Source organism: Gouania willdenowi, chromosome 3, assembly GCF_900634775.1.
Source record: "Gouania willdenowi chromosome 3, fGouWil2.1, whole genome shotgun sequence".
NCBI lineage: Eukaryota > Metazoa > Chordata > Actinopteri > Blenniiformes > Gobiesocidae > Gouania > Gouania willdenowi.
In genome coordinates, this window is record NC_041046.1 from 3,694,966 (window position 1) to 3,767,054 (window position 72,089).

At 40.1% G+C, this 72,089-nt stretch overlaps 6 protein-coding genes across 10 annotated transcripts in view; 3 read left to right on the forward strand and 3 right to left on the reverse strand.

The window, feature by feature from the left end:
• Nucleotides 1–1,642: 1,642 nt before the first annotated feature.
• mtch2 (mitochondrial carrier homolog 2) lies at nt 1,643–26,035 on the reverse strand. The gene is made up of 13 exons (XM_028476029.1): nt 25,910–26,035; nt 23,361–23,445; nt 21,969–22,075; nt 19,934–19,960; nt 15,885–15,941; nt 14,694–14,751; nt 13,092–13,143; nt 12,701–12,760; nt 11,187–11,280; nt 5,067–5,114; nt 4,929–4,996; nt 4,783–4,858; nt 1,643–1,782 (listed from the first exon to the last, which is right to left on the reverse strand). The coding sequence occupies exons 1-13, from the start codon at nt 25,994–25,996 to the stop codon at nt 1,696–1,698; spliced, it is 906 nt and encodes a 301-aa protein (XP_028331830.1). The 5' UTR covers nt 25,997–26,035; the 3' UTR covers nt 1,643–1,695.
• A 5,179-nt stretch (nt 26,036–31,214) lies between these two features.
• LOC114481327 (low choriolytic enzyme-like) lies at nt 31,215–33,719 on the reverse strand. Of its 4 annotated transcripts, none has more exons than XM_028476069.1 (10): nt 33,671–33,719; nt 33,524–33,605; nt 33,201–33,210; nt 32,811–32,858; nt 32,542–32,697; nt 32,207–32,327; nt 31,959–32,137; nt 31,672–31,753; nt 31,478–31,602; nt 31,215–31,332 (listed from the first exon to the last, which is right to left on the reverse strand). In XM_028476069.1, coding segments are annotated over exons 2-10 (795 nt in total). In that variant the 5' UTR covers nt 33,596–33,605; nt 33,671–33,719; the 3' UTR covers nt 31,215–31,330. The 4 variants fall into 4 exon arrangements, with proteins under 4 accessions (XP_028331870.1, XP_028331860.1, XP_028331852.1 ...); XM_028476059.1 differs by having other exon boundaries at nt 31,215–31,335; XM_028476051.1 differs by lacking the exon at nt 31,215–31,332 and having other exon boundaries at nt 31,470–31,602.
• A 4,525-nt stretch (nt 33,720–38,244) lies between these two features.
• On the forward strand, nt 38,245–47,984 carry LOC114481320 (high choriolytic enzyme 1-like). Its single transcript, XM_028476039.1, has 10 exons — nt 38,245–38,320; nt 38,380–38,407; nt 39,004–39,069; nt 39,165–39,317; nt 41,252–41,369; nt 41,930–42,108; nt 42,174–42,255; nt 43,484–43,608; nt 47,691–47,761; nt 47,840–47,984. Exons 1-9 carry the CDS (start codon nt 38,264–38,266, stop codon nt 47,747–47,749), a joined length of 867 nt encoding a protein of 288 aa, XP_028331840.1. The 5' UTR covers nt 38,245–38,263; the 3' UTR covers nt 47,750–47,761; nt 47,840–47,984.
• A 12,102-nt stretch (nt 47,985–60,086) lies between these two features.
• Nucleotides 60,087–65,012, forward strand: LOC114481350 (high choriolytic enzyme 1-like). 2 transcript variants are annotated; one of them, XM_028476116.1, is made up of 9 exons: nt 60,087–60,142; nt 60,227–60,292; nt 60,912–60,962; nt 61,034–61,189; nt 62,738–62,858; nt 62,929–63,107; nt 63,189–63,270; nt 63,342–63,466; nt 64,821–65,012. In XM_028476116.1, coding segments are annotated over exons 2-9 (780 nt in total). In that variant the 5' UTR covers nt 60,087–60,142; nt 60,227–60,228; the 3' UTR covers nt 64,823–65,012. The 2 variants fall into 2 exon arrangements, with proteins under 2 accessions (XP_028331917.1, XP_028331906.1); XM_028476105.1 differs by having other exon boundaries at nt 60,142–60,292.
• Nucleotides 64,971–67,052, reverse strand: LOC114458790 (FAS-associated death domain protein-like). The gene is made up of 2 exons (XM_028441176.1): nt 67,034–67,052; nt 64,971–65,321 (listed from the first exon to the last, which is right to left on the reverse strand). The coding sequence occupies exons 1-2, from the start codon at nt 67,050–67,052 to the stop codon at nt 65,044–65,046; spliced, it is 297 nt and encodes a 98-aa protein (XP_028296977.1). The 3' UTR covers nt 64,971–65,043.
• Nucleotides 67,053–70,091: 3,039 nt separating this feature from the next.
• LOC114481345 (high choriolytic enzyme 1-like) overlaps nt 70,092–72,089 on the forward strand; it is a 6,456-nt gene continuing 4,458 nt past the window's right edge. The window contains exons 1-4 of the mRNA XM_028476091.1: nt 70,092–70,115; nt 70,202–70,267; nt 70,887–70,937; nt 71,009–71,164. Of these exons, the coding sequence (XP_028331892.1) occupies nt 70,204–70,267; nt 70,887–70,937; nt 71,009–71,164 (271 nt within the window). The 5' untranslated portion in view covers nt 70,092–70,115; nt 70,202–70,203. The remainder of the gene's footprint in view (nt 70,116–70,201; nt 70,268–70,886; nt 70,938–71,008; nt 71,165–72,089) is intronic.

Here is a 72,089-nt window from a genome sequence, read left to right on the forward strand (position 1 = left end):
CGCGAAAGTTGAACCGCGATATAGTGAGGGACGACTGTATTACATACATTTCATCGAAATTTGGGAATACTGTAATGAAAACTTTGGCCCACTAAGGGGTGGGAAGTAAAAGCAGTGACTCCTAACATGAGTATTTTGATACAAAAATAAGCTATAATATATATAGATATATATGGAATATTGAAGTTTTCTATTTTGTCAAAATAGAAAACTCGATATATCTTGAATCTCGATATATCGCCCAGCCTTAGAAGCTGCCATTGTAAACTTGGTTTTGGAAAAAATTAAATTGGATTATGAGAAATTCAAAGCCACATCATCCAAGACAATGAGTCAGTCTGTCCTCATTGGCTTGTATTCTCAATGAAACAACTTTATACGTGCCTATGAGGGAAACGCCCCCAAAAAAAACAAAGAGCTCAGATCAACATGTGGATGTTATCGTAGTACTGAAAATGGACGCTCATGCAATCCCACGAGTTCACCTTCACAGATGAGGCTGGTTCAGCCTCGCCAAGACCTGACGAAGGCGAAGAAACGTCATTGGCCACAGAGCCATTATAGATGTGGTGGGAACATTACAATATGCACTAACGCATTGTGTCCTCCATCGCCATGCCAACCTTGGACCAGCTCATATTCTCACATTTCTGTTTTAAACAACATTCTCATACCACCAGAGTGTAGATATTATTCAGACCATCTGTTACGACCCATACAGTGTAAAACAGGTTTAATGAGTTAAAGGTAGGTTAAAGGAATGCTATAAATACAAAAGAAACACAGAACAAAGCAAATAACCTTCAGAAACAAAACTAATCCAACTGAATAATATAATCCACAACTAACACTGACAGAATCACTCACACATACTGCACACAAACTTACAAATGTTATAAAACTACTGCACTAACAGAAAGGAAAGTAGTTACTAGTATTGAGAGGAGTCACTTTTTCTTCTTAAAGGTTCATTCATGTACATTATTGATCATTCCAACTGAACCCAATTAGTTTCAGTGAACAAAATGTCTACATGATTTTAGCTGCTGGGGACGATGGAGCCGCTTTCATTCCTTGAGTAGCACAAGATGACCGCATCTACAAACGCATCTCCAGACGATGGAGACGCTGCTCCTCACTTGCCGTCAGAGAAAGACATTTTTCTACTAAACGCCAATAAAGAAATGACCAAACTACAGGAAGAGATTCATCGCCTTTCTAACAAGCTAAAAACGAAAGATGAAGTTTCTTGAAGGAATCTGGTGACCTCCTCCCATTGTCTTGTGACCACATTAAGAACATGTTTTCTGCCTGCGTTACCATGGTTACCTGTGGTTTAAGATCTGCTCCTTCTCCTTCAATGAGCTCAGATTAAGTTTGAAATGAAAATAAAAGCAAAGTCAAGGTCAAAAACTCTTTATTTGTCTGAAATAGGATGAGTTGGTAGAACACGTGAGCGCTCTGCTCTGCGTTTGGTCCGCTCAGGCTTCCTAACGCCACGAAATCGTGACCACATGACGTGAAGCCCATAGTTTGACTGATGAATGAAGAAGTTATTGTTTGACACGTCGTCCGTCCTCCACCATGTAGACATCGTAGTTAATCAGACACTCATAGTGCATTCAAACCATTAGGAATCAGGTGATGCTGATTGGCTTTTATTACAACCACGTTAGGGTGAATTCTCTCTAACGTTTAGAAAAATCTCTGTTGGTCCACCACGTACACTTTTCCTGCTGGAAGCTTCCGGAAAAATAGGCTGTTTCCTCTGCTCATGTTGCCCTGGAGACCAAACAGACACCAGAGTTGGTTTAGTGGACGACAGACAGACACACAATCAACAGACAACCGACACATGACAGACAAACAACAGACACGTTAAATTTTCATGGCAATTACAATTGCAAAGTCAATTTTCTGAACTCAATTACAATTTAATTATGATTACAACAGCAACACTTAAAAAAATAATTACATTTATAATTACGCTAAAATTGTAATTAATTATAAATTATGTGATTACACAGTTATAATTGACCCCAACTAAGTTTCCACATTTTTGGAATCTTTTTAATAATGAAACTCATTGCGTCACAAATTCACTTGAAAAACTTGTCGACTTCCAGCGATTGAGTCACTGTAATCGCACCAGTCGCGTCATTTACTTTGATTTGCAGGTGCGCATGTTTCTCTTGCGCATATTCTCCCATCCAGACTCCTGACACGCCCACTGCGCATAAATTGACCCAACATGTGGTAAGGTGTGTTCACACCAAACGACTAGAGTTGCTTAAATCGCCCGTGAAGAGTTACTTGAACATAGTTGGCTTTTTTCTCTCTTCATCTACCGCCAATTTCAAAGTTTTTCAGCGACTCGATTACATTCAAAATCAATTAAACTGACGAGACGTCGGGCGACTTGACATACATGACTTAATCTCGTGATCTGAGTTGCTGGAAGTCGCTCAACATTTGTAACTTGTCAAGCGACTTTGAGTGACGCTGTGTTGTGACGTCCAATCAGCAACTGTAGTCGCTGAAGTCACGTTCAATGTAACCGCAACTTCAGCAACTACAGTTGCTTAAAATGCCCGTGATGAGTTGCTTGGTGTTTTTTTTTTTTTTACAGAAAGAGCAGAAAAACATAAAAAAATATAGAAATATAATGAAAACTATATATCTATGGTTGGGTCTGGAGTCGTTAAACAGATCTGATGAGAAAAAAAGTGTGAAAAATATTTATATATTACATTTTGATGCCTCAGCTCATTCAGTAACTTCTATTAAAAGTGTCTCGAGGGTTAAATAAACACTGTGTAGTTGTAGTTCAAGGTTTTTATGATGAAAAAATGTGTGAAACAAATGTTAATATATAATACAAACAGTTGATTTATTTGTTTAAGTTTATTATTAATATATTTTCTTTGTGTACTTATATTGTCATTTTCTGTAATTTTGCATTTTTTTTACTCATTTTGTGTTATTTGGGTTAATTCTTGTGTATTACTGTTGTCGTACTGTTCATTATTGTAGTAGTTTTGTGTGTTTTCTAAATACTTTGTGTTTTTCTTGTCATTTTATATACTTTTGTGTTATTTGGATAATTTTCTGTTTTTTTGTCTCCCACTGTATTTTCCTGCAAATGTAATTTGTTGTATTATTTTTTATGTACAGTGGGGCAAAAAAGTATTTATTCAGCAAACAATTGTTTAAGTTCTCCTACTTAAAAAGATCAGAGATGTCTGTAATTTTCATCATAGATAAACCTCAACTATGAGAGACAACATGAGAAAAAAAAAAAATCCAGAAAATCACATTGTAGGATTTTTAATGAATTAATTGGTAAATTCCTCAGTAAAATAAGTAGTTGGTCATCTACAAACAAGCCAGATTTGTGTCTCTCACAGACCTGTAACTTCTTCTTTAAGAGGCTCCTCCTCCACTCGTTACCTGTATTAATGGAACCTGTTTGAACTGGTTATCAGTATAAAACACACCTGTCCACAACCTCAAACAGTCACACTCCAAACTCCACTATGGCCAAGACCAAAGAGCTGTCAAAGGACACCAGAAACTAAATAGCAGACCTGCACCAGGCTGGAAACACTGAATCTACAATAGGTAAACAGCTTGGTGTGAAGAAATCAACTGTGGGAGCAATTCTTAGAAAATGGAAGACATACAAGACACTGATAATCTCCCTCCATCTGGGGCTCCAAGATCTCACCCCGTGGGGTCAAAATGATCACAAGAACGATGAGCAAAAATCCCAGAACCACACGGGGGGACCTAGTGAATGACCTGCAGAGAGCTGGGACCAAAGTAACAAAGACTACCATCAGTAACACACTACGCCACCAGGGACTCAAATCCTGCAGTACCAGACGTGTCCTCCTGCGTAAGCCACTACATGTCCAGGCCCGTCTGAAGTTTGATAGAGAACATTTAGATGATTCAGAAGAGGATTGGGTGAAGGTCATGTGGTCAGATGAAACCAAAATAAAACTTTTTGGTAAAAACTCAACTTGTCGTGTTTGGAGGAGAAAGAACACCATACCTACTGTAAAGCATGGGGGTGGTAACATCATGGTTTGGGGCTGTTTCTCTGCAAAGGGGAAAGAATGAATGGGACCATGTATCGTGAGATTTTGAGTGAAAACCTCCTTCCATCAGCAAGGGCATTGAAGAAATGTGGTCTTTCAGCACGACAATGATCACAAACACATCACCCTGGCAACAAAGGAGTGGCTTCATAAGAAGCATTTCAAGATCCTGGAGTGGCCTAGCCAGTCTTCAGATCTCAACCCCATAGAAAATCTTTGGAGGGAGTTGAAAGTCCGTGTTGCCTAGCAACAGCCCCAAAACATCACTGCTGTAGAGGAGATCTGTATGGAGGAATGGACCAAAATACCAGCAACAGTGTGTGAAAACCTTGTGAAGACTTACAGAAAACATTTGACCTCTGTCATTGTCAACAAAGGGTACTTTACAAAGTATTGAGATGAACTTTTGTTATTGACCAAATACTTATTTTCTACCATAATTTGCAAATTAATTCATTAAAAATCCTACAATGTGATTTTCTGGATTTTTTTTCTTCTCATTTTGTCTCTCATAGTTGAGGTTTATCTATGATGAAAATTACAGGCCTCTCATCTTTTTAAGTGGGAGATCTTGAACAATTGGTGGCTGACTGAATACTTTTTTTGCCCCACTGTATTCTTGCTTTTGATTTGTGTATTTTTCTTGTGTTATAGATGATGTAGTGACGGCGTGCGTTACCTCTCTGCTTAGATGCCTCCAGCAGTCGACCCATGTGGGGTAAACAGAGGCGTAGGGATAGAGCCCCCCAGCCAGCCTGACACACACACACACACACAGTGTGATTATCATCATCACAGGAGACTGAAACACACACACACACTTACCCGCAGTTATTGACAGCCATGAGGTTTGATACCAGCACAAAGGGGTACGTGAGCATACTGGCAAAGAACTGCAGAGACAGACACAGACAGTGGAGGGTTACAGACAGGTACAGACACAGAGCTGAGTATGAAACTCACCCCCGTCACGGCCTGAGAGCAGTTCTTCATTTCTCCTGTGTGACTCATCTGTGGAGCAGAGAGAAGTAGTGATGGTAGATGAGGTTTGATGAAACATTACGACACATTACCCAAACTGGTAGGGGCGTCCCAATCCGATATTGATATCGGTCCGATATCAGCCAGAAATTGAATATCGGACTGCATCTAAAATCTCTGATATATATTACATAATCTACCTAAAAAGCAAGGATGGTCTGTGTGTGTGTGTGTGTGTGTGTGTGTGTGTGTGGAGCAAATATCTCCCCGACGCGGTGCAAGTTCGACCTGAAACTCGGTCAACGGGTTCCAAATACCCCGAGTGTGTTTATCTGTTATTCTGGAGTAATTTGGTCATTTCAAAATGTTTATTTTAATTTTATTTCACTTCTGGACGGCCCCGAAATGAAACCTATTCAACTTTTGACCACAGGGTGTGAGGGGGCGCTAGCGCACCATCTATATCTATTTCACTACACAGCTCCTCACTCGAGCAAGAGTTACGTGTGCGGCCAGAGCCAATCGCTGCGCACACAGCCAAGCAGACACGGACTGTAGACACACGAGTGAGAGAGAGGGAGATAGTTTAGACACGGGAGCTCTCTGAATAGATCATATGAAACCATCAGCCACTGGTGAGTCTTTTGCAGACACGTTTCCCATTGTTTAAACCATATAACTGTTGTTCAATAACGCGCTGTTTTACGAGAGTCGGTTTTGACCCCAACCCGTTCAATTCTCCATCTGGTAAACTGCAGATTCTCTGTGGTGCCATACATGGAAGCTAAGCTCTGACCACTCGGTTCGAAGGTAAAAAATTATTATTTTTTTTTTTAAAAAGACTGTAGAGATTGTAGATAATACTTTAATTTACTTACTCACTCATGTAGTTTGGAGCTTTACGTTTTGTTTTGCGCAGTTTTGTTACTTTTCTGATTGGCGCTACATTGTCTATGGAGTTTGGTTATCAGCGTCTCAAACATTTCACGGAACACACACACGGTATTTATTTATTTAAATATACGAACACTAAATGAGTGAAATAAAACACAAAAAAAATGCACAAAGACAACTGAAAGAATGAAAAATACACATGACTAAAAAACATACATTCGAGAAAAAATACGAAAATGACTCAAAATACACAAAACTAAATATTTATACAAAAAATACACAAAATGACAACACAATCACACTAAAATGGCAACAAATAACTATAATTACACAAAAAATACACAAAAACACAACAGAAAGATACACAAATACACATTTGACTCCAAATAACATACATTACAGAAAAAATACACCAAACAAAAAAATATAAAAGTGAGTAAAAAAAAAACAAACACATATCATGTTCATGTCCCATAGAACTAAACCAGGGAATTCGCACACGCTGTTTTATTTTGCACCCGAAAATAAACCCCTTTTCGTATTTGGAGATGATGTCGTTTCAGAACGTTAGTTTGACCGTACGCTATTTAGACCGGACTGACCTCACCCGGAAGTGATTGACGGCAATGGCTGCTGTGTTGAAAGCTACAAATTTCTCTGCAGCGCGTGTGTGTGAGAGAAAACATATATCACAGAAAAATACACCAAACGACAACAAAAATATGAAAATGACTCAAAATACATAAAACTAAATATTTATACAAAAAATACACAAAATAACAGAAATGAACAAAATTAAACAAAATGACTCCAGAATCACTACAATGGCAACAAAAAACTATATTTATACAAAAAAATGCGCAGAAACGCAACAGAAAGATACGCAAATACACTTGACTCCAAAAAACATACATTACAGAAAAATACTCCAAACAAAAAAAATATAAAAGTGAGTAAAAACAAACCAACAAACATTTATCATGTTCATGTCTCATAGAATTAAACCAGGGAAATCGCACACGCTGTTTTATTTTGCACCCACAAATAAACCCTTTATAACACTACAGAGTACAGAGTATGTACACCTCTATGTACATACAACCTTCAAACACATACTCATTTGACCATAATTAACTCTCTCACATGAATGCATACTTCCTACGGGCACTGTACTAGTGTTTATTAAATTGTAGAATACTGTAGATATTATGTTGAAGGTTAAAATGTATGTAACCAATTAGTTAATAATAAATGGGTCAGTTTTTCTCATCCCTACTGTTGTTGACTATTGCTCTCTGTTTACGTAACATCACATGATCAAACCTTTTCTAACGTTCCACACTACAAAATAAGTCATAAAAGTATGTATGATTTGTGCTAATATATCGTATCAATATCGGCATCGGCCAATACTTAAGGCTGCAATATTAGTATCGTATCGGAAGTGAAAAATAGAGGGTTTTCACGGCGTATCATCAAACAGGAAGCGGCCATATTGGAGGTACTCAGCAGGTAAACATTGCCATGTTTTCGGCTGTACTGATCTGTCAGACCGTGAAAAACATTTGGAGTTTTATAGACTGTTAAAAGTTAGAACAAATCAGGGTGTGTGTGTGTGTGTGTGTGTGTGTGTGTTGGTGACGGAGATCTCTGTCCGTACGTTAGCATTACTCACTTTGATAATCATTCTAATGTATTGTAGCGATGTAAAAATGTAGAAAGTATCCAAATACAGCGCATAAAAAAACAGAAGTAAACAACATACGTGCTTATTTGTGTGACTACTGAAGGGGGCGTGTTCATGGGCGTGTCAGACAAACTTGGAGTTTCTTAAAGAGACAGAGGCGAAATCGACGCGTCATGGAAAATGTATTTATTATTATTTCATTTATGAAGTTTTTTTAATATTTGCTGCATTTTACAAAAAAATAGCGTAGTTATTTGAGTATGCTATAGAATGGTACTATGTGCCTGAAAAAAACATGAAACCCCCCTTTAATATAATCACATTATTAGCTGATACAGTAGCAACACAGGTGTTAAAATGTAGAGCTGTATTTCTCATTGTATTCCAGGTCAAAGGTCAGACCTTTATCTAAAGGATGACCCAGACTGGGTTAAAACCAGGAAGTTGATCATATCAGAATACGCTATAGATGGAAGACTCTCCAGGTCATTGATCCAACCATATCTGTCAAGTTTTGGATTTGAAAATAAGGGAAATTTTCTGGCACCCACTACCAGCCGTCCCCCCCCCCCCCCTAAAACTAGTATTTGATACATAATAAGCTATATTATATATATATATATATATATATATATATATATATATATATATATATATATATATATATATATATATGAAATAATAGTTTTCTATATCACCAAATTAGAAAACTATACATCCTGATACATCTTGAATCTCGATATATCTCCCAGCTCTAATTCCTAAAATATAAAACAGCCTAAATAAAAACATAAATGTGTTTATGAAGCACATGGATTAATATACTTACAGTTTATTTACAAGTCAACACGTTGTATATTTACTGTTAATTTCACATTGTCTTTAAGTTAAACATTAACATTTTATTTTATTATATATTTTATTATAATTTCTCATACTCACTCATATGGTTCTCTGGTATTCACTAATGACTTATTAGACACATTTATTACAGACTTTACATTATTTAACACTTTATAAACAGTGTATATTTGTGGAGCTTGTGATTGGATGATTTTTCATGGTGACTTACGTGGTTCCTTCTGCTGTGGTAGACGTTAAAATATCAGTTATTAATCTAACAGAACGTGTAACTGTGTCACATCCTGATAGTGAGGCATCTTTTAATTTTTACTACAGTAAAATACAGGATATTTACGGAAAAATAATAATAATACGGGAAGAATAGCAGGAAAGAGGAGTAAAATACAGGAGTTTCCCGGCCAAAACGGGATACTTGACAGGTATGGATCCAACTCGTATGGATCTGCACCACCAATAAACCTGAACTTTTCACAGTCCTTCCCTGTATGTCTTTGCATCTAGAACGTATTTTCAGGAGCTTTTCTGTGGTTTATCCATCACAGCGTTTACCTCAGAGTCCCTCCAATATGGCCGTGCATCAGGGTTACTGCCCAGAACTTGACGCAGGTAAAAACCCTCTATTGATAATGTATCGACCGACTGCGGCTCAACACTGACACCTGTTGGATCTCATATGTCATTGCGTGACACACCGATGTAAAGCCCTATTATGAAAAGGAATACAATTTAAGCTATTTCATTCCATATTGTGGTGTTTTATATCTTGAATAAAATATATTTGATATCTTTAACATATACAGGTAATAAAGTGAATAAATAAGTGAACGTATTGGGAATGTGACGCTGCTCACGTAATTGTCTTTGAAGCAGATGTTTTTATTTTTCGTATTAAAAAACAGGGTGTTACATCTTCTCTAGATATTTTCTAAATGTTTCTGGATGTCAACACATACAGTGTTTGTTCAAGGACCTGAAATAGTTCCTTCAGCCCCTCCCTCTCTACAATACTGAGGGGCTGACAATAGGGCTGCACCATTATTTTGATCAATATTATAATCACTATTATTTATCATGTTAGGGAAAAAACTATTAACCATTGCAAAATGTGTAAAACAAATAAAAATTATAACCCCCCCAAAAAAAGAGAAATTAAACCAAGAATTTAAAATGTACCAAGTGTAACTGAATAAACACTATTACAGTGTTTTCACAAAATGCAACTTATTAGAAACAATTACAGTTCTTATCAATCCATTAAATGAGTCAAAGCTTTAAACGTTAAACTAATGGTTGAGAAAGTTCCTGATTAGTTATGCAGCAGAGCTCATATTTTAATTGTAAATATTTTGTCCACGATCAGGTTAATTTATCCGTGGCAACCAAAATCGTGATCATGATTAAAATTCGCTAAATTGTGCAGCCTTAAATAATAAAATGATACACTGATTGATTTAAGGCTTGATGGTCAAAAAGTAAATGTGTTTATATATGTGTGTTTGTTGTAGGTGTATTTGTGACCTCCTGAGGTCCTCATGATGATGACTCAGCATCAAGTGTTTTTATGAATATTTGACAGTTCGGATGAACAAATATGAAGAACATAAATGAATAATTTAAACCAAGAGTCACTTTGAAACATTTGAATTATGAGATATCAACCTGAAACTGACATGAATTTGAAACAAGGAAATGAAAACAAAGACATTATTTACTGATATGAGGTGAAAATAGTCCCAAACGACAGAAACTTGTCTTTCCCTAGTGTTATTAACAATGACCTTATGTTGACAGGTGGCATAAGCACTTCCTCTTAAAGGTCACATGTCATGCTATTTTTCACCATCATCTCCATTTGTTCTAAGAGCCACAAAAACATAATATCTGAGGTTTATTTTCCCAAACTCGTCTGTTTTCCAGAGTTTTATCCTCTGAAAAGTCACTTTCTGATCAACTCTACACAAACAGGCTGATTTACGTCCTACTTATATATAGTCATGAGTGGGCGTGTCTATAGACGGGACACTGACTTCCTCCTCCCCGCACAGTGACGTAGGGCCAGAGTATGGCCCGCCCTCCTCCTACCCACTCAGTAGCTGAGCTCATGCTGCTTTATAAATATGAGACAGAGCGTGGGGGCGGGGCCTTTGCTGGTACATACATAGCACTGTGTGAAGGACGCTGAAATGCTCACCGTTGTGGGCGTATCTGTTTACATGTCAATCACAGCAGAGAGCTTCCTGGAGGCGCGGCTTCTCCAGCTCAGTGCTGCATCAAATTAATCATCAAAGTGTGAACGCGTCATTAAATTGTAGCGAGGCGTTTGTGTTCACCCTGTAGTAAGAAAGGAATAGATCACCCTCTAACTAATGATTGATGGAATCAATGAAAAAACACTTTGATCATGTGTATGAAGCCATAATAGAACTTTATCATGTTTAAAGTACACAAATGTTAATTTAGCTTAACATGGGCCCTTTAAGCACAGTTCAGTTACCACGGTGACGGGCCAATCAGCGGCTGTATAAGTCACATGACTTTTTCTAAAAGCTCAACACATCGGTGTTGGTGGATCCATCCCTAGAAAGAAGCTAGTGGTGAGCTCCATCAATCCCCACCAACCAACGACTGATCAACGTCGTCTATATTAAGAAACGTACCGAGTCATCGATGGCGTAGGTATTGATGAGGTGAGCGAGTAGATTACAGATCCACAGAGACAGGATGTCACCGAGCAGACGAGGGATCAGCCCACTGCAACACACACACACAACACACACACACAAGTTACTGTTAGCTACACTGACACTTAGTCTAACAGCTGATAGTTAGTCACTCATTTATTAAAAATGTCCGAATATTACGTGGTACAATCATCTGTTCTGAAAAATCTTTAAAATGACCCCAAAATTATTTAAATATTTTCTGCCCTAATTTATTTATTACAATAGTGTCTAAGGTTAAGTTGTAATTTTATAAGAAAAAAGTCATAATTTTATTAGATTAAAGTCGCAATTTGAGAATAAATTGGCGGGGGGCCTTGGGGTCCTCGGCTCCTTGAAGCCTTCTCGAGTGTGTATGTGGGGGGGCGGTGGCTGCATCTTGGCTTGGGATCTTGGGGGTGTCTGGGGGGCTGCTTAGTGGTGGGGGGTGGGCTGGGGATCCTTGGCAGCACCTGGGTTTACAGTAGTGGTTCTTACACATACATATGTCTATGATACACTGACATGTCTTAGACTGTGGATAAAACTGGGCTTAACTTTAGACACGTTGATCCTAAATACCTGTTTTAGGTTTTACCACTCACTCCTTCCCTCTGACCACACCCACCACCATTATACCTAAGCTACACACTGGTCACCTGACTGGTTTGATTACACAACATAATATACACAACTACAACTACACATCTCACTCTCACTTTACAATAATCAACTCTTCCCACCCTTTATATTTACTACCCTGACTCCCTCTTCCCTATTCCCCCTCACCCAGGTGCAACACTGCTCTCTCTTTTTATATTCTCCCTTTAATAAAGTATATCTTACCTTCCTTAGGGGGGGCTGGTGATGGTCACAATTATGTAATAAAATAAATGCATTATTTAATTGCAAGAACAAAACATGCATTACTGTCTATAAAAGATGGTAAAAAATGGTAAATGGACTAGATTTTATATAGAGCTTTATCACCACTGAAACAGTCTCAAAGCGCTTTACATATCAGCTCATTCACCAGTGGGACAGGACTGCCATGCTAGTCGACCACTGGGAGCAATTTAGGGTTCAGTGTCTTGCCCAAGGACACTTCGACACATAGTCAGGTACAGGGATCGAACCCCCAACCTCTCGATCAGAAGACGACCCACTACCACCTGAGCCACGGTCGCCCACACTTCTTGTAGTGTAGAACTTTGACATCATGTGCAGACAAAGGAAAAAAAAAGTCAAAATCTTATGAAAATAAAGTCGTAATATTTTGTAAATAAAGTTGTAATTTATGAGATTAAAGTCTTAATTCTATGAAAATAAAGTCAATTTTATCAGATAAAAGTAATTTATTACAATCATGTGGATTACGCTAGTGTTTGTAATCCTTTACTCTGAATGTAGGAGTATTTTCCTTCTCAATAGATTATTGATTTATTGATCAGAGAAAAACAGTGTTCACTCACGCAAAGAAGCCCAGAATCCCTTCTTCTCTGTACACGGTGAGGATGGAGTCAAACACACCGCTGTAATACACACACACACACACAACTCAAACTTTTGTGAATAAGAGAAGAATGTCTGATGTCTGCATTACATAACGTTTAAAATAAGTTATAATCAAGTTATAATATAAAGCTGTTCCATCCTCAGCTCTACTCTGACTTCCTCATTCTCATCAAACCTCTTCCTCATCCTCATTCTCAGTCCACATGGTTCTAGTTCTAGGTATGGTTCTAGTTCTGAACGTGTCCCTGAAGGTGAGGACACGTGCACATCTGTCTGTCCCTTTGAGAGGACACACACACACACATATTAACACATGTTCACACTCACACCAACACTGATGATCTGTACCTGTATTTAGTTTCCCTCCCGATGAACTGGACCATACACCTCAGAGTGATCACTGGAACACACGGAGGAGAGGAGGTGATCAACCAGCTTCAGACACACCACAGTTAAGGTCTATTAGAATTATCACGTAACTGATTATTTATTACAATTATGCCGTAATTGATCATTTCAAAAATCGGTCGCTGTTGTAATAGTAATTGAATTTTAATTGAGTTTAGATGACCCACTTTGTAATTGAAATTCAATAAAAACTGTCAATTGCAATTTAATTAAATGTAAAACATGTCTATGGCTTACACACAGTTTTCCCACTTCCTGTCCGTGAATCTTTACACTCATACAGGTGATTGAACGGGTTAGTGGGTTAGAGTTAGGACATAATGTAATTATCTCTACAAAGGGACAATACAACTGTGAATGTAACTGATGCTTTGTACAAACAGATTAAACTCAAACTCTTGTCCCTAGTTGGACTTTTACATCAGATATTATAACTAGTGCTGTCAAGATATTTTAAAAAAAATGGTGCGATTAATTAATTATGGTCTGTAATTAATTAATCTAATTAATCTCTTATTTAATCGCACCTAGAAATTGCTGAGAAACGGCCTCAACTTGAGGTATTTTCATTTAAATTACATAAAGTGTCTATAAATTAATTTATTTTTTGTTTTTAACAGACTTGAACAGATGCAGGCGTAGTTATTCACATTCCTCTGTATGTGAGACTAGTCTACGCTACTTTCTGCTGATCCGTACACTTTTAAAAACCAATGGAAGCAGCTCAGCAGCATTATGGAAACAAGGGCAGTCCTCTCACTTCCACACAGGCGACCCCTGGTTGATGAAAACATCGACTACCTGGGTCTACAGTGGTCGGATTAGGACTCTACCCGGGAATGATGCTCATATCTGAGCACTTTAATAAAACCGATGTGAAAAACAGTGTTAAAGCAACCAGTTGTTATTGGTGTTTATGTAAACGCCACCACCCTCATCTCCTGTCTTACATTTAAATCCAGCTTCAGGTAGTCCAGTTTGTTCTCCAGAGAGCAGACATTAGAACGCAGGATGAAAGGAAGGATCGTTCTCTGATGATTAGCTCTTAGCTTGGTTGCTAGCCCCGCTCCTGCTTCTGATCACACCGCTGGTACGAGGCTCCGCTACTTCATAGGCCGCTGGATGTAGTCGGCGTAGCAATCCGAGGATTGAGGTCCAGAGCAGTCTCATCTAACGGACTGTAACTGTTTGATTTACCTAAACCTAAGATTTCCTGGTGGTCGTACAATTTTAGATTAACTACGCTGCAGGTTCACTGTGAAATTATTAGAACTGACTGAGTTATCTGCCGATATACAGTTTATCCGTTGCTAACGCGAGCCTCTGCAGATGCAGCCGACCTCCAAACTTCTATAAGATTTAAGCGTTCCGCTGTGTATGGACTTGGTGAAATCCAGGTAGTTGACGATAACAGGATACATAATAGACAGAAGACTCTCCAGGTCGAAAACGTGATTGTAATTGTAAAATGTAATTGAGCCCAACCCTGGAACACACAGGCACAGACACAGACAGACACAGAGGAGGCTGCAGCGTACGCACCGTGGAAGGGGTGGGTAACGATGGTGGCACAGGAGCGAGCGATCATCTCTTTGGTCGTCTGTAGATGAGACAGAATAATATGATCCACTTATGGTTTCACGTTCATCCATTCATTCATTTCCACTGGGAGCTTTACTATGAACACATTAGCATATGTGGAGCTAACGGCTAACTAATGGAACACTATGCATCTTCAATATCTCAGGTTGTATTGATTTAAGTATGTCTGTTTTTTCCTTGTTTTACGCCTTCTACTGTTATAACTGTCTTTGCTGATTTGTTGCACAATAAATCTATATTCTCTGTTCTTTTTAACTATAATCTATTTTATCTTTAACACTGCAGTCTTTCAAACAAGTCAAATAGCATTTAAAGCACAACAAAACCTTCCGAAACTATTTATAGAGAAGGCTAAAACTTTCGGTCACTGCACGCATTGACAACAAAAATAAGCTTTAGTGCATCAGTAAACGAAACCAGGATGTGGAACAGTTTGTGTGTTGAAATAAGAAAAAGGTGTGAATTTAAACATAAATAATAAAGTTTATCTTCTCGAAGCTTAAGTGTTAAAGGGACAAAAATGTAAATAGGTGTATATATACATGTGTATGTGTATGTTTGGACACATTAATATATATATATATATATATATATATATATATTTATAGTACGTGCACCTCTTGGTGACTTTTTAATGTTTTATTTTATGAACATTCTATTTTATTATTTTAATAATATGTAAATGGAAGTGTGATGTTATTATGTAATATTTTATTGTATATTTCCTGTAATTTGTATTATTTTATGGTGACGTTTGAACATTCTGTCCAGGGACTGTAGATGAAAAAAGCCTTCTGGCTAAATCTTGTACATTTTCTGTATTGATATTAATGTACACTGTTCCTGTTAAATAAATAGGTATATATTATAAGAAGATTACATGCCTAAAAATAAAGTAGTAGATATTATAGAAGGTAGTATCATATAAGTTTATATTTCCTCCTTTTCAAACATGTACAAACTTCACGTGTTCTAACCATTTGTTCACTCTTTGCTTTGTTGGATTTATTATTTTTTAAGTACTATTATTTTGTAATTGTGGTAGATACACTGAATAATGAATCTGACTCAGAGTATGGACGTTAATAATGTTCTACATAATATTGTCCTATTATTATTACTGATTCTTACCTCATTAACCACGTGCTGTAGGGATCCGTCCACAGCGTTCTGCTGACCACCCAACACCTGAGGGGGAGGAGTCAGAATAGTTAGCACCACCTCCTTTGAGGAAAAACGAGAGTTACGTATGCAACTACGGTTCTATGAATCCTGGATGACCGCCAGAGGCGGTGCTTAAAGCACTGGATGTTCCATCTCGCGCATGCGCAGGTCAAGTAAATATATCAACAAAGTCACCTGTGACCCCTGGATGACCCAGAGAGTCTATATCTACCGGTGTCATCAGGTGATCTGTTCCTGTCAAAATCTTCTCGCGAGGACAAGGATCCTGAGTGACAGGATGCTCTGGCGGTCATCCAGGATTCATAGAACCGTAGTTACATACGTAACTCTCGTTCTATTTCATCCTTACTGACCGGTGCTTAAAGCACTGGATGACTAGACCAGAAAGGTCACGAAAGAATCCTCACCTACTCAAGGCCTGAAGCTGTAGACAGCACGGCCATTGCCATAGGCTGGACACCAGCAACGTTCACCCTGTAGAAACGTCCAAAGGTGCATGATGAAGACCAGGTAGCTGCAACACAAATGTCCTGCAGGGGAACGCCCCTCAAGGCAGCCCATGACGCGGCCATTCCTCTAGTAGAATGGCACCTTATGCCCTGAGGCACCGGGATGTTCAGTGCACTATAGGTATACTGAATGACCTCCACTACCCAGTGAGAGAGTCTCTGTTTAGAAAGTGCGGTTACCTTTCTACAGCCTCCATGGCAGATGAAAAGGCAGTCTGTTGTTCGTAGGCTAGCTGTCGCCTCCATGTAAGCCTTAAGCGGGGGGCCTGTGTTATGGCCGTCACCGTTACTTAGAGTTTAGTTTGTGTTCTTGTTGTTTGTTTGCTGCCTGAGGTGTGTTTCTGTAACAGAGTGGGATGTCCTTTCAACGAACAGCTTTGATGATGCTCTCCAGGATTGGCTGCCAGCAGGAGGAGTGGTGGGCAACCCTGATTGGCTGAGGAGGATTACACCACTTTTGAAAAGTGCAGCGCAACTGTCAGTCGAGGTTCACCAACCTTGGCAGCAGCAGCATCTTTGTTCGTCTGGAAACTCTGTCTCCGAATTCGTTTGTTAAGCTAAGCTTGTTATCTTTATTATATAGTGCACTTTACTTTCCCTTCTCTGATATTCTGAGTTCCTGCGTTTTGTGCAGTTTTTCGTTGTTTGCCATATTCTTGTTTATTGTATGTTTTACCTGCTGGGCAGGCCTCTTTTTGTTAAAGAATAAATTTGTGTTAATTGTGGAACCCGTTGTCGGTGGTTTTTGGAGACCGAGTTTTATTTTTCGATTACGTTTCTATGTTGCGTCCTGGAGCTCCTAGACTGGGGCGTAACAGCCTGTGAAGCGTTGCTGGTATGAGGGGGAGTGGAGGAAATGCATAAAGTAGGCCGTCTGACAGGTATGCGGCAGGGCGTCCCACCCGAGGGGGCTGGTCTCTTCTCTCAGAGAGAACCAGAGAGGGCAGTGAGTCGTCACCTCTGAGGCAGAGAGGTCCACTGCTTCTCTGCCAAACGTGGCCCATATCACAGCCACCACCTCTGGGTGAAGTCTCCACTCCCCGGATGGAGGCTTCTGACTGGAGAGGAGATCCGCGGCAGTGTTCCCCAGACCAGGAACATGCATTGCCCGGAGGCTCAAGAAGTTGAGGTAAGCCCACATGGGAAGCCGGTGTGCAACCCACAGACACGACAGAGATCTGGTGCCGCCCTGGTGGTTGATATGGTACACAGCTGAGGTATTGTCTGACCGGACGAGAACATGCCGATCTTTCAAAACAGGGAGAAAGTGCCTGAGCGCCAGGAATACAGCCTGAAGTTCCAACACATTTATGTGCTGGCGCTTCTGCTGGGTACTCCACAGGCCCCTGACAGTCCTGGACTGCCACACAGCACCCCAACCCATAAGAGAGGCGTCCGTCTCGACAACCTCCCGACGGGAGGCTACCCTCCCCATGGGTACACCCGACATTAAGTATTCCCTCCTCCAGGGTCGGAGGGTAAGGAGACACTGGGCAGACACCCTGACCACCTTGTGCCAGTGGCGCTGGGGTCTAAATGCAGGCTGTTCATCCAAACCTGAAACGGGCGCAGTGTTAGAAGCCCCAGTGATACGACCGTGGATGCCGAGGCCAACATCCCCATGAGTAGCAGGACCAGGTCATACTGCAGGAGGGCGCCATGCTGGAAACACCGTAGAAGGCCTAGGATGGCGGAGACTCGCTCTGGAGAGAGGGAGGCCCGCATTACTGATGAATCCAGCACAAGCCCCAAGTACCTCACCACCTGGCTGGGTACGAGGTTGCTCTTGGCATAATTCACCTTGAGGCCTAGATTGCCTATGTGACTGAAAAGAGCAGCAGTGTCCCTCAACACCTGCTCCCGAGTCAGGGAAATGACGAGCCAGTCATCCAGATAGGTGAGCATTGAAACTCTGCTGGCCTGTAACGGTGACAGAGCAGCTGCCACACACCGGGTAAATATTCGAGGGGCCAGGGATAGCCCAAACGGCAGAACCCTGAACTGATAAACCTTGTCCATGAACATGAAACGAAGGAACGGTCTGTGATGAGGGGCAATGGGAACATGAAAGTAAGCGTCTTTCAGATCCACCGTCACCAGCCAGTCTCCTGCTGAGACTGTCCGAAGGACATCTGCTACACGCAGCATATGGAAAGGGAGAACTTTGAGAAACTGGTTCAACCCCCTCAAGTCCAGGATCGGGCGAAATCCGCCCACTTTTTTGGGCACAAGAAAATAAGTGGAGTAAAACCCGCTGAGGCAAGCCTCCGGTTCCACTAGCTCGATGGCACGCTTCCCCAGAAGGGTAACTACCTTGTGATGTAGCACAAGGGATTTTACGGGATCTCTGACCACAGTGCGTTTGATCCCGCTGAATGTAGGGGGCCGGCGTCGGAACTGCAATGTGTAACCTCTGGATAGCGTGGACACCACCCAAGGGTCTGTGGTCTGCTCTTCCCAGCAGAGGAGCTGCTCTTGGGAAAAGAGTCAGACGACCGGCCCCTGAGGTTCAGGTTCCGCCCCCCTTGCCCCTTGGGGCTCTGGGGGGGCGGCGACTTGGTGCAGAACCCCTTGGCCCCTGAGCAGATGGACGTGTGGCTTCACGATGTTGCCAATTTCCCGGCACTGTGATGTGCAGGCCCCTGGGATGCCCAGACGGATGAGCAGTCGGCCGTAGGTATGGGCGATCTGCACCCATACCTGCCAAATGTCCCTGTCTAGGAGGGGCAAGGGGAGCCTGGCGCAAACTGGCAAACTGCTGCCTTGCTTGGCCAATCTGCACACTACGCTCCAAGGCCTGCAATGGCGCTGGGCCAAAGGTCCGGCCCGGCACGACCGGAAGAGAACGCAGTGTTCTGCAACATGGCTCGGATAGAGGGGACTGTGCGAGCCAGACCTGGCGCCGAGCCAGCGTTATCGTTGACATTAGCCTGCCTAGCTCCCTGGTCATAAACGCGAATGTCTGCAATGAGGCATCGCTGAGGGACTGAGCTGCAGGCTCCCCCCGGAATCCTGCAAGGTACTCGACAAAGCCAGTACCAGGTGTGAAAGAGAAATACCTAACCGTCCCATTCGGGCATCAATGTTATAACTGCGAGTCAGAAGATCGTCAGTCAACCTGCACTGAGGCCGGGGGCAGCGTGCATCCGGTCTCACAGCCTCATCTGGGGAAACTATCAGGGCTGCAATGGCAGGCTTTACTGGAGCTAGCTGTTCCAAGCCACAGCTTCAGCATCATGCATGGCTGCCAGAGCCCTGCCATTGCCATTGTCACAGGTGACTTTGTTGATATAATTACTCGACCTGCACATGCGCGAGATGGAACATCCAGTGCTTTAAGCACCGCCTCTGGTGGTAAGTAAGGATGAAATAGAACTTCCATTGACAAAAATCTGAAAACATTATTGATCTTTAAATCTAACTTTGGGAGTCTGCACGCACACGCGCGCACGCACACGCACACACACACGCACACACACACCTTACCTGAGGAATAATGTGATCTTGACATCTCTAGAAGGAAAAGGAGACTATCAGATACTGAAATCACTGTTTTTAAAAGACCATAATCTTATTAATCACTTCTAAAAACAAATATTACACGTAAAAAACTCTACAAATTATTGGTTACAAATGATTGTTGTTTTGTTCTCTACAGCACGTGTCAAACTCAAGACCCGGGGGCCAAATCTGGACCTTTAGAGCATCCAATTCGGCCCGCACAAGAACGTAAATAAGTCTGAGAAACAATGAATTATTGTGTAAATTACCAACTCATTCAGTTGTAGATCTCTCTGCTAGATAATAGATATCTCCAAAATAATACACAAATTAATTGACACTCCACAACATCAGCACATATTTTCTCCCATGCTGCTTATATCACACGATGGCTGTCATTTTTAACCTCAAATTGTTCAAAGAACTCTCAGTGTTTCCAGAATCCTGCAATTGTCTTCAAATTATTCCACACAATTTTCCCAAATTACATAAAAATTGTCCAAAAAATATAAAAAATGTTAAAGTGAAGATCCTGCAGGAAGTGATGTGTGTTCCTTATGGCTTTAATATTACCAGTACTGTTTATAATGTATTTATATGTGGAAGTGACAACTAGAGCCGTGTATATATATATATATACACACACACACACACACACAGAGCGAGAGAGAGAGAGAGAGAGAGAGAGAGAGAGAGAGAGAGAGAGAGAGAGAGAGAGAGAGAGAGAGAGAGAGAGAGAGAGAGAGAGAGAGAGAGAGAGAGAGAGAGCAACTCTGTTCTCAGGAAGTGATCAGTTTACTATTGTAGCCAATGGAGCTAGAGCTGATTAGACGGTTAGTGATGCACATTTTTACCGTAAAACGTTATTATTATTATCATCAGCGTATCTAAACCCATTAACGTGTGCATTAGGGCATGTTAGTGGATTATCCCCCACTAAACTAGTAAACTAGTATTTACATTTTCATTACTATTATCATGTTTTTTTCATTGTGAGATATACTGATTTTGTTTTAATGTAAAAAAAAAAAAAAAAAGAGAAAAAATTCTAAATTCTTCTTAGAAAATGAAGGGCTCATTATCAGATACAGAGCGTTTACTTCACACAGTTTTATCTACACACATAGGATACATGTCTTCTTTTTTATCAAACAATAAACTTTTCAATTGTGCTATTTGTGGAAAAAGTGCAAATTAAGTGTTTGAATATGATTGCTTCACATATTTTTTTATTGTTATAATCCTGATTTTTATTTTATTTAAACATGTTTTTTAGATTTCTCCTGCTAACTAATGCTAACCATCTATTTCTCCTCTGGTTCAGTTTGAAGCCAAACATTTTCACTCCTTTATCAGAACGACTGGAGCATCCCCATACAGCACAGTAAACTGTATGACAACTTATTAATGTTTCTGACTTTGTTAGACATTTATTTAATCAATTTATCTTGGTACATGAGTGCATAGTAAAAATATAATGTCTAAATTTATATATGTATCAACATAATAAATATGTTTTCAATGTGTACTGTCTGGATGTGGTGTTTTTTTATTTTATGTGTTTTTTTTTCTTTTTTAAAGCAAATTTAAGAAAATTTAAATCAATACATCCTGTATACAATACTCATTAACACATTTTTTAAACCAAATTAATGTTGGTCTTCACTATGTAAAAAAAAGCAGGTTTACACTAATTATTAATACAAATTTATGTTAGGAAAAAAAAACTATTTATGGAACTACATAAACATATATTGTATATACACATACATATGACGTGTACTGTATAAATACTGTCAATCAATGCAGTTATTGATGACAAATAACCAAAAATCCCAGTTATGTCACTAGGAATCAATGGATTCGAATGGCCCACCTATAACTTCTGGTCGCAACTCTCCCTCTATACGGCTCTGGAGCACAATGATCAGTGACTGATGAGTGATTGATCAGTGACTGATGAGTGATTGATCAGTGACTGATGAGTGATTGATCAGTGACTGATGAGTGATTGACTGACCTGCAGCACCTTGCTGTGCACCACAGTACCAATGGTTCCAGCACACAGCCTTGGACCCAGACCTTTGAACAGACCAGCTTTACCATCTATCTTAATGATGTGTTTTGCTGAAACAACACAAACAGACATTTAGAAACTATGACAACATTGTCCTAAATTATATTTATCGTAACACAATTCTCACAACATTTAATATCAGTGGACAATAAGACAAATCTAAACTGACTGGAACCTTTGAGCAAACCAAACACTAAAAACCATGTAAGGTCACATGTGGAGCTTTGATCTAAAAGTAGACCTTCTAAGAACATGTAAAGAACTAGACAAACTACTAGTCATTAAATAAACATTTACCCATTTGGCGACACCACCAAAAAGGTCAGGTTAGCTAGCAAGGAGGCAGCAGAAATAATGTGATCTAAATGACGGAGTGAGATGGAATGGGATGAGAAGAGCGTTCAGTCCGTGCTGATCTGATCTGAATTTAAGACCATTTAATACTTTTTAAGGCATTTTATTTGTAAAAAAAAAAAAAAAAAACTCGGCATGTCGGGAGGAGGAGGAAGTTGCGTGTGTGGAAAATGACGGGGGGAGAGACTTGGAGGAATACCAAAATACAGTAAGCAAACTACTCAATTCTGACCCAGATAGCATAATAATAACAATGTTCCCATCAAAAGCCTGGTCTCAGTGTTGTTTATGTAGTTTTATAGACGGAAACTAATGTTGAGGTGTCACTAAAGCAAAAAAAAAAAAAATGCTTCAAAGTCACTAATAGGTTTTTTCAGAAAAAGTTGTTTTTCTCAGCCTCTATTCAACAGCTGATTACGGAAGAACGAAACAAGCCAGAAACAAAATTATATTTTCTGATGAAAGTAGAGAGTCTGAAGTGGAGATTTAATGATTATTTAATGTTCTGTAAGCCTCAGGTTATTTGTTATAGGACACAGTAGCGACTCCTAAAACAAGTATTTTAATACTAAATGAGCTTTAAAATAAATAAATTAAAAAAAAATATATATATATATATATATATATATATATATATATATATATATATATATATATATATTGATATAGGCAATATTGTAATTTTCTGTCACTAAAATAGAAAATTCGATATAAAGTGAATCTCCATATATTGCCCAGCTCTATCAATTATATAGTGTTTTGCCGTTACAAGGTAGATTCAAGGAAACGTGGAGTACTGTGAGTATGAAAAAGTCGACCTAAATGTGTCTTTACTGGAAAATATATATCTGGTCACCATATTGATGACTCATCACTAACTACACAGCTGTGTTTACTTTAGTCCTCTCACCTAACCAGAGGAACAGGATGTACGTGCACAGGGTAAGAAAGCTGTGGGTGGAGGACAGCTACGCTACTCACCGTAGGAGAAGAGTCCAGGCAGCTGGTACACCTGTCTCCCAAACAGGTTCCTGCCCAGGGTGGGGGGCAGTGGTTCGTGTCCCACCTGAGGACAGAGGATAGAAGGGTCAGTACCACTGTTCTACAGATCATTGTTTGATCCACAGGATGTTTGAACTGATTCAATAACTTCATAATAAGCACTTGTCGTACTCAGACCAGTCTAGGTCTGTAGACCACATTCTAAAAGTCTAGACTCTGTCTCAGACTGACCAAACTCAGGATTATTCATCAAGACCAGCACCGATTCCTGCCATTTTAAAACTTCTTTTAATGTGATAACAATGAGAAGAACTGGATTAAACAATAAATACCCAATATATATCTGTTAAGGACTTTTTCCTTCATTAAGGCTGAAATGTGATTAAATGATGTAGTGTTGATTTTTTCAGGGCAGCTCTGAGTTGTTGAAATTAGTTTTAAAGTAAATCACATTCAGGACACTGTCTCTTTAAGAATGTGTAAACAGCCCCGTTAGCTGCAGCAGCAGCAGATCTCTGCTGAGGAGAGACAGAGTTAGTTAGAGAAGAGAAACACATGCAGTGTTTCCTCAAACATCTCTCAGTGTTTAACAGACAGACAGACATCTGCACTGAGCCTCTGACAGACAGTCACTGACACAAAAGAAGCAGCACAGCTAACTCTGTGTCCGTGTACTGGGGGGGAGGGGCGGAGCATACTTCTGCCCCGTTTAAGCGCTTAATTAATCCTAATTAATGTCTGTAATACTGACTAGCAAATGGTGTGATTTGGCAGAGAAAAAACCATTGGATGTTCTGTGTATGGACCACAGACATATGACACAGACACGGCACCGCAAGGGTTAAAATGTGAACTACAGATGGTTCTACGATCTCTGTGATTTGGGAGATCGTCATGTTGTAATCCTTAACCATCTAATATCACCATATCGTATACCCTTAATATATATATATATTTTTTTTTATTGTTTTTATGTATACAATCACACAGTACAAATCACATCATAATATTAAATATCATTCATAGAGTAGCTACAGTCAAACAGTGTCTTTTACATTTTTTTCCATAATTCTGATATATACAGTATATTATACCCTAATTTGTATTAAAATACTCGTTTTAGGAGTCACTGCCTTTATTACTTCTCAGAACAGCATGAAAAGTGCACCCATAAACTAGCCACACTACAGAACTCACTCACACGTGCTGTCCCTTAGAGGAGAAACACAGTTTTATAATAAATGTGTGGCATTTTTAATCAGCAAAGTTAACCCAGAATTATCTTTCTAGTAAGACTTTATGGAGTTGACAAATATTGAGATTTATATCGTATATTGCTATTTTGAGGAAAAATATTGAGATCTCAGTTTTAATCCACATCGTTCAGCCCTACTGTTTAACTTTCTGAAATGCAACAAAGCTCTGCTTCAAATCGTTATTTCTCATGGAATAAAATGGGACTGTTTTGAGACATATTTGTGTTCATCTACCACAACCGTTTCATCTTTATGTGAGCTTGAGTTTTTGTATTTTGGTATGATGTCATTTACAGTTAAACGGATACAGAATAGTTGGTGTTAAAGGTCCAAATAAAGTGTTTCCCATTGGCTAACTGATTGATTGTCCTCCTGCAGAAACTGTGACTAACCATGTCATTATTGGCAGAAATATTTTAAACACTTGCTGTACATTTATCTAACATTAAAATTGTGTATTCAGATATTTAGACGAAATGTGAAATTATGAGTAGCAGTTTTAATACATACAGTATAGGGCTGCACAATTCATCAAATTTTAATCACAATTTTGGTTGCCATGATTAAATTAACCGTACCATCTGCAATAATTACATTTAAAATATATGGATATGTATTTATTCAGTTAAACCTTGATACATTTTAAATTCTTGGGGTAATTGTTTTTTAATCATAATTCCTTTTGAAAGCTTCATTTTGCACCGTAAACTGTAGGCGTATTGTTTGTTTAAAAGTAGTGTAATAAAATGATAAATAATGTAATAATTGTAATAATCGTGCAGCCCTATTACAGTATGAGTTTATTTTTTCCCCAGTAATTCAGTTAAACCATATTTATTGTGTAGTTGAGTTGAACATGTTGTGCTTTGATAGAGTTACAGAAACATTACATGTATTTAAAATAAACTAAAGAGAAGAGAACCTTATCATGGTTTTAAATGATTATATGTTATGGTCTAGATCTCTGATAGTGAGGTCATAGTGGTATTGATCACAACAATGTCTAAAGCTCAGACCAGGATCATCAACATGAGGTTCGGACCCCCGGTACCGACCCCTGACAGCAGTGCAGCGGGACTACAGGAACCAGGAACGGGGAGAGAAGCACAAGGTCACCGGGACAGCGCCCCGGGAATTCTCCCGGTGCCTTATTAGCGGGTCAGCGGCAGCTCGTGCATCAACATAGGGTTCCGGGTCCCAGGGACAGTTAACCATTACACGGTGCGGTCCGTCAGTATAAAGGGTCCGGTAGACCCCGGTCAGAAGTCCTACCTGGATCAGGACCTTGATGTACATGAGCGGGTGAGACAGGACGGTGAGCCCTGATCCCAGAACAACCTGTCCACACGCGTCCGCCATCTTTGGAAACCCAGTCAGGACCGGAAGTTCAATTCTTCTTCTTCTTCTACTGCTTGAAAAACGGTACATGTCCAGCGTTTAGGGGAATTACCGCCACCTCCTGGTTCCGGAATTAAGAACGAATATGTATTGACATTATTATTGTTATTACACTCTTTGAGCTTAAGTACATAAACGGTACCTTCATAAAAATGTTGTACATAACCCCCCCCCCCCCCCCCCCATTTTTATTTTCAACAACTCCAAACCTAACCATAGATGTAAAGTTTTCATTATATTTCTCTATTTTTTTTATGCTTTTATGGCCTTTCTGTCAAAATATGCATGTTCCCCAAAAATAAGATGCAAAGTGGAACATTTGATATTATGTTATTGCAGACTTAACTAAATCAATAATTGATATGAACAGTGAAACATTGATTTTTAGGCATTAATACTTTAGAGCTATGAGCATTTATTGGAAAAACAAAACCAGACCGTCTTTGAGCTTAGGAACCAAAACGGTACCTTCATAAAAGTGTCTTCAAAATGTCATATTTAAATATTTTTTCTCATCAGATCTTTTCAACAACTACAGACTCAACTATAATTATAACGTTTTTCCATTGTATTTTTTACACATTTGACATTTTTATTTTCTTTTTGTAATGAAAACAAACATTTTTCAATGACAAAAACACAAAATGTGCATTTTTTCCAAAAAATAAGGTGCACAATGAAATATTTTGTATAAAATGATTACAGCCTTGAGTAGGTCAATAATTATAGGAACATTGATTTTTAGGCATTATTACTTTTAGAGCTATTAACATTAATTGAAAAAACATACACTATTAACCGTTAGGATTGGGCATCGTTTGGATTTTAACGATTCTGATTCCGATTCTCAATTTCGATTCCTGTTCTAAACGATTCTCAATTCTTTGAGTGGTGCAGGTCAACAGGTCACAGATTTCACACATTTAAAAAGCCTTAAAACAGGCCATTTTTATTAATTCACTTAGTTGATACAATTTAATTTGGTTGCTGTAATGTAACTAGGGTATTCATGACCAAAGGTTTCCAACTGTAACTGTAAAAGTGAAACTTTCTGAAATAAAACTACAAACAAGTTGTCATCAGTGTAAAAAACATAGAGCTACAGGTAGATGTGAAACTAAATAAAACAAACTCAAACCCTGGAACAGTCATGTGACAAATTAATCAATAATTCTTATTGAGAAAGATTCTTATTATTCTGGATACAGTGGAAACAGAAACTATAAAAATTGTTATATTTGAACCTGTATATATTGGTGGGAAGATATTATGTACAAAATGTAATTGGAGTCTAAAGCCACAAAAAAGCACCCCTTTAAAAAGAAAACAGACTAATATTAGACTTCTTTACATGGAGTATAAGTATAAGACAAAAGAACAGTGGAAACATTGGACTGTTTTGAAAGTACCCCAAGTATTTTTTTTTAATGTACATGTGTAAATTGTATGTGACTGTAAATAGTGCATATGTTTCATATAAACGGGTAAATGTGTGAATTGTATATATTGTAATAGTTGTATGGAGTGCACATGTCAATAAAAAAATGAATAAATAAAAAAGCAACAACTGTTCGTCACTGATGTAATTCCAAGGCAGCAGCCCCTCCCCCGCTACTGAGAGACGGCAGCAGTAGAGGACTGTCCTACACTTCCTCATTTAGCAGGCTCTCTCCCCTGTCAGCCTATGGTTAGCGGCTCCACACACACAAGCACACGCACACAAACACGACAAACGGTCATAAGGAAAAAGTTTGAATATATATAATATATATATGGAAGTCTGAATATATATATTTATATCTGTGACGTGCAGTCAGGGTAGGCAAGGTAGGCATTGCCTACCCAAGGGTGAATTGATATTTTGATTATTTGTTTTAATTAATTATGCAACCCCGTGAACTGCCACCTTAACGTGGTGGGGTTGTTTGAGTGCCCGAATGATCCAAGGAGCTATGTTGTCTGGGGCATTATGCCCCTGGTAGGGTCTCCCATGTCAAACAGGTCCTTGGTGACGGGTCAGACTAAGCGCAGTTCAGAAGACCCTTTATGGACAGTATAAAAACCAGGACCGTGATGTCGCCCGGTATGGCACAGCCGGGGCCCCATCCCTGGAGCCAGGCCTGTGGCTGGGGCTCGAATGCGAGCACCTGGTGGTCGGGCCTTTGCCCACAGGGCCCGGCCGGGCCTAGCCCGAAAGTACGACATGGGCCCGCCCTCCTGTGGACCCACCACCCACAGAGGAATCCGTAGGAGTTGGGTGCAGAGAGGACTGGGTGGCGGTCGAGGGGGGTGCCTCGGCGACCCGGTCTGCATCCACAGCTTCTAGCTGTTGGGACATGGAACGTCACCTAGCTGGGGGGGAAGGAGCCTGAGCTTGTGTGGGAGGTTGCGAGGTACCGGCTAGATATAGTCGGGCTCACCTCCACGCACAGACTGGGCTCTGGATCCCAACTCCTGGAGAGAGGCTGGACGCTCCACTTCTTCAGCCGGTCAGACCTGGCAGTCCCAAACGTGTGGTGAGGGTCTGTTGAGAACATCTGGTGGATCCCTCTGTCAGTGGGGTCTTCAACTCCCACCTCCGGATGAGCTTCTCCCAGATCCTGAGGGAGGTGGGAGACATGGAGTCCAAGTGGACCATGTTCTACTCCTCCATTGTTGATGCGGCCGTTCGCAGCTGTGGCCATAAAGTCTCTGGTGCCTGTTGCGGCGGCAATCCCCGAACCCCGTGGTGGCGCCCGGAAGTGTGGGATGCCGTCAAGCTGAAGAAGGAGACCTACTTGGCCTGCCGCTCGCGCGGTCGCAGAGGCAAAAACTCGAGTCTGGGAGGAGTTCGGAGAAACCATGGAGGAGGACTATCGGTCGGCCTCAAAGAGATTCTGGCAAACCATTCAGCGCTTCAGGAGGGGGAAGCAGTGCTTCACCAACACTGCTTACAGTGCAGGGGGGGAGCTGCTGACCTCAACTGGGGATGTTGTCGGGCGGCGGATGGAGTACTTTGAGGGTCTCCTCAATCCCACTGCCACGTTTTCTGATGAGGAAGCAGAGGCTGGGGACTCAAAGCCGGACTCGGGCTGAAGTCACCGAGGTGGTTGGAACCTCCTCGGGGGCAGGGCTCCGGGGGTTGATGAGATTCGTCCTGAGTACCTTAAGTCTCTGGATGATGTAGGACTGTCTTGGTTGACACGTCTCTGCAACATCGCGTGGGAGTTGGGGACAGTGCCTCTGGATTGACAGACCGGGGTGGTGGTCCCTTTCTTTAAGAAGGGGGATCAGAGGGTGTGCTCCAACTACAGAGGGATCACACTCCTCAGCCTCCCCGGCAAGGTCTACCCCAGGATGCTGGAGAGGAGGATCCAGCCGATAGTCGAACCTCGGATTCAGGAGGAACAATGCACTTTCCGTCCCGGTCGCGGCACACTGGACCAGCTCTATACCCTTCATCGGGTGCTCGGAACGTGAGATTGATAGACAGATTGGTGCGGCGTCAGCAGTGATGCGGTCACTGTATCGGACTGTTGTGGTGAAGAGGGAGCTGAGTCGGGGGGCAAAGCTCTGAATTTACCGATCGATTTACATTCCTACCCTCACCTGTGGTCATGAGATTTGGGTAATGACCGAAAGAACAAGATCGCGGATACAGGCGGCCGAAATGAGTTTCCTTCGCAGGGTGGCTGGGCGCACCCTTCGAGATAGGGTGAGAAGCTTAGTCATTCGGGAGGAGCTCGGAGTAGAGTCGCTGCTCCTTCACGTCGAAAGGAGCCAGCTGAGGTGGCTAGGGCATCTGTTTCGGATGCCTCCTGGTCGCCTCCCTCGGAAGGTGTTTCAGGCATGTCCTATTGGGAAGAGGCCTCGTGGAAGGCCCAGGACACGCTGGAGGGACTATGTCTCTGAGCTGGCCTGGTGTCGCCTCGGGGTTCCCCTCAGAACAGCTGGAGGAGGTGTGAGTGTCTGGGCATCTCTGCTGAGACTACTGCCTACGCGACCCGGCCCCGGATAAAAGCGGAAGAAAATGGATGGATGAATGGATGTTTTAATTACAATATATTTATAAATGATTTATTTTTCAATTTCCGCCCCTAACCCAAATCGCTAAACATTGCTATTTCCTAACCGGAGGAGCCAGGAGGAGGCCACACCCCTTCTCAAAAGCACATTGCTGCTCTGCCTCTGTTTCCATAGCGTGTTTTTACGTGTTTGTTCATGCACAGTTCCCCAAGCCGAAAACCATTTACATCCAAAGGCAGCTCTCTACGCTGCCTTATGACGTAACAGTGCTATGCTAAATGCTATATGTAAGTTCACAGTGCATTAGTGAATTGATATCACGTGACCGCTGCTGCTACGTTCTCTAGCTAGTGGGCGGGATAACACTACAGTGTGGATGACAGAGCTGGAGACGAAAAAGAAACTTTTTTTTGAGGAAAAACAACATCTTTTAAAAGATGGAGACCAACACCTGAGCTACCAGACCTTCAGCAAAGATAAGGTCAGAACATTGTTGGTACTTTCTACAGTGAATGGAACAAAAGGAAGGATTGACTTTGTGGATGCTCCTCACTGAGGATGTTCTGAGTTGTTGTTGTTGTCATTTTCTCCATGTTTCTGTGTTTCCAACACAAACAACAGATGTGCTGTCGTGTCATGAGATATATCTTGTTGGGAGAGTATGGAGGCTATATTAAATAATTGTTCATGTTTCTTTAATGGCGTTTATGATGTTGATTTTGTTAGATGATAAATACTTGTTAATGTGGATCTTGTTGGGTTTTTTCTTTCTTATTATGAATTTTATAACTTTGTTGTAAATTGTGCTATACAAATAAAGTTGAATTTAATTGAATTAACAATTGCCAACAGAAACATATGAAATTGATGGTCTCGATTTTGGACGCCCTGCCTACCCAACCCTAGTAGTCATGGTACGTCACTGATATAGAGGTAGAAGTAGAAAAAAAAATCTTAAACCATTAAATTAGGAAAAGTCATGAAATATGAAGCAAAAAAAGTCAATTATTACTTTTTCAATGATAAACACTGAATGGGGTCAAATTGACCCCAAAGATAATAGGAGGTTTATGTGACAGTGACCTATCTAAAGACCCTGGCTGGAATATTTACAGACTCATCTCCAATACTCAGTTTGAAACCATGGAAAGAGTTTTAATGAGGAGAAAATCACTGCGTTTAAAATTTTTGTTTTTATTTGAAAGAGAAGCAAAATAATTCTCCTCGGAGGATGGAGGTCCAACGCTGAACTGGTTCAAGTTGGATCTTTAATCTCCACTAACGCTGGGTTCCTTCTGGAAGAAGAAGAAGAAGAAGAAGAAGAAGAAGAAGAAGAAGAAGAAGAAGAAGAAGAAGAAGAAGAAGAAGAAGAAGGATGGATCAGAGTGTGTGTGTGCATGTGTTTGAGTGTGCGTATGCTGGGTTACTTCTACTCACAGCACTTGTAGAGCGTGTTGAGCCTGGCGATGTCGGTACGGCTCATTTCCTTAGCGTTGCCAAAGGAGACGTTTGGGTTGGGGATGGGAAGCATAGTGGGCTGGTTGTTCTTAGAGAAGGCGTACCTGGAACACAACGTTTGAGTAGGTGAACTTACGCACACACACACACACACACACACTGGCTGTTCTTACTTGTGATACTGCATGACAGAGTTGTAATCGTAGGACGTTCCCTGGTTCAGAGTAGCGATCTTCCTGAAGTTGTGCTCCATTCCTATAAAACACAGAAAAACAACATTCATGTTATAATTTGTCATGTTTTGGAGATTCTGGAGGTTGTGGAGAGATTGTTGTGGTGTAGAGTGCCAGGTCCGACCAGACAAACGTTAACAAATAAAGATTTTGACCTTCTCAGACTGATCTCAGCTGGCTAACGGACCTGATTCAGTGTCTGTCCCACACTGAGAGGATTAACTCACCTGACTGAACGTTCTGCAGCAGGACTCGGATGTGATTGTCTCTGTCATTGCGAGTCTGCTCGTGGTTGAATCCCAGAGCGTGGAGCAGCTCATGCTGGACCGTGCCGTGGTAAAGACATCCTTGGCGAGCCAGAGAGACCACCTGCTTCCCACCACGACGACCGACGTAGGACCAGCAGCTGCAGGAAGGAGCGGGAAAATGTCAGAGTTCTGAAGCGGAACACGAGCTGAGGAGTGATCTGACTCACCCGCTCTGGGACTCGATGCTCAGCCAGTCGCGGTCACTGCTTCTGCTGGGCCTGAAGCGGATGCAGGAGAAGGAGGAGAAGGATTCCAGTCCACGGGTGATGATGGACTTCTCTCTGGAGGCTGTTGGAATGACAAACATTTACCCTTTGAGCAGCAAAAACATACTTTATATTTAACCTTTTGTTCTCCAACTGATCAAAACAATCAACTATTGGACTATTTAGAACCTGGATGCAAAGCAAGGCACATTTATTTTTACAGCACAAGGCAATTCAATGTGCTTTACATGATTAAAAACACAACAGAAAACATTGCTGCTCGCTCTGATACTCACAGAAGTGGTTGTTGATGTAATAAGGGATGTAAACCTTCCCATCAGTGTACTTTCCCCACGTGCAGCCACGGCTGGTGCAGGGGTCGGCGTTCCTCTCGGACTCGCTGTCGATGGCGATGTCTCCTTCGATCAGGATGGGCTCATCGGCAGAACGCACTGGAACAGGCCAGCAATCAGTGATCAATGATCAGTGATCAGCAATCAATAGTTAGACACAAGGTTCAATGTGTGGAAATGTGTGAACGCTTCAGTGTGTATTCAGGACTCACCCAGGTTACTGTTGGCCCTCTCCAGAAGTTCAGAGACGGAAAGTTCCTCTGTTCAGAGAGAACAACACACGTCACTACACACTACACACTATACACTACACACTACACACTATACACTATACACTACACACTACACACTATACACTATACACTACACACTATACACTATACACTATACACTACACACTATACACTATACACTATACACTACACACTACACACTATACACTATACACTACACACTATACACTATACACTACACACTATACACTATACACTATACACTATACACTACACACTATACACTACACTACACTATACACTACACACTACACACTATACACTACACACTAACTAACTAACAGATAGAATCAGTGAAGGTTTACATACCTGTCTGTTCCTTCAGCACCAGACACAGACACAGACACAGACACAGACACAGACACAGACACAGACACAGACACAGACACAGACACAGTACGTTAGTTTCAGGGCTAACACACGTACATGAAAGATAGAAAAATATGTTCTAAATGACTCTCAAAACATATGAAAGAAACACACAAAAAACAACCAAATAAAGGATAGAAAAAAATGAAATAAACAAAATGACTCTAGAAACACAGATCACACATATCAGAAACATAGAAGCTGACTGATCCAGGTAAAGCTCATGTGTGAGGGCAGATAGTTCTAGTAGCAGCACACCTCACCTCACTGTGGGCCCAGCTGCAGGCAGCCAGCAGCAGCACAGCCACAGCTGAGAAGGTCAACATACGAGTCATCTCTGTAGATCTGTAGGACCAGGACAGGAACCATCAGAGACACGGTGTGGAGATATTAACGTTAGAGGAACTCACCTGTTGGATCCTGTTGGACGGTGAAGCTCAGGATGGATTCCAGGACTTTTATACGCTCAGCTTTATCTGCAGCTCCATATATGGACTATCAGTGAAGATAAGAAGCACAGAATCAGCTAAAGTGTGGTGTGTTCCAGAGCAGGTGAGAACGGGTCAGCTGTGCAGAGCAAACATTACAGGTGGACTTTCTACAAGAACATCTGAAGCTGGGATGGAAACTTTATCTAAAAATATCAGATTGGACTGAAAACGTGTTTGTCTGTAACTTTCCCACAGTAGAAACATGTTGATTATTAGTTACTTAAAAGATGAAATCTCAATAAAACAAAGGAGGTGGAGTCGAGAAAACCATTTCAGCAATAGTCAATTATGTATTGGTTACTTTAAAACAGGGCTTCTCAACCTCAGGGTCAGGACCCCATTTAGGGTCATGAGACACTGGGAGGGGTTTCCAGATGACTTCAAAAAACAATTTGAGCCAATTTTTGTTTAATTTTACCATTTTTCTACAACTCCACCAAACTCACCATATTTTAACCCATTTTCATCACTTTTTCTTGTCATATTTTTGCTCCTTTTAATGTATTTTTGCTAAATTACTCCCATTTCTGACACTTTTCTGCACATTTTTAAACACACTTATAAACCATTTTTACCACTTTTACACCTAATGTCACATATGTTGACCATTATTGTCACTTTTAACCTCTTTCATGATTATTTTTTAGCAATTTAACCACATTCACCATTTGTCATGTCCATTATTTTCCAGTTTAAACTAATTGTTCTTAGAATGACACGTTGAACCTTTTTTTTTTGTTTTTTATCATTTTTTCTCTTTGTTTTTGCCAGAATAATTTACTTTGAACCACTTTCTGTGATTCTGAGGAAGAAAATTTGACCTAAATGAAATTTCATCAACAGTTTTCTATGAGTTCTTTCTGTATTTTTAAAAACATATTAGTCAAAATACAGATTCATATTTTTTTCTTTAAATGTTCAAGATTATTTTAACTAATATAGTTTATTTAATCTACTCTGATTCACATGATTTTGAACCGCTTTTATCCTTACACCCCTACTTCTCGTTGTGTTGCTGTATTAGTATTACCTAAATAATCTAGACATTAGATGGTTGAACAGAACAGAACTTGCAATCCTTTGGTTCCTGTTACAGCTGCTGTTTTGTAAGACGTTGTGCAAAAACGGACCCACAGCAGCTGATGTTCATTCACCCTAAAAAGAGACGTGCAGTGAGAAGTAAGTGAGTTCAAGTTTATCTGCTGTTTCTTAACGTGTTGAAATCATCTGGATCATAACAGTGTGTGGAGAACCCACTGTTCTAAAATAGGGGTACGCAAACCCCTAGGGGTACGCGATGGCACTACAGGTACTTTAGAGAGAAGGTGGGAATTGAACAAAGTGTCGGTTCCACCCCAGGTGTGAGATGACCAGAAATGATACAAACTATAGAAATAAATCTATCCAGGAGACACTAAATCAATGTTTTTCAACCTTGGGGTCAGGACCCCATGTGGGGTCACCCGAAGTTTCTGAAAAATGAAAATAGATTTTTGAATATTTTACATTATTATTCCATCCATCCTTTTCAGACCGCCTTGTTGCTTTTTTTTCTACGGTCTGCTGGTGCCTATCTCCAGCTCTCACTGGGCGTTAGGCGGGGGTACACCCTGGACAGAGAGCCAGTCCATCACAGGGCAACACACAAACAACCACTCACATTCACATTCACTGCTGTGGACGATGTAGAGACTCCAATCACCCCAAAAGTCATGTTTTTTGGATTGTAGGAGGAGTTTACCTCGTACTGAGATTGATTAACTAAACAAAAATAAACAAAACTGAAGTTTTTGTTGCAAAAGTTTATTTTCTGTTAGTGGACATGTGCATAAATGCTCATAATCGATCTCAGTACGAGGTAAACTCAGACCGTGACACCAGAGTACCTGAAAAAAACCCCACACAGCACGAGAAGAACATGTAAAGTCTACACAGAAAGAAACACAGAATGAAAACACTTCAACAACTGCATTTCTACAATTTCACCTTGTAAAACATAAATTTACTTAAAATTCAAAAAAAAAAAAAAAAAAAACCCTCAAAAATGATTAAAAGCTAATTCTAGAAACAAATATCTTTGGGGTCACCAGAAGTTCTTGATATCAAAATGGGGTCATGTTCAAAAAAGGTTGTGAACCACTGCATTAAATACTGTAAATAAGATTATTTAAAACGTGTGTTGTCACTCATTCGTTCATCATTATGATCTATAGATGTTTTTAAATAGTTTTAAAAGCTAAATGTTGCAGTCAGACAAAGGATTCAGAAATAAGGGAAAAGTGGGACTAGAACCATAAAAGTTGTTCTAAAATAATAATGAGAGTATTAAAATAAACCTGCTGTGTGTCAGACTGTCTTCACTTACTGTAACTTTAGCCACAACTTCAGGAAGTGATTTAAACACAAAGTCAGTGTCTCAACATCCTGTGAGTTCACACGAGTGGAGCAAACATGTGGTTGTGTGATGAACAAACGCTCCGTGAGGCTGGACTAACCTGTCATTTCACACTTCATTTTGTCTTCTTTTTTTAATAATATGTAAAGCTTTTTATTTATAAGAAAAGTGATGTAAATAAACTAAACCTAAACATATTATAGAGTAACCTGGGCCTCGTGTGTCAGCTCTAGTTTATATTGATCACAATGTAAATAGTCTAAGTTTATTACTTTAAGATTTTATATCAATTCTTCTTCTTCTTCAACTCAATCCTTAATTCTCACACTTCTCATGGCAGTTTATAAAACTCAATGATTGGTTTCCAGTAAAGATCACAATAGATGTTATTATTAGACTATAGCTATTATTCCAGTAACTTATTGCAGTGGTTCTCAACCTTGGGGTCGTGAGACACTGGGAGGGGTCTACAGATGCCTTTAAAAAAGCTAAGAATACTTTATTTTTAACAATTTGAGTCAATGTTTTTGCTTATTTTTACCATTTTTCTGCAACTCCACAAAACTCACCATATTCTAACCTATTTTCATCACTTTTTCTTGCCATATTTTTGCTAAATTTTTCCCATTTCTGACACTTCTACATCACATTTTAATGTATTTTGTGTGCAGTTTACATGTTCAGCTCTTATAAACCCTTTCTACCACTTTTACACCTAATGTCACACATGTTGAATGATGTCACTTTTAACCTCTTTTCACCATTTTTCATGATTTTTTTTTTTTTTACCACTTTTTCTGTCTGTTTTTATCCACTATAATTTATAACTTTTAACCAATTTCTGTGGTTTTTAAAATCCCATTTCACCTCCTTTTCCACCATTTTTATTCACTTTGAACCATTTTATTAGTGATTAAAACCAGGATTTCCATCTTTAAGATCATAGAACAATAGACCATCATTTTACTGACTTTATGGATGGACCCTTTATTCCCCTTATAGATGGAGCTCTGAAATAACCTTTTTAATGTGCTATGATAACTGAGCTGATATGAACATTTAGTATTTGCTTCAATATGAATGTAATACATCTTCTATAAGTGCTCAGTGGATATAAAATATGTTTGCTTTGGTTTAGTCTTTGAATATATATGTATATATATATATATATAAACCCACATACTGTATAGTTTAGATCTGAATATTAATAACTTGTGAGGATGAAGCCAGGCTCAGTTGATGCATTTTCTTTTTTTTATTGCAGAGCAACTTTTATCACAGCCAAAAAAATGTGTTTGTTTGATCAAAGGGTCACATGATCAACATTCATGTCAGCATTAGAATAATAAGTGATCTGAGCATTAATATATATCATTTTGTGTGTTTTTCTCTTATTCTGTGTATGTTTTTTGTTGTCTTGCTCGTTGTGAGGCATTTTGTACATTTCTGTAGTCATTTTGTGTATTTATTTCTGTAAAATACATGTTTTTTTGGAGTCATATTATATATTTTTAGAGTATTTTCTATGTATTTCTGTTGTCGTTTTGCTTGTTTGTTAGTACTGTGGGTTTGCAGAGTCATTTTTTATGTTTTCCTTGTCTTTTTGTTTACTTTTGATGTCATTTTCATTTTTATATATTTTCTGAGTCATTTTGTGTATTGCTGTTGTTGTTTTGTTCATTTTGCAGTATTTCCTGTGTTTTTCTCTTGTATTTTACTGTATTTTGTAATTCTTTGTATTTTGTTTTATTGCTTTGATGTGTGGACCATCATGACATAGATCATGATGTAAAGACAAAAATCAGTCAAATATCATCTACATTTATGATCCTTTGTGTCTTTAACATCAAAGCAAACCTCACACAGATAAAACAACATGTGATGTCTGTGGCAATGCTCGTCTCCCATTGGACGGAGCGCTAACTGCTGAAACCACAGTCCTTTGAGGTAATAACGGTCACTTTTGTTAGAAATCTTTTGAGTGCATGAAACCATAATAAGGGGGCGGGGGCGGGTCCCCCCCCCCCCACACACACACACACTCTCCTCTTCTATATAAAGCTTTGACAAAAGGAGTTAGTTTTAGGATTTTTACTGATGTTCTCCAACATTCAGTCATGATCCTCCAAACCGCTGTGTTCACTCTGCTCGTCTGCTCTGCTCTCACCTCACAGGTAAACAAATCAATAAATTATATCATTTTCTACTGACTGATCGATCGCTTTGATTTCAGGACACTGATGGCAACGATGAAAGCTCTGGTGAGTCCGTCTGTCTGTCGGGGTGGGGGTCAATTACATTCTCCAATTACAATTACGTCTTCAATGATCCATGTTCAATTACAACTCAATTATGATTACGCTGACAGACATTTTTTTAAATAAATTAAATTAAAGTCACAATTATTATTTTCCCCCTCAAAATTAATTACAATTATGTTCTAAACTACTATAGTTCAATTACAATTAATCACAATTTATTGATGTGGGCTTCAGTATAGCCATAGATTTAGATTTATTTTATTGTTTTTTTAAATGTTAAAATGATCCCTATAGAAGTGACAGGTAGTGGGAAAAGTTGATATATAACATTAACATTAATAATTATTAGTATAAAACATAGAACTCTAACATGGTTCACCAGGTTTGTGTTTAATTACATTGTAATTGGCAGTTTTTATAAAATTTCCATGACAATTACAGTGACAAAGTCAATTATCTGAACTCAATTACAATTCAATTATGATTACAACAATAACAGAATTTTTCACTTACAATTAGCATTATAATGACATCATAATTGTAATTCTATGTGATTATAACTATGATGGACCTTCACCCTGTTGTCCGTCTCACAGGAAACAACATTGAGGACGATGAGTTCACTGTCTCATCACTGCTGGAAAAAGCAAATGCTAATCTTGGTACGTTTCTAATGTTTTTATTTATATATTTAGTTATTTTTGTAGCTGCTGTTTGCTGCTAATAGGAAATGTGAAAGTGTGATTCTGTTCCTCAGGAAAGAATGCTGGTGACCCGTTGGTGATGTTTGGAGACATAGCCGTCCCCACGGGGCTGCAGAACGCTGACCCCTGCACCAGTCGTGGTTGCCTTTGGCCAAAGTCCAGTGATGGCAACGTTTACGTTCCCTTTCAGATCTCCAACCAGTACTGTGAGTCTGCTTTAACCCTACAACTGTTTAGTCCTGTGTACCCCCAAATACATTGTTCTCTTAGGAGTTTTTATTATTTATCTTCTGCAACTCCTTTGTCGTGGAACTCCTCCTACTTTATTAATGCAGCACTAATGACACGTATGTCATCTCATAGACAATGTCAAGGATGTGAAGTTTTTGGACCCAAAATATCAAGGTCTCTACCAATATTTATCGTACAAGTTCAATGCCTACATTTCTAAAAAGCTCATCTCAGGTGGAGTATTTTATTTTGTTGGGCCAAAGCTGTACGACCTACCAGTAAAAAGATCAGTAGGGGTCAAAGTTCATGACATCAGAAAAAATAAAAATAAAAACTTGGCCACAAATTGAGACAGTGCTCAGACTGGTACCATTGAACAACATTTCCTTTCAATGGGTGACCTTGACCTTTGCTCAAGGTCACATTTAAAGTCAAGGTCAGTCATCTGTTTTTAATTAGTACAAAGAACAAACTTGTCAACAAATTCAGATGCAGGTTATTTTTGCCAGATTTTTCAATTTTCAATTGACAAATGCATATTTGCCTTGTGAATACACGTCGAGCCTAGTTTCATATGCGTTTTCATTTGTGGAACAAAACTCTCCTAAAACCTTATAACTGTGTCTCCAACATTGGTTCCCTGAGGCTTAATCTACTAATTTAAAACAATAAATGTAATTTAAAGTGGATTTTTTTTAAATACCATGCAACTTTCATCAATCAATCACATTTTATTTAGAGCACTTTTCATATATACAATATAATTCAAAGTGTTTTATATGATTACTTCATTAGTAAGTCAATAGCTGATTATTGTCTCCAGAGGTGAGATAGAATAAAATAATCCTGTTTAAAAAAATTACAAGAAAATATAGTATTTTATTAAGAAATAGTTTGTGGTGAATATAGCCGAAAAAAGAACTAGGAATATTTCCTGATTATTTTTAAATTCATTGTTAAATCTTTCCGAGTACCCCCTGCAATGTGTTCCTGTACCCCTGTTTGGGAACCATTAGCCGAGGCCATTATAGCTAAAATTAAACCATCTCTATCGCCGGGTAATTTTTACTAGATATAATATACACAATAAAACTAGAATGAAAATATTGCAATACATGACAAACTAGAGTTGTGTTCTTTTATTTCCAGCTATGCCATGTTAAACAAAATGAACATAAAATCTACCATGGGTGGATTTTAAAAATATAAACCAAAATTACTGGAAAAATTAGGAATGTTAAATTACAAACAAAAAATTATTTGAAAAAAAAAAGAAACTGTAAACTTGGTGTTTGGTCCTTCCATGTATAGGTCATTTAAGGCTTACCTGGTGAACACCTTTGTCCTAATATTCCCTCCTATCTCCTTTCCTATCCACTTTTCCTTAACCCCGGAAGTGTTTAAGTGGCGCCCATGATGAGGAGCGTTCCAATTCTATTTGAGCTAAGGAAAGGAGGCCCAATGCTTCCTTTATAACCTCCTTTAGCCTAGGAAACACTGATACATCCTTTACCAAAAGAGACCACATAATGATTACCCACAATTCATTGTAGCAGCAACATTTAAAGGAACCAGCTCATCAGAGTGTTCATGGATACTCACCATGACATAAATGGAAATCGCCTGAACGTGTCTGTAAGAGAACGCGTGCTTTGGAGTAGGAGAACATCCACACCTTCTAAACATCAGAGAAGATGCTGAAGCTACTCCAGAACCCAAAACACAACAAAATAATGTTATATTTAATAATGCTCAGGTGAAAATCACCCACACATAGCGTTCTAGGGTTAAATGATGGTGTTAGCATTAGCATATTAGCCATTCTGTACTCTTAAAACAAACAAGACACTGATTGTTTTAATCACATATTTGTAAAGAGTGTGAACACGTGTTGTTGTTGTTGTTAAAGCTCAAAGAGAGAGAGACACTATCGTTAGAAGTCTACGTTCATTCTCACAATCAACCTGCATCCGCTTCACCCCACGCACACGACAGAGAGACTTTGTGAACATCCGCTCCCTGGGAGGGTAAGACACACACACACACACGCACGCACACACACACACACACACACACACACACACACACACACACACACACACACACACACACACACACACACACACACACACACACACACACACACAAATTCAAATAAAGCCTTGACAATGGGTGGGGCTACTGGAGCAGTTAAGACACTCCCACTCTATACTATAAAATCTTCAATGAACAATCTATGCTATGCTAACTAGCTACTCATTACTCAACATACCTCTATATTCAATATTGTCACCACAGGTTATAAAAGGGGCGGGGCTAACAATGCTTGTTTGTGTTGCATGATGGTCCAAAAACATCACATGACCTTGTTCTCGGCCAATCGCAAAATTCAACTGTAATATCATGGTTTAACCCATAGATGGCAGTCACTGACGTTATACAACTAAATAAGACTAATTCAAATGATTTGACTAAATGTTTGAGGACCAGGTTTTTAAGTTTAGTTTCTCTTTAAGTACAATAACATTTATTCCATAACTCTATATCTCTGGTGATACTTTAGTTGCTGTGCATCTCCGTCCCTCAGGTGTTTCTCCTTCGTGGGTCGTCGTGGAGGGGGTCAGACGGTGTCTCTCCAGCGTAGAGGTTGTGTTTTTAACTCAGTGATCCAACACGAGATGCTCCACGCTCTGGGTTTTAACCACGAACAGACGCGCTCCGACAGAGACCAGCACGTTCGCATCCTGCTGCAGAACGTCATCAGAGGTCAGTAACACGTCCACCATTGTGACACATGTTCCAGATGTTTCTCTAACAGTCGTTCTCTGCAGGTCAGGAACACAACTTTGATCGGATCGCCACCAACAACCTGGGAACGCCCTACGACTACAACTCTGTCATGCACTATAGCAGGTTAGCTATCAGCGTTCTGTTCCTCAGATTAGAGAAAATAGCCTTGACTACTTCCTGATTTGCTTTAAATTCATGGCACGGGGGCCAAATCAGGCCCCTAAAAGGATCCCATGTGGCCTGCAGGAAAAAGTAAAACATGAATGACTGTAAATATTACCAACCTGTAAATACACTAATTCAATAAAACAACAATATTTGCAGGACTTGTATTTTCTTGTAATGAAACCGCAGGATTACAGTTATGACTGACGTTCATTGAGTATTAACCATCAGGGGCCAAAACTAAATAATCTTGGGATAAGAACTTGGCTTAGGATGGATTCACAGCTCCTCTAATTGTATTAGACACATTCAATTTAATGTTTAGCTCCGCCTACATTAGTAGGTTCTATCCCAATGTTAGCTCTGCATGTTTAGAGGTACGTTCACACGGACAGATCCTAGTGTTTAAAACACTCTAGGATCTGTTTGGTCTGATTGTCCTCCTCCTTTGATCTGATAGTCCTCCTCCTTTGGTCTGATTGTCCTCCTTCTTTGATCTGATAGTCCTCCTTCTTTGATCTGATAGTCCTCCTCCTTTGATCTGATAGTCCTCCTCCTTTGATGTGAACTTTGTGTGCTCTACGTCATCTCTGATACTTCCTGTGTTTGATCTGCTCTGAGATCTTTTGTGTTCACAGTGAACCTAATCACTCTAGACTTTAATTGGAAATGTTCTGAGACCGACAGAAACAATTACTCTAGAATCCGTTGGTGTGAAGCACATTTAGAAAACAACTAGGTCCGGCAACTCTGGAACAAATGTTCTGGAATTGTGAATCATTTAAAAGTTACTGGTCAAATATTTTTTAATTATGTTCTCACGTCTGAAGTAAAATAATTCCACCTTCTCCATCTTTGGGATTCTTCTCCTTCAGATCACTGTTTCTAAAGTACAAAGGAAAGCACTTGCTTTAACAACCTTAATAACAGGAGAACCGTTCTTCTGCAGTGGAAATCAGACAAACTTCCATCGGATAAAGAAAATGCAAAACAAATGATCACAATATCAAGGATTTTTGAAGAGAATCTCCTGTTGCTTGGATATTCTTGGTTTCTTACTAACGTTACATTTAAATTATGTGGAAAAGCAAACTAGGGACAAAAAAGTTTAAATTGATCCATATTTGACCTGTGATCTAATGTGTTGTTAATCCAGATTAAGCTATCTCACGTGTTCTCTCTACAGATTTGCATTCTCCAGAAATGGACAACCAACAATCGTTCCTATTCCCGATCCTAACGTGTCCATCGGCCGAGCCAATCAGATGAGCGCAAACGACATCCTCCGTGTCAACCGCCTTTACCGCTGCAGTACGTATATTTTATTACTACAGTACTTAGGTTTTAATACTCTAGTACGTATGTTTTATTATTACAGTATGTTTTATTACTCTAGTACGTATGTTTTATTACTCTAATATGTATGATTTATTACTACAGTACGTATGTTTGATGTAGATGTTTGATGAAGACCATTACAATAGTCCAGTCTGCTGGAGATAAAAGCATGGACCAGTTTCTCCTGATCTTTCTGAGTCATTAAACCTTTCACTCTGGAGATGTTCTTTAGGTGGTAGAAGATGTTTTTGTGATAGATTTGATCTGGTGCTGAATGTAAGATCTGAGTCTTTATCTTTTAAAGATCCAGACTTTTCCTTGTTACCAAAAACAATCACCTCCATCTTGTCATGGTTTAGTTGAAGGAAGTTTTCACTCATCCATCAGTTTACTTTTTCTAAACAGTCACACAACACCTCAATGGGACCATAGTCATCTGGGTTCAGTGATAGATATAGTTGTGTGTCATCTGCGTAGCTCTGATAATCAACCTTACAGTTGTGTAAAATGTGTCCTAAAGGAAGCATATAAAGGCTAAACAGAAGAGGTCCAAGAACAGATCCCTGAGGAACCCCACAGGACATTGGTAATCTGTCAGATTCAAAGTTTACAATGTTTACAAAATAACTTTGATCCTCCAAGTAGAACTTAAACCATTACTTTAACATTTAGTCCAACCCATGTTTACAATCTGTGCAACAAAATTGTGATCTACAGCCGGGGTCACCAACCTTTTTGAAACCAAGAGCTACTTCTTGGGTACTGATTAATGCGAAGGGCTACCAGTTTGATACACACTTAAATAAATAAAGCGGGGGGGGGGGGGGGGGGGTAGTTTGCTTTTTAAAGAGAAAATGAAATAATTCAATTTCACAGTGTTCTTTTATTTGAAAAACACATATAAAGTAAAGAACAAATTCCACAGTACCCGTGCAAATGGTAAATGGTGGTAGTAGTAGAATAAATCAAATAAATAACATAAAATTAAACAAAAAAGGCATACATTGCATAAATGATCCATCAATCTATGCAATGTATGCTTGAAATAAAAATAATCAACAAAAGGAAAATTAAACATAGCCTATACAACAACGGCTATAACCATAACAGAAACACTTCCCTACACATGGTTGGATTTGATTTTCTCCAGATTTCCTCACTGACATTGTCCGGGCGGACCATCCTTCACTGAGCGTCGTTTCCGGCCGGACAATAATAACGATTACACCTCTTCTTATGCAGTGTAATCGTTATTATTATTACAACAATATTATTATTACAATAATATAATTACACCACATAAGAAGAGGATGAAGAGTCTTCTTCCTCTTCTTATGCGGTGTAATCGTTATTATTGTCCGGCTGGAAACGACGCTCAGTGAAGGATGGTCCGCCCGGACAATGTCGGGCAGAAATCAGGAGAAAATCGGGAGAATGGTGGCCCCGGGAGATTTTCGGGAGGTACACTGAAATTCGGGAGTTTCCCGGGAAAATTGGGAGGGTTGGCAAGTATGTATTAAACACAAAAAACACTTTACATTTTAAGTGTTTATATATATATGTATTGTCATTTCTAAGTTACATGTAAGTGTGATTTAAACAAGAATAGCTAAATAAATAAATCTATATATATAAAAGCTCACTGGTAAGTGCTGCTATTTGAGCTATTTTTAGAACAGGCCAGCGGGCGACTCATCTGGTCCTTACGGGCGACTTGGTGCCCGCGGGCACCGCGTTGGTGACCCCTGATCTACAGTGTCAAATGCAGACTTAGATCCAATAGAATGAGAACAGATACTTTTCCTGAATCAGTGTTCAACCTTATGTCATTGATCACTTTGATCAGATCAGTTTCTGTGCTGTGATGAGAACCAAAACCTGACTGAAATTTATCAAATATTTTGTTGAATGTTAAGAATTGACTCAGTTGTTTGAAGACCACCTTCTCAATGATCTTGGCCATGAATGGAAGGTTCTGATTGGTCTATAGTTAGCCAGTATAGAGACATCCAGTGGTCTCTTTTTAACAGAGGTTTAACAGCAGCTACTTTCAGGGATTTTGGTACGGTGCCTGATTGGAATGATCAGTTAATTATCTGATACTAATCAGTGATAAATGACTTTACAACAGTTTTAAAGAAGTTTGAGGGTTTTGTGTCAAGGCAACACGTTGATGGATTCAGCTGCTGAACAGTTTCCTCTATTGTTTTTGGGTTCACTGTAATAAACTCTAACATTGTAGTTGACTCCTCCCTCAGTGGTTGAAGCTGTTTAAGCTTTTTGTTATTTTGCTGGTTTGTTCTGATGTTTGACCTTATTGATTGTATTTTTACATTGAAATATGAAGCAAATTCATTGCATTATCCAGTTGACAGTAATTCAGGGGCTATCTGATCTGGGGGGGTTGTGAGCTTTTCGATTACAGAAAACAACGTGCGAGAGTTGTTGACATTTTTGGCAATAATTTCAGAAAAGTATTGCTGCCTTGCTTTGAACAAGCCATCATTGAATTTTCACAGACTTATTTTGTATAGTTCTCGATGAATTTGGAGTTTTGTTGATCTCCATTTACGCTCAGCTCTTCTACAGTCAGATTTCAAATTCTGCATTATCTCAGTCCTCCTCCAAGGTGTTTTCTGTGTGTTTGGTTTTCTCTTAGTTTTGATTGGAGCCACCACATCTATGACATCACAGACTTTTGTATTAAACTCATCCAAAAGATCATCAACTGTCTCACCACTCAATGTTGGTGTCATTGCTATGGCTTCCATAAACTGTGCACTTGTGTTGTCATTTATGTACCTTTTCTTTAAACACACATAACTAGGGGGAACAGATGTTACAGTCTCTAGGTCAATAAAGACACAGAAATGATCAGATAGAGCTAAGTCTCTTACATCAACAGCAGAGATATCAACACCTTTAGAGATAATCAGATCCAAAGTGTGACCTTGAGTGTGTGTCGGACCAGTCACATGTTGTGTAAGACCAAAAGTATCCATTAAAACATACAGTTCTTTGGCAGTATTGTCCATGTTATTGTTTACATGAATATTTATTACTCTAATACGTATGTTTTACTACTATAGTACGTATGTTTTATTACTCTAATACGTATGTTTTATTACTACAGTATGTGTTTTATTACTCTAATATGTATGTTTTATTACTATAGTACGTATGTTTTATTACTCTAATACGTAGGTTTTATTACTACAGTATGTAGGTTTTATCACAAAAAAGACAGAAAAAACATGAATCAATGTGTAAATTAATTCTATTGTAGATATCTCAGTCCCATTAAATACACAAATTAAATTTTACAATATTTTCCAGCTTTCACAGTTTTCCCATGCGTACATCACGTTAGTTTTAAAAGCTAAATTATTGAAAGAACTCAACAATATTTCCAAAATTCTTCAATTTTGCTCAAATTATTCCACAAAATTTCCACAAATTAAATTAAAAAAATCACAAAATCAAGTAAATTTAGCTGAAGCACCTGCAGAAACAGATATGTCACGTATTGCTCTGATTTTACAGACTTATCATTAAAGGTGGAGGTGCAAAGTCGGGCAGGTTTCTTGTTTTCCCGCTTGAGATCAAACTGGTCCGTATTTGGCCCCTGAACTAAAATGAGTTGAACACGCCTGGTCTAAGGATTAAAGGACATTAATCAGCAGTAGCTCAGTCTGTAGAGACATGGGTTGGAAACCGGAGGGTGGCCGGTTCAAGTCCCAATGCGGACCAAAATACAGAAGTTGTTCTGGTAGCTGGAGAGGTGCCAGGGCACTTCTCGAGCACTGTCGAGGTACCCTTGAGCAAGGCACCAAACCCCAACACTGCTCTGGTGCACTCCCCACTCTGACATCTCTCCATTGATGCATGTTCACACAGGTCCTGTTTGTGCATGTGTGTGTTTCGGGCCTGTGTGTGTGAGAAGCATGTCCCTAAAAATAACATCATTTCCCTTCAGGGATTAATAAAGTAATTAAAATTAATTAAAGTTTCTATGAAAAGTTTTTTAAAAACATCATTTTCTAATCTCATTACAGATTCCACCATGTCCACCCCTGGACTGAAGTCTGAAGTGAAACTAAACAACTTCTTCTAGATGTTCCTTCAGGTACATTTAATGATGGAAAATCTAAGACGAGTAAAGTTCAGTGTTTAATTAATTAACTCCTTTTTTTCTTTCCTAAAGAAATGCAAAAGTGAATAAAAACGACGACGCTTATCGTGAACAATCAGCAGCTTCTGAATGTTTCCTGCTCCAGCTTTGACCCAACGATGATTACGTTCTAATGCTTTAACTTCGTTAATGACAAATAAAGCTGTTGGCATCTGAATAATCGACTCATTTTATTACACGTTCTAGAAGTGATTAAATGAAACAAATAAAAGCCAAAGTAAAGGTTTTCCCACAGTAGATTTTTTAAAATCAGGACGTGTTGTTCTAATTATCAACTCTTAGACTCAGAAATGGAAAAAATAAGACTGCAGATAACAATCAATAGTGTATCACATCCAATAAAGATAAAATGACTGAATATGAGAGATAATATCTCTGGACAAAGCAAAGTAAATGCACAAAATGAATAGATACACTAAACAAAACAAAAAAATGCACAAAAGGAGAGTGAAACTATAGAAATATACTGCAAAACATATAAACTGGCAACAAATTTACACAAATATAACAGAAAAATCTACAGAATGACAAGAACATACAGAAAAATGATTTCTAATAAACACAAAAATCGAGAAAAATATACAGAATGACAACAAAAAACATTGTTCCCTTTATTAATGCACTGATTCACCATCATTTCAAAGGCAGAATCCAAACACATTTTTGTGTTATTACTGATCGTGATCGGCCATAATACTCTAAACAATAAACTACATAATTATTCTAATTGTAACAATAGATTAAAGACTAATTTACATCATATTATTAATAGCACTCAGTCAGGCTTCATAAATCATAAACCACTTTATTTATATAGTACATTTAAACAACAAAACATTTCCAAAGTGCTGCACATAAAGAGTAGATGATTCAGCATATAATAATATTCATTATGCAACGGTCGGGGCGAGGCAACTTTAGGCAATTCTGAGCATTATTTCAGGCTTGAACTCACAATTTCTGCCACATGGACCACCCTCTATGTCAGGGGTTCTCAACCTTTTCAGCCAAAATAAAGGTCCCAGAGAGTGGGGACCCTCCAAAGTAAAGGTCCCAGAGAGCGGGGACCCTCCAAAATAAAGGTTCCAGAGAGAGGGGACCCTCCAAAATAAAGGTCCCAGAGAGCGGGGACCCTCCAAAATAAAGGTCCCAGAGAGCGGGGACCCTCCAAAATAAAGGTCCCAGAGAGCGGGGACCCCCACTGTAGCTGAAGGTGGTTGAACACAGAGATGAACATTGAAGAACAGTCATGTGGAGACAGGACCATCTATAAGGGGGAATAAAGGGGAGAGATTTTTGGGGTCCATCCATAAAGTCAGTAAAATGATGGTCCATTGTTCTATGAATCTGTGATAACCACATTTATTTATTCATCTGAATAATATCCACTGTTATCCAGGAACGTTTATTATTATTATTATAGTCATCTTAAAGATGGAAATCATGGTTTTAATCACTAATAAAATTGTTCAAAGTGACCAAAAATGGTGGAAAAGGAGGTGAAATGGGATTTTTTTTAAAAAGTTGCAAATTGTGGCTTTATTTCAACCCTGGGAGGGGGTCACCAGATGCCTTAAGAATATTTATAAAACAATGTTTTTTCTGCAACTCCACCAAACTCACCATATTTTAACCTACAGTATTTTCATCACTTTTTCTTGCCATATTTTTCCTCCTTTTAATGTATTTTTGCTACATTTCTCCCATTTCTGACACTTCTACATCACATTTTAATGACTTTTCTACACATTTTTTTCCCACTTTCCAAACACTTTTACACCTAGTGTCACATATATTGACCCATTATTGTCACTTTTAACCTATTTTCACCATATTTCAGGATTATTTTTTGGCAATTTAACCACATTCACCATTTCTCATGCCCATTAGTTGCCAGTTTAAACTAAACTCTGATTTGCAACTTTTATCAAATTTCTGTGGTTTTTAAAATCCCATTTCACCACCTTTTCCACCATTTTATTAGTGATTAAAACAAGGATTTACATCTTTAAAATGACTATATATTATTGGGGTCATGGGCTGAAAAGGTTGAGAACCACTAGATTACGTCACAAACCAAAGACAAACTGAAGCAACTACAGATACTGTAACTGGAGGAAAGTCAGAGGACGGGGGGGTGTCTCGTGTCTCATGTCGGTGCGTGGGTGATCAGGGGCGCCCGCTGGCTGCCCGTTCGGCGCGGCTCTGGCCGTCTGCTGGGCGTGGGCCTTGGCTCCACTGCTGAGGTCTCGGGCGGGGGGCTCTCTGGGCCCTCCCCTCGGGGGGTTGGGGTCGGTAGCGGGATGCGCTGGGTGCTCGGCTCCTTGGGTCTTTCTCGGATGTATATGTGGGGGCGGTGGCTGCTTCTCGGCCTGGGATCTCGGGGGCCTCTGGGGGGCTGCTTAGCTGTGGGGGGGTGGCCTGGCCTCTTTCTGCTGGCTTGGCTGCATCTACAGGTCCGGGGCAGCACCTGGGTTTACAGTAGTGGTTCTTACACATACACTGGTCTATGATACACTGACATGTCTTAGACTGTGGATAAAACTGGGCTTAACTTTAGACACGTTGATCCTAAATACCTGTTTTAGGTTTTACCACTCACTCCTTCCCTCTGTCCACAGACACCACCATTATACCTAAGCTTCACACTGGTCACCTGACTGGTTTGATTACACAACATAATAAACACAATATACACAACTACAACTACACGTCTCACTCTCACTTCACAATAATCAACTGTTCCCACAATTTACATTTCCTACCCTGACTCCCTCTTCCCTATTACCTCCCCCTCACCCAGGTGAAACACTGCTCTCCCTTTTTATATTCTCCCTTTAATAAAGTATTTCTTACCTTCTTTAGGGAGGGCTGGTGATGGTCACAACAAAACATGCATTGCTGTCTATAAAAGATTACACTTCTTGTAGTGTTGACCTTTGACATCATGTACAGAAGTCTGCCCTCTAGTGGACACAGCTGGTTATTATCCACAGGTTCAGCAATAAATTAAAGCTAATAAATGTGATGAAAGGATGAAAAAACTTTGTGCTAAGTTACAATTAATTATGTTCAGACAGAAGAACTAAAGGAAACAGCTGGGATTCTCTATAAACACCCTCTTCACTATCTAAGAATGTAGATCTACACCCGACCGTACAAAGATGCATTTTAAAAATGTTTACATTAGTTATATTATAATGAAAAGGGGCCTGTATGAAAATAAGCTGGTTATTAATCACAGTTTTGCACTAAACACAGTTATTCATGCTGCATCATGGCCCTACCACCCCCTTTAAAACAGTGTAAATGGTACGATCCACATGTGCTGCTACATGTGGATGTGACGTGGAGCAGGAGATAAAAAGCAGCATCTTTCCTTAAGAAAGGAAAACCAGCCAAAAGTCAAAGAAAAGGAGAGAAGATGAAATGAGGGAACATAAAACATTCACATCTTCTTTTAGACATTATATTCTTTTGTTTGAAATTAACTACGTGCACTCACACACATTTAAATGCTGGAACATTCCTTTAGCACGTCAAATATTGATTAGAAATAAAGGTACATAAATAGGTAGACATAATCAACATGATTCTAATCATTCTATATATTTACCTTTTATTAACCTTTGTACACGTTTGCTTTGTGTTTGTGTGTTAGTTATAATCCCCCCCCCCAAAAAAAAATAAAATAAAAAAATAAATAAATAAAAAAAAAATTTTATTTCAGTGTCTTTTCAACTTTGGGGTCAGGACCCCATGTGGGGTCAGCCTGGAATTGAAATGGGGTTTAAATGTGTAGTAATTGATTAAAAAAAAAAAAAAAAAAAAATAATAATAATAGTTAAAAACGGATTAATATTCTATATTTTTTTAAATGTTTTGAATTATTGTTTTTCAAATCACACACAATAAATATCAAATAACTGTATCCATACTTTAACTTTTTCAAATATGAATCTAGTTCAAATAAAATTCAGTATAAAAATATCTAAAGTGGATCACTTGTCACTTAGTCATTAACCCTGGTTACTAAGTATTAATAACACACTTTAATAAATATGATCAAAAACTGATACTAAAAAAACTTCTGGGTTAATGTGCAGAAAAAAAAGAAAGCTTATATATGAATACTTGTTTCTGGGAGAAAAAAAAGTGTACAGATTAAAACTTACAGTCGTGGCCCAACAAGGTGGTTTGTACCCAGGGCCTAAAATGTGGTGCTACGCCCTGGATGTAACCCACAGTAAATGAAACTGAAATGACTCCAAAAACACAAGACAACAAATATACACAAAAATAACAGAAAATATACAGAAATGACTTTAAAAAAAACCCCAAAACAAAACAAGAAAAATACACAGAACGACTAAAAACAAAAAACACACAATAAGACTTTTAGTTATTTAGAGTCTGTTGAGCTGTTTCACTGTCCGTCTAACCATAAATAAATGTATTTTATCATTAAAAATATATATATCTATGTGAGTTTAATGTGTGTCTTTGTGTTAAATGTCCTACATCATGGCCCGGGGGCCAAATCCGGCCCTTTGGAGTATCCAATTCGGCCCAAAGGAGAAAGTTAAAGTTTCAGAGAAAACATGAATCATTGTGTAAATGACAGTCAACACTGGTGCTTATATCACATAATTTAATCAATTTAATGAAGAGTTATTAAAACATTCATTTATAGATGAAAGAATATAAAATATGACAAATACAATTATTTATGTGTGTGTGTGTGTGTGTGTGTGTGTGTGAGGGTGCCCATATGTGTGTGTGTGAGTGTGTGTGTGTGAGAGTGCCCATGTGTGTGTGTGTGTGTGTGTGTGTGTGTGTGTGAGTGCCCATGTGTGCGTGTGTGTGTGCCCATATGTGTGTGTGTGTGTGTGTGTATGTGCGTCCATGTGTGTGTGTGTGCGTGTGTGTGTGTGTGTGTGTGTGTGTGAGTGCCTGTGCGTGTGTGTGTGTGTGTGAGAGAGTGCCCATGTGTGCGCGTGTGTGTGCCCAAATGTGTGTGTGTGTGTGTGTATGTGCGTCCATGTGTGTGTGTGCGTGTGTGTGTGAGAGTGCCCGTGTGTGTGTGCCCATATGTGTGTGTGTGTGAGTGCCTGTGCGTGTGTGTGTGTGTGTGTGTGTGTGTGTGTGTGTGTGTGTGTGTGTGTGTGTGTGAGAGAGTGCCCATGTGTGCGCGTGTGTGTGCCCAAATGTGTGTGTGTGTGCGTCCATATGTGTGTGTGTGTGTGTGTTTCTCTCTCTGACAGATGTTTGGAGTCAGATTAGAGCAGAAAGCAAACGGCAAAGAAACGCTGACCGCACAAAAACCAACACAAACACACGTCAGTCACTGAAGTCGACAACTATTTTTTTAAAACACACACACACACACACACACACACACACACACACACACACACACACACACACACACACACACACACACACACACACACCACACACACACACACACACACACACACACACACACACGGGCACTCACACACACACTCTATTGCACGTTTCCGCCTTTAGCAGCGGTAGCATTCAAGGCAGCAATAGGGTAACAACTGTTCCTTATTCTATGGGAACCCTTGGGATTGGAACCACTGAAAACCAGTAAGAATGATTATGAACCTTTGGGAACCATTAGGAACCATTAAGAACCAGTACAAAACATTAGGAATCAATGGGAACCATTAGAAACCAGTACGAAATAGGGATGTAACGATTAATCGTAGGGCAGTTAAAAATCAATATCACGGTTGATATCGATTTTCTGAAAATTGAATCGCAGTACTTTTTTTAAACAGCAAAGGGCGCTATATATTTATCCTTCTCTTGTCCAAATGCTGAGGCGGCGGGCGGAATCTGCTACTACTCTTAAACATGTTCATAAATGATTCCTTACTTCTTTAGCATCGAAAGAATATCTGTAATATTACGTGAATATCTGTAAAAGTCACATTTTTCTATTAGCTCTGTCTGCTAGCATAGCATCTCTTCTTCACTGCACAGAATATCTGCATGCCAACTGACCACTGGGTTACCCGCGCCCTCTGCTGGTCCAAACTAATATCTGACGTAAATGCAGGGCAATTGTAGTGTTATCCAGAATGTTGGTACGTGTGTTACCACTAGGGGCAGACCATGCATAGAGGGTGTGTGTGTACTGAATGAAAGGACACCAGAGAAGAAGGTGTGTGTGTGGCAGCCATCATAATAAAGAGGCTCTGTGTTCACCCAACACAACATGGTAGTGTTGTGTTCAAGACCACACTATCCGAGACCAAGACTTGCCCGAGACCAGAATGCATCGAGACCGAGACAAGACCAAGACTTCCAGGAGCCGAGACCAAGACCATAAACATTTTTTTTTCAATTTAAAAATATATAAATAAATAAAATTATGACAAGGTTCAACAGTTAAATAACATCTCTCTTTAATTTTAGTTTATTTTAAATACATTTGACAGACAAAAAAGGTGTCTGCAAAAAATTAACTAAAATATTAAAACTGCTACTGATAAATTCACTATTATTCTACATAATTGAAAACAATATTTTTATGTCAGCTGAATGTACAGCAAGTGCTTAAAAGTATTTCTACCAATAAATAATGATTCTTGATTCTGATTCTTTCAGTTGTGCAGGTTTAACAGGTCACAGAGTTCACAAGATATTTTTTAGTTTGAAAAAGCCTTTAAACAGGTTATTTTTATTAATTCACTTAGTTGATATAGTTTAATTTGGTTGCTGTAATGTAACTAGGATATTCAATTAACAAAGGTTTCCAACTGTAACTGTAAAAGTGAAACTTTCTGAAATAAAACTACAAACAAGTTGTCATCAGTGTAAAAAACATAGATCTACAGGTAGATGTGAAACTAAATAAAACAAACAAACCCTGGAACAGTCATGTGACAAATTAATCAATAGTTATTGTTGAGAATTATTATTATTATTATGGATACAGTGGAAACAGAAACTATAAATAATAATTATATTGTGAACCTGTTTATATTGTAGGGAACATATTATATACATAAATGTAATTGGAGTCTAAAGACACAAAAAACACCACTTTATGAAGATAATAAACTAATATAAGACCTCTTTACAGTTATTTGACTCATTCTGTGCTAGTGCGACTTGCGCTGATGACGCGCTGGTGACGACATAATCCAAGATGGCGGTGGCCCGGACTACAGCAACACTATGTAATAAAAGCCTTAAAAGACATGGATATAATGAAAAGAGTGGATGGACAGAGACATAAACATGTAGACTTTCACACAGACACACACAGACTTATTAAACACACACAGACTTATTAAACACACACAGACTTATTAAACACACACAGACTTATTAAACACACACAGACCTCGGTAAACACAGTAAACAGAACAGGCTTCACTGGACAGCAGGCACTAGGACCCAGAGACAGAGTAAGTGCATCTCCTCGTACTGCATTCACAGACTGTAATATCATCAGTTTATCATTTTACCAGTTGTTAGAGCTACTGTCTTTACCAGGGAGATAATATTTATTACTGGTTATTGTTTTCTGGAGTTTTACTGGAATTTTTACCAGTGATTAGTTCATATCTCCTTCTGCTCCGTGGTCCAAACTGACACCGTAGCCACACACACACACACGCACACGCACACGCACACGCGCACGCGCACACACACACACACACACACACACACACACACACACACACACACACACACACACACACACACACACACACACACACACACACACACACACACACACACACACACACACACACACACACACACACAGGGTGGATTAAATAATGAATAAAACATTGTTTTATCCCGTTCTTATCTGTGTTATTATCACATTATAAAAAAGTTTAAAAATAGCAGGAATTAGTGCTGGTCTCCAACGGTCTTGACGGAAAATCCCGAGTCCAAGACAAAACCGAGTCAAAATGCTTCAGAGTCTGAGACGAGACCGAGACCTTTAAAATTTGATCTCAAGACCAAGACCAGTCTCGAATACCACAACACTACAACATGGTGTCAGAAGTTGGAGTGCTTTGTGGAGATAAAAGTCAACTTTGCAATCGGCTAACGACAATGGACGACCAAGAGGAAGCGGCGACGGCTGTTTCGGCGGCAGGAGCAGCAGTCTGAGGGACCGGTCCGGTAATGGCGGCGGCTACCTTTACCATTAAACCACCGGAGCCCTTCGACTTCGCAAAACCCCAAGAATGGGAGAAGTGGATAAGACGTTTCGAGTGTTTTAGACTGGCCAGTAACCTGAATAACTTTAGAGATGCAAACCAAGTGAATACGCTGGTTTATTGCATGGGAGATGAGGCTGACGACGTGCTAAGAGGGCTCGAGCTAACGAGTGTGCAGCGCCAGCAGTACGATGTTGTTAAAACAGCTTTTGATAGACATTTTGTTCCAAGAAAGAATGTGATTTATAAACGAGCTAAATTTAATAAGAGAGTGCAACAGCCATCAGAACCAGTGGATACGTTTGTAACAGCACTCTATGCACTAGCAGAAAACTGTGAGTATGGTGCACTTCATGAAGACCTACTGAGAGAAAGGATTATAGTGGGGCTGAAATATTCATCACTGTCAGAAAAAATGCAGCTTGACAAAAATCTTACACTGGCTAAAGCTATCACAATGGCTAGACAATCTGAGGAAATAAAACGACAACAGACTGACTTAAGATGTGAAGCTAGTGCCAGCAAAGCAGCTATGGATACAGTTCACGTCAGGAAATCCAAACTGAACAGGTTCAAAAACAAAGAACAAAAACAGTTCAGGTCCCCAAAGCCTCAACAGACAAAACAGGACAGTAAGACATGTTCCAAGTGTGGCAAAACACCAGCTCATGCAGCAGTGCAATGCCCGGCTAAAAATGCAGAATGCCAAAACTGTGGGAAACGTGGGCACTATGGTAGGGTCTGTAGGTCCAACCCGACTGTGAATGAGGTCGCTGAAAATGCAGATGGACTTTTCCTGGGTGAAGTGGATTTTGGAGAAGAACCATGGCAAGCGGACACAACTGTGAGAGGAAACAAAGTGACTTTCAAGCTAGATTCCGGGGCGGATGTCACAGCTATTTCTGAACAGACATTCGAAAACTGCAAAGGCAAACATGAACAGTTGGAGGAAGCACAAAAACCATTCTATGGCCTAGGTGGATCTGCACTGCATGTGTTTGGGTCTACCACAGAGACTCTTATACATGACGACAGAAGCACGATTGAGAAAATCTATGCCGTCAGAACAGCTTCTGTGAGACTGAAACTAATCGCCAGAGTTTATAGTATAGACCAAGAGACAGTGAGTAAAGTGTATCCCAGGTTATGCAGTGGTCTTGGGCTCACTCAGAAGCCATACACAGAAAAATTAAAACCTGATGCAAAGCTCTTTTCACTTAAGGTGCCAAGCGTGTGCCACTGCGCTCATGGGCAAAGTCAAAGAGGAGCTGGAGAGGATAGAAGGTTGGGAGTAATTAGTCGTGTCGAGGAGCCAACAGATTGGTGCTGTGGCATGGTTGTGGCTCCCAAAAAGGACAAAGAAAAAGTGCGTATCTGTGTGAACATGACACCCTTAAACGAGTCAGTGTGTCGTGAAAGATACATCCTCCCCTCTGTGGAGCAAACGCTAGGCATGCTTGCAGGCGCTCAGTACTTTTCAAAGCTCGACGCCAACATAGGTTTTTGGCCAATACCACTGTCCAAAGAGTCGGCCCCCCTCACCATTTTCATAACAACATTTGGCAGATACCACTTCAACCGTTTGCCATTTGGTATTTCCAGTGTGCCCGAACATTTCCAAAATATGATGGTGACGGAGGTTACAGCGGGTCTCGAGGGAGTCGTCTGTCACATGGACGATATCCTGATCTGGGGATCCACCATGAAGCAGCATGACAAAAGACTGCATGCCGTCCTGGAGCGAGCGGAGAAAGCAGGTGTTACAATAAATATGTCAAAATGTGAGTTTAGCAAAAGAAAAGTCAAATTCCTTGGGTTTATTGTCTCAGCAGTAGGAATGAGTCCTGATCCCGAAAAAACCCAAGCTGTTCAGGACCATGAAGGAGCCGAGCAATGTGAGTGAGCTCAGGAGCTTCTCGGATGTGAACCAACTTGGGAAGTTTATTCTGAACCTGTCGGAAAAAGACAAAACCATTGAGAGACCTTGCTTTCAACCAAGAACATGTGGTATTGGGGTCAAGATCAACATGAGGAGTTTCACAACCGCAAACAAGAATTGTCCTCTGCTCCCGTGCTACAGCTCTATGACCCGAACAAACCACAGAAGATCTCTGCAGACAGCCTCTTCATATGGGCTGGGGGCGGTCATGTTATAGCAGGAGGGAGATGTGTGGTCACCAGTTGCTTACGCTTCCCGATCACTGACACCGACAGAGCAGCGCTACGCACAGCTAGAAAAGGAAGCGCTGGCTCTCACCTGGGCATGCGAGAGGTTTAATGACTTTATTCTTGGCCTGCACTTTGAACTTGAAACTGACCATAAACCACTAGTGAGTCTACTGGGAGGACAAGCTTTGGAATGCACTTCCACCAAGGATTCAGGGATTTTGCATGCGCCTAATGAGGTACGCATACACTATAAAGCACATCCCTGGTAAAAGTCTCACCACAGCTGACACACTCTCACGCTTACCGCTCACAAACAGTGTTATTCACACAGACACTGATCTTATGGAGAACACTAACATTTATGTTCAGTAGGTGCCAGAGGGTCTTCCTGCGAGCAGCAAATACTTGGCAGATCTTCAAGAGCAGCTGAGGTCCGACAGTGTCTGCTCCCAAGTCATGAAGCACTGCGTGGAAGGCTGGCCGGATCGTAACCAGCTACAGGGGGCGTTGAAACACTACTGGCCTGAGAGAGCCGTCCTGAGTGTGCACAATGGACTACTACTGAGAGGCACAAGGTTGGTCATCCCTGCAAACATGAGAAATTGAGTTTTGGACAAGATACACGAGGGTCACAGTGGGTGGTTAATTGCAGAGAGGCAGGCAGTATGGTGGCCGGGTTTAAGCAACCAGATCAGTGAACTTGTTCTCAAATGCAGACAGTGCATACAAGAAAGAGTCAATGTGAGAGAGCCTTTAATGCCCACAGATCTACCAGAAAGGCCATGGCAGAAGTTGGTGTTTGATTTGTTCACTCTGAAAAATAAAAGCTACCTGTGACTAATAGACTAGTTCTCTAGGTACGTAGAGATTGCCCAGCTCAGCCCAACTCGCTCTGCCAATGTGATTGTGCATTTGAAGTCAGTGTTTGCACGTCATGGGATACCAGAGACGCTGATCACAGACAATGGTCCACAGTTTTCATGTCAGGAAATGGAACACTTTGCAAAGGAATACTGCTTTGAGCATGACACCAGTAGTCCCAGATACCCCCAGAGCAATGGCGAGGCGGAGAGAGCTGTCAGGACAGTAAAGGACCTCCTCAAGAAAACGAGTGATCCGTACAGGGCACTATTGGCTTACAGAACCACACGCTGGCAAATGGCTACAGCCCAGCACAGCTTGTTATGGGCCGTAGACTCTGTACCACCTTGCCAATGCAAAAAGTCCAATTGTTTAGGCACAAAATACATTTTCAGTTGCACTTTTAAAAATAAAAAGAACAATTATGCAGTTTTGCATTGTTTATTATAGAACCACAATTTACATTAATAGACTTCTTCTTCCTTTGTATTATTCCTTTATTTATTTCATTAGAGATTTATTTTTAGTTAAATTGCATTGTTTTGAATAACTTATCAAGGGATTATTTTGATAATGAAGAATAAAAGGAAAATAGTACCGTATTTTCTACTTTTTTTCCCCAAAAAATAAAAGAATATTTTTCAATAGTCATTTGTCTACATTCCCATTTTGTGAAATAAATCGTGAGAGAATCTTATCATGAACCCAGTATCGTGAATCGAATCATATCGGGAGTTGAGTGAATAATTACATCCCTAGTACAAAACATTAGGAATCAATGAGAACCAATGAGAACCATTGGGAAGTCATGTGATCTTTCCTTGTAAAAAGCTCCCTGTAGAACTCGAACGTTCTGTACTGGGACTGTTCCACTGGTTCACAGTCAGATGGCGTGTGTTCTCACATTCACAGACTAGGAACAGATGGAACGTTTCACACAGACTGTTATATATCAGTAACTAAAGATTTCACTGAACATGATAAAAGTGTGTGATTACATCATCAGGTGAATAAAGGTATAAAAACACGTTGGGTGGAGTTTTCCAGCAGTTCTTCACACGTTCAGGTACAAACAGACGGTTTCTCTCTCTCTCTCTCTGTGTGTGTGTGTGTGCTTTAGAAACGTATCTTTATCTGTGTGTGTTCTTAGTCATGAAGGTCTTCTGTCTGTCACTGGTGGTTCTGCTCTTGGTGTCGTCTTCCTGGGCAGAGGTAGGTGCAGCCCTTTAATATTAATAACTACATTTGACTGTCCATAATGATCATTATACATATCCACAACATAATTGTGACTAGTCAAAACTGAGTTACACATATCTGCAATAACATCATGAGAACTGCTGTCTCATCATTAATTTACAGTATAAAGATTACTCTTTATTGGATATAAAACTATTTTTCTTCTTCATTTTAATTTTGGACCCAAACATTGGGTTTTTTCACCACCGTTAATATTTTGAATCCTTTACATGAGGCCATTGAAGCTGTCTGATAATCATTTATTGATTATTAGTTTCCTATGTGGTGTAGTCCCCCACCCACTCCTAAATTGCCCATATCTCAAAAAGTATTTATGATATCAAACTAATAATGTACAGTGTACATATTAAATAATCACAGAACAATTGGTAAAAATGTCAGAATTTATTTAGACCAAAGTATGTGGGACATTTGTTGAAATGGCATGAAACGACTCAGTTATTATTATTCTTGTGTCTTTGCTCCCTCGCTGCTGCTGATGTTCCGTTAAAGGAAGGTAAGAACCAAAGTCCCTCCTGGTTTTTATCGTAACATTAACGTAGTTCTGAGATGTTCTCTGTTCTCGTCCTGAGTAGAGAAGGAGCTTTCTGTGAGCGAGCTGCTAGAGAGAGCCAACAGAGATCGCAGTGAGTGCCTGCACGCCGCTCAACGCTAGCACTAAGTTTACGCTGACGCTAAAGCTGTTTTGCTCCCGCAGCTCCCGACTTTGGCGAGCCTGCTCTGATCGGAGGAGACATCGCAGTCAATCCCGACGCCGACAGAAACGCGGATCCCTGCACCTCCAGAGGATGTTTGTGGCTGAAGTACACGGATGGAAAAGTTTACATCCCGTACTACATCGCTAACCACTACTGTGAGTGTGCAGCATGACTCAGACTCTACTTTACACCAAAACAAAGCTTTTCCTTTCACACTAAAGCTGTACTGATAACCAACATTTAGCAGTGCAACAAAAACCAACACATTACTGGTACCAGAACACCTGGTAGAGTTTTACAAAGTAATAATCTAAAACCAGTGATGTGCCGTGACCACTAGGGCTGGGTAGGCACGTTGCAAATCGAGACCACCAATGACAATTTCATGTTTCTGCTGTCAAGTGTTAAATAAATTCAAATCAATTTTATTTGTATAAAACAATTTACAAGAAAATCATCTCAATGCGCTTGTCAAAATATAAAATTCATAATAAGAAAGAAAAAACCCAACAAGATCCACATGAACAAGTATTTATCCATCTAACAAAATCAACATCATAAACACCATTAAAGAAACATAAACAATTATTAATATAGCCTCCATACTCTCCCAACAACATATATCTCATGACACGACAGCACATCTGTTGTTTGTGTTGGAAACACAGAAACACAGAGAAAATGACAACAACAACAACTCAGAACATCCTCAGTGAGGATCATCCACAAAGTCAATCCTTCCTTTTGTTCCATTCACTGTAGAAAGTATGAAACATGTTCTGACCTTATCTTTGCTGAAGCTCTGGTAACTCAGGTGTTGGTCTCCATCTTTTAAAAGATGTCGTTTTTGCACAATATGTGTCACTTTTCTCTTTTTCTCCTCTAAGGGACAGCATGTGTGAGTGAGTTCTGTAGTGTGGCTAGTTTAGATGAAGGTCTGGGTTAGGACACACTCAGTGATCATCAAACTGAGGTTTACATGTTCTGAGAAGTAACGAAAGTAATGATTCCTAAAATGTGTATTTTAATACAGAATAAGATAAGCAGATAGCACGCATACATCTCGCCGATGTTGGCCTCAGATCCTGAGTCGGCATTCTGCTATTTAAGTAAATACTTGACTATGGATATGGAGATATTTATACTAATTGAATGATCCGTGCTAAATAAAGGTTAATATAAGCTGAGCATCTTTAATCCATCGTCCAAACGTCAATGTCTCCGCCCATTGAGCAAACGCTCTCCATAATACGTCTCGCTGATGCAACTTTATTCATCGTGCTGACATCAGCAAGATGTATGTGTGCTATCAGGGCATAGAATATAGATCTCAGAAATATGGAAGAATTGTAAAGAACACTGTTTGACTGTATTCTATAAATACAATTAAATTCTTGTATAATGTGTTTGTATAAATAAAAAAAGATATAGATATATCTCAGTATTGGCAATATTGTCAATGAATCTCGATATATCGGCCAGCCAGCGCGTGGCAACGGTCGTAATGTCTTTAATATTAAAAGTGCTTTTAAAACACATCTATATGAAGCCGAGCACAGATCGATGTAGTTGGATCGTAGGAATATTAATGGATTCATGGATCTAATGAATGAATCGTTACAGCCTGAACGTGTGCACTGAGTTCTTCTGAAATTTGAAATCATGAGGAAACATCTCTGCTCTGATCTGATTGGCTCTTACAGCTTCCCGGGAACAGTCCATCATCCTCCGTGGACTGGAGTCCTTCTCCGCCGTCTCCTGCATCCGTTTCAGGCCCTACCAGAACGGAGACCACGAGTGGATCAGCATCGAGTCCAGGAGTGGGTAAGAGCAAACAGACAGTGTGTTGACCCGCTCCTACGGACACGTCGTCACGTCCTCTCTGCGTTCACAGCTGCTACTCCTTCGTGGGTCGTCAGGGCGGAGGTCAGACCGTGTCTCTGGATCGTGGGGGCTGCCTGTACCACGGCACGGTCCAGCACGAGCTGCTGCACGCGCTCGGATTCAACCACGAGCAGACGCGCTCCGACAGAGACAATCACATCAGGGTCTACTGGGAAAACATCATCGATGGTACCAGACAACCACTCTAAGAGAAAGACCTTCAGCTTTTACTGCTTCCTTTAACGTCTTTGTTGTCCTCTGTGGTCACAGACATGAGGTACAACTTTAATAAGATCAACACTTTGAACCAGGGAACGCCGTACGACTACAACTCTGTCATGCAGTACGAAAAGTACGACGACTCCTTCCTTCTAAATGTTTCCTCCATCAGACCAGTGACAACTCACTGTGTGTGATCCTCAGATACGCCTTCTCCAAGAACAACCAGCCCACCATGCTGCCCATCCCCAACAACAACGTCTCCTTTGGCCAGGCCACGCAGATGAGCCAGAATGACATCATCAGGCTGAACAGACTCTACCAGTGCTGTAAGAGCTTATATATTTTTACAAGTTTGACCTAAAACCTTCTAAATGTCCTTATGAGTAAATCTATGTCTAACTAAACACATTATTATGCTCCGTATTTATTTAACTATAGTTTAAAAAATGGAGCTACTACAGTTTTAGAGCCCGTTCTTCCATCTGGAGATCATGTGATTGATGATGTCACACGACCCCTCACAAGACACATAAACCCTGAGGATAGGAGTCCTTTAACAGTCTGTGATTTACTCTCGAACCACCAGAGCGTGTCAGCGCACTGTTTAAGAGAGAGTAAAGGTCCCTTTGGAGAGCTCTTCTTCTCTGCTTCATTGTCTACGACCAAACCACAGAGTTAGAACTGTCGGCCCCTGAAGACAGATTATTTTTGTTTTTTATCCTCTCTCTGTAAACAAAAGAGGTTTATCAACATCTTTAACTTTTCCTGTTTTTTAGAGCAGGGTCTCTCAAATGGTGGTACGTGTACCCCTAAGGATACGCAATGCCACTGCAGGGGGTCTTTGAGGGAGAGAGAGAGAGAGAGAGAGAGAGGGAGGGAGTGAAAAACTAACAAATAAAGTGAAAGGGAATTCATAAAAACTATAGAAATAAATCTATTCAGGCACCACTAAATCAGGGTTTCTATACTTTCACTTTGTGAAATATAAATCTAGTTCAGCTAAAATTCAGTTTAAAAAAAAAAAAACATGATTAAAAACTAATTCTAGAAAAAAATATCTTTGGGGTCACCAGAAATTCTTAATATCAAAATGTGGTCACGATCCAAAAAAAGGTTGCGAACCATTCAATTAAATAAATTAAATTTACAAAATGAGATTGTTTAAATTGTGTTTATCACTCATTCATTCCATCATTATGATCTATAGATGTTTTTACATAGTTTTATAAGTAAAATGAGTCGGACAAAGGGGGACTAGAACTTAAACAGATTGAGTAACAGTGATATAGATCAACAAAAAGCAGCACAAGTTGTTATTTTGACTGAAAAAGATGTTAAATGATATAAAAATCAGGCTGAATGTTTCACTCCAATTGAAAACAATGGGACGTTTACAGGCAGTGTGACATCATCAATCATGTGATTTAAACATGGAGGAACACAGGCTCTAAAACTGTAAAGTAGTCCTATTTTTAAAAGGTAATAAAATGAATATGTTTCATAATAATGTGTTTTATTAGAAATAGATCTACTAATGAGAACATTTAAAAGATTTTAGGCCAAACTTATAAAAACAGTGGATGATCACTTTAACATGAGGATGACACGCGTCTCCAGGACTGTGTGTGTGTGTGTGTGTGTGTGTGTGTGTAAACATTAACCTCCATGTTTCCTCTGCAGGAACAAACAGGAGGAAAGAAGGCGTGGCATCCAGGGCCTGACTCCGCCCACACACGTGTTGAATAAAGAGCAGTTCCTGTTGATCTCCGTTATCACTCTCTGTCTCTTCATCACATCAAACTGTGAGAGTTTAGAAAGTGAACGAGTCTGTTTCAAACATCAAAGGTTTTATTAAACGCTCTATGATATAAATTAGTGGTTGTTGGAGTCTTTTTAGTCCTCGTTAATGTTCCAGAGCTGAGAGTTTGTCCTCCAGCTTGTCTGCGGTCATGTTGAAGTGACAGCTTCTCAAAGCCTGGATCAGCTGATGGGTTTGTGCTTCACCTCCTTTACTCCTCCTCCACTCCTTCAGCAGCTCCATGGACGTCTCCTCCAGGTCGGTGGGGTGGCGCTGAGCGATGGACTCCAGCTTCACCTCCGTCACTCCCAGTTTACGGCCCAGTTTACGCCAGCTCTTTCCCAGGCTCTCAGAAATTATCTCCATGGCAACGTCCAGTTTGGCTGGAGGAGGAAAAAGAGAGAAAGTGATGTGTCTAAAGACACAAAAAACACCTCTTTACAGTTATTTGACTCATTCTGTGCTAGTGCAACTTGCGTTGATGATGCGCTGGTGACGACATAATCCAAGATGGCGGCGGCCCGGACTACAGCAACACTATGTAATAAAAACCTTAAAAGACATGAATATAATGAAAAGAGTGGATGGACAGAGACATAAACATGTAGACTTTCACACAGACACACACAGACTTATTAAACACACACAGACTTATTAAACACACACAGACTTATTAAACACACACAGACTTATTAAACACACACTGACCTCGGTAAACACAGTAAACAGAACAGGCTTCACTGGACAGCAGGCACTAGGACCCAGAGACAGAGTAAGTGTGTCCTCGTACTGCATTCACAGGCTGTAATATCATCAGTTTATCATTTTACCAGTTGTTAGAGCTACTGTCTTTACCAGGGAGATAATATTTATTACTGGTGATTGTTTTCTGGAGTTTTACTGGAATTTTTACCAGTGATTAGTTCATATCTCCTTCTGCTCCGCGGTCCAAACTGACACCGTAGCCACACACACACGCACGCGCACACGCACGCACGCACGCACGCACGCACGCACGCACGCACGCACGCACACACACACACACACACACACACACACACACACACACACACACACACACACACACACACACACACACACACACACAGGGTGGATTAAATAATGAATAAAACATTGTTTTATCCCGTTCTTATCTGTGTTATTATCACATTATAAAAAAGTTTAAAAATAGCAGGAATTAGTGCTGGTCTCCAACGGTCTTGACGGAAAATCCCGAGTCCAAGACAAAATCGAGTCAAAATGCTTCAGAGTCTGAGACGAGACCGAGACCTTTAAAATTTGATCTCAAGACCAAGACCAGTCTCGATTACCACAACACTACAACATGGTGTCAGAAGTTGGAGTGCTTTGTGGAGATAAAAGTCAACTTTGCAATCGGCTAACGACAATGGACGACCAAGAGGAAGCGGCTACGGCTGTTTCGGCGGCAGGAGCAGCAGTCTGAGGGACTGGGGCTGAAATATTCATCACTGTCAGAAAAAATGCAGCTTGACAAAAATCTTACACTGGCTAAAGCTATCACAATGGCTAGACAATCTGAGGAAATAAAACGACAACAGACTGACTTAAGATGTGAAGCTAGTGCCAGCAAAGCAGCTATGGATACAGTTCACGTCAGGAAATCCAAACTGAACAGGTTCAAAAACAAAGAACAAAAACAGTTCAGGTCCCCAAAGCCTCAACAGACAAAACAGGACAGTAAGACATGTTCCAAGTGTGGCAAAACACCAGCTCATGCAGCAGTGCAATGCCCGGCTAAAAATGCAGAATGCCAAAACTGTGGGAAACGTGGGCACTATGGTAGGGTCTGTAGGTCCAACCCGACTGTGAATGAGGTCGCTGAAAATGCGGATGGACTTTTCCTGGGTGAAGTGGATTTTGGAGAAGAACCATGGCAAGCGGACACAACTGTGAGAGGAAACAAAGTGACTTTCAAGCTAGATTCCGGGGCGGATGTCACAGCTATTTCTGAACAGACATTCGAAAACTGCAAAGGCAAACATGAACAGTTGGAGAAAGCACAAAAACCATTCTATGGCCTAGGTGGATCTGCACTGCATGTGTTTGGGTCTACCACAGAGACTCTTATACATGACGACAGAAGCACGATTGAGAAAATCTATGCCGTCAGAACAGCTTCTGTGAGACTGAAACTAATCGCCAGAGTTTATAGTATAGACCAAGAGACAGTGAGTAAAGTGTATGCCAGGTTATGCAGTGGTCTTGGGCTCACTCAGAAGCCATACACAGAAAAATTAAAACCTGATGCAAAGCTCTTTTCACTTAAGGTGCCAAGGCGTGTGCCACTGCCGCTCATGGGCAAAGTCAAAGAGGAGCTGGAGAGGATAGAAAGGTTGGGAGTTATTAGTCGTGTCGAGGAGCCAACAGATTGGTGCTGTGGCATGGTTGTGGCTCCCAAAAAGGACAAAGAAAAAGTGCGTATCTGTGTGAACATGACACCCTTAAACGAGTCAGTGTGTCGTGAAAGATACATCCTCCCCTCTGTGGAGCAAACGCTAGGCATGCTTGCAGGCGCTCAGTACTTTTCAAAGCTCGACGCCAACATAGGTTTTTGGCCAATACCACTGTCCAAAGAGTCGGCCCCCCTCACCATTTTCATAACAACATTTGGCAGATACCACTTCAACCGTTTGCCATTTGGTATTTCCAGTGTGCCCGAACATTTCCAAAATATGATGGTGACGGAGGTTACAGCGGGTCTCGAGGGAGTCGTCTGTCACATGGACGATATCCTGATCTGGGGATCCACCATGAAGCAGCATGACAAAAGACTGCATGCCATCCTGGAGCGAGCGGAGAAAGCAGGTGTTACAATAAATATGTCAAAATGTGAGTTTGGCAAAAGAAAAGTCAAATTCCTTGGGTTTATTGTCTCAGCAGTAGGAATGAGTCCTGATCCCGAAAAAACCCAAGCTGTTCCGGACATGAAGGAGCCGAGCAATGTGAGTGAGCTCAGGAGCTTTCTCGGGATGTGAACCAACTTGGGAAGTTTATTCTGAACCTGTCGGAAAAAGACAAACCAGAGAGACTTGCTTTCAACCAAGAACATGTGGTATTGGGGTCAAGATCAACATGAGGAGTTTCACAACCGCAAACAAGAATTGTCCTCTGCTCCCGTGCTACAGCTCTATGACCCGAACAAACCACAGAAGATCTCTGCAGACGCCTCTTCATATGGGCTGGGGGCGGTCATGTTATAGCAGGAGGGAGATGTGTGGTCACCAGTTGCTTACGCTTCCCGATCACTGACACCGACAGAGCAGCGCTACGCACAGCTAGAAAAGGAAGCGCTGGCTCTCACCTGGGCATGCGAGAGGTTTAATGACTTTATTCTTGGCCTGCACTTTGAACTTGAAACTGACCACAAACCACTAGTGAGTCTACTGGGAGGACAAGCTTTGGATGCACTTCCACCAAGGATTCAGGGATTTTGCATGCGCCTAATGAGGTACGCATACACTATAAAGCACATCCCTGGTAAAAGTCTCACCACAGCTGACACACTCTCACGCTTACCGCTCACAAACAGTGTTATTCACACAGACACTGATCTATTGGAGAACACTAACATTTATGTTCAGTAGGTGCCAGAGGGTCTTCCTGCGAGCAGCAAATACTTGGCAGATCTTCAAGAGCAGCTGAGGTCCGACAGTGTCTGCTCCCAAGTCATGAAGCACTGCGTGGAAGGCTGGCCGGATTGTAACCAGCTACAGGGGGCGTTGAAACACTACTGGCCTGAGAGAGCCGTCCTGAGTGTGCACAATGGACTACTACTGAGAGGCACAAGGTTGGTCATCCCTGCAAACATGAGAAATTGAGTTTTGGACAAGATACACGAGGGTCACAGTGGGTGGTTAATTGCAGAGAGGCAGGCAGTATGGTGGCCGGGTTTAAGCAACCAGATCAGTGAACTTGTTCTCAAATGCAGACAGTGCATACAAGAAAGAGTCAATGTGAGAGAGCCTTTAATGCCCACAGATCTACCAGAAAGGCCATGGCAGAAGTTGGTGTTTGATTTGTTCACTCTGAAAAATAAAAGCTACCTGTGACTAATAGACTAGTTCTCTAGGTACGTAGAGATTGCCCAGCTCAGCCCAACTCGCTCTGCCAATGTGATTGTGCATTTGAAGTCAGTGTTTGCACATCATGGGATACCAGAGACGCTGATCACAGACAATGGTCCACAGTTTTCATGTCAGGAAATGGAACACTTTGCAAAGGAATACTGCTTTGAGCATGACACCAGTAGTCCCAGATACCCCCGGAGCAATGGCGAGGCGGAGAGAGCTGTCAGGACAGTAAAGGACCTCCTCAAGAAAACGAGTGATCCGTACAGGGCACTATTGGCTTACAGAACCACACGCTGGCAAATGGCTACAGCCCAGCACAGCTGGTTATGGGCCGTAGACTCTGTACCACCTTGCCAATGCAAAAAGTCCAATTGTTAAGGCACAAAATACATTTTCAGTTGCACTTTTAAAAAGAAAAAGAACTATTATGCAGTTTCGCATTGTTTATTATAGAACCACAATTTACATTAATAGACTTCTTCTTCCTTTGTATTATTCCTTTATTTATTTCATTAGAGATTTATTTTTAGTTAAATTGCATTGTTTTGAATAACTTATCAAGGGATTAGTTTGATAATGAAGAATAAAAGGAAAATAGTATTTTCTACTTTTTTTCCCCAAAAAAATAAAAGAATATTTTTCAATAGTCATTTGTCTACATTCCCATTTTGTGAAATAAATCGTGAGAGAATCATATCATGAACCCAGTATCGTGAATCGAATCATATCGGGAGTTGAGTGAATAATTACATCCCTAGTACAAAACATTAGGAATCAATGAGAACCAATGAGAACCATTGGGAAGTCATGTGATCTTTCCTTGTAAAAAGCTCACTGTAGAACTCGAACGTTCTGTACTGGGACTGTTCCACTGGTTCACAGTCAGATGGCGTGTGTTCTCACATTCACAGACTAGGAACAGATGGAACGTTTCACACAGACTGTTATATATCAGTAACTAAAGATTTCACTGAACATGATAAAAGTGTGTGATTACATCATCAGGTGAATAAAGGTATAAAAACACGTTGGGTGGAGTTTTCCAGCAGTTCTTCACACGTTCAGGTACAAACAGACGGTTTCTCTCTCTCTCTCTCTGTGTGTGTGTGTGTGTGCTTTAGAAACGTATCTTTATCTGTGTGTGTTCTTAGTCATGAAGGTCTTCTGTCTGTCACTGGTGGTTCTGCTCTTGGTGTCGTCTTCCTGGGCAGAGGTAGGTGCAGCCCTTTAATATTAATAACTACATTTGACTGTCCAGAATGATCATTATACATATCCACAACATAATTGTGACTAGTCAAAACTGAGTTACACATATCTGCAATAACATCATGAGAACTGCTGTCTCATCATTAATTTACAGTATAAAGATTACTCTTTATTGGATATAAAACTATTTTTCTTCTTCATTTTAATTTTGGACCCAAACATTGGGTTTTTTCACCACCGTTAATATTTTGAATCCTTTACATGAGGCCATTGAAGCTGTCTGATAATCATTTATTGATTATTAGTTTCCTATGTGGTGTAGTCCCCCACCCACTCCTAAATTGCCCATATCTCAAAAAGTATTTATGATATCAAACTAATAATGTACAGTGTACATACTAAATAATCACAGAACAATTGGTAAAAATGTCAGAATTTATTTAGACCAAAGTATGTGGGACATTTGTTGAAATGGCATGAAACGACTCAGTTATTATTATTCTTGTGTCTTTGCTCCCTCGCTGCTGCTGATGTTCCGTTAAAGGAAGGTAAGAACCAAAGTCCCTCCTGGTTTTTATCGTAACATTAACGTAGTTCTGAGATGTTCTCTGTTCTCGTCCTGAGTAGAGAAGGAGCTTTCTGTGAGCGAGCTGCTAGAGAGAGCCAACAGAGATCGCAGTGAGTGCCTGCACGCCGCTCAACGCTAGCGCTAAGTTTACGCTGACGCTAAAGCTGTTTTGCTCCCGCAGCTCCCGACTTTGACGAGCCTGCTCTGATCGGAGGAGACATCGCAGTCAATCCCGACGCCGACAGAAACGCGGATCCCTGCACCTCCAGAGGATGTTTGTGGCTGAAGTACACGGATGGAATAGTTTACATCCCGTACTACATCGCTAACCACTACTGTGAGTGTGCAGCATGACTCAGACTCTACTTTACACCAAAACAAAGCTTTTCCTTTCACACTAAAGCTGTACTGATAACCAACATTTAGCAGTGCAACAAAAACCAACACATTACTGGTACCAGAACACCTGGTAGAGTTTTACAAAGTAATAAACTAAAACCAGTGATGTGCCGTGACCACTAGGGCTGGGTAGGCACGTTGCAAATCGAGACCACCAATGACAATTTCATGTTTCTGCTGTCAAGTGTTAATTAAATTCAAATCAATTTTATTTGTATAAAGCAATTTCCAACAAAGTCATCTCAATGCGCTTGTCAAAATATTAAAGATCCAGATGAACAAGTATTTATCCATCTAACAAAATCAACATCATAAACACCATTAAAGAAACATTAACAATTATTTAATATAGCCTCCATACTCTCCCAACAACATATATCTCATGACACGACAGCACATCTGTTGTTTATGTTGGAAACACAGAAACATGGAGAAAATGACAACTTAGAACATCCTCAGTGAGGAGCATCAACAAAGTCAATCCTTCCTTTTGTTCCATTCACTGTGAAAAGTATGAAACATGTTCTGACCTTATCTTTGCTGAAGCTCTGGTATCTCAGGTGTTGGTCTCCATCTTTTAAAAGATGTCGTTTTTCCTCAAAACAAAGTTTTTCGATCATCTCTAGCGCTGTCATCCTGACTGTAGTGTTATCCCGCCCACTAGCTAGAGAACGTAGCAGCAGCGGTCACATGTCATCTATTCACTAATGTGCTGTGAACTTACGTATAGCATTTAGCATAGCACAGTTACGTGCAAAGGCAGCTCTCTACGCTGCCTTTACGCGTAAATGGATGTCATATTGGGGACCTGACTGCGCATGCGCAAATACGTAAAATCACGCAATGGGAACGGAGGCAGAAGA

Coding starts and splice junctions, on each gene's coding strand:
- mtch2 (XM_028476029.1), bottom strand. CDS start 25,996: ATGGCGGACGCGTGTGGACAGGTTGTTCTGGGATCAGGGCTCACCGTC. Junction 22,076..23,360: donor GCCTGGACTCTTCTCCTACG/GTGAGTAGCGTA, acceptor GTGTTGTTTCAG/CAAAACACATCATTAAGATA. Junction 1,783..4,782: donor GGAGGCATCTAAGCAGAGAG/GTAACGCACGCC, acceptor TTTGGTCTCCAG/GGCAACATGAGCAGAGGAAA.
- LOC114481350 (XM_028476116.1), top strand. CDS start 60,229: ATGAAGGTCTTCTGTCTGTCACTGGTGGTTCTGCTCTTGGTGTCGTCT. Junction 60,963..61,033: donor GAGAGCCAACAGAGATCGCA/GTGAGTGCCTGC, acceptor TTGCTCCCGCAG/CTCCCGACTTTGGCGAGCCT. Junction 63,271..63,341: donor TCTGTCATGCAGTACGAAAA/GTACGACGACTC, acceptor TGTGATCCTCAG/ATACGCCTTCTCCAAGAACA.
- LOC114481327 (XM_028476051.1), bottom strand. CDS start 33,595: ATGACTCGTATGTTGACCTTCTCAGCTGTGGCTGTGCTGCTGCTGGCT. Junction 32,328..32,541: donor TTACATCAACAACCACTTCT/GTGAGTATCAGA, acceptor TCATTCCAACAG/CCTCCAGAGAGAAGTCCATC. Junction 32,138..32,206: donor AGCATCGAGTCCCAGAGCGG/GTGAGTCAGATC, acceptor TCCTTCCTGCAG/CTGCTGGTCCTACGTCGGTC.
- LOC114481320 (XM_028476039.1), top strand. CDS start 38,264: ATGATCCTCCAAACCGCTGTGTTCACTCTGCTCGTCTGCTCTGCTCTC. Junction 38,408..39,003: donor TGGCAACGATGAAAGCTCTG/GTGAGTCCGTCT, acceptor TCCGTCTCACAG/GAAACAACATTGAGGACGAT. Junction 41,370..41,929: donor AACATCCGCTCCCTGGGAGG/GTAAGACACACA, acceptor TCCGTCCCTCAG/GTGTTTCTCCTTCGTGGGTC.